We start from the raw sequence: 64,182 nt of genomic DNA, 5'->3' as shown, positions 1-64,182 counted from the left end.
TTGATTTCTCAGCTGTTGTAGATAGAGCAATCGAGAACGGAGCTGCCAAGATCAGAATTTCTGAAGATGAAATGTTGAATGAGTAAACTGCTGAATGTGAAGTGGCTGTTAAGGGCAGGATGGCTGCTGGAGGGCCTAATGTCATCCAAGCTGCTAAATAAGTAGTATACTCTGTTTAGATCACTGTTCTAAAAATCCCCGCCTAGCGCCTAGGCTCCACCTAGGCGCTAGGCGGTTGACTACCGCCCCGATTAATGCCTAAACATTTGAAAATTAAGAAATTGCGCTTAGACCGTCTAGGCACCCATCTAACTGCCGAGACCTGACTAGACACATGCCTAGGTTGCAACTCACTTAGATAGAAAATAGATAACTTTTCTTTTGCATTTTATTGTTTCCAATAAATTGTAAGAGACTCATTGAACACTTAAATAAACACACATTATATGTTTGCTCTCCATGTTTTCATTATGTTCCAATACTTCATAATATATATGTCAGTCTATTTTCTAGTTTATGAAGAAATTATATATATATATTTTTAGGTATAAATAGACACTTATTTACACGAAATACAATAGATTTACCTCAATCGGCCTAGTCCGCCTAGGTGCTAGGCCCCAGCTCGCCACCCGACTAGCACCTAACGTCTTTTAGAACATTGGTTTAGATTGTGTCGGATTTTGACGACCTTCGTATAAGTTTATCAAGTTGCTAGAAATAACTGCTTTCTTTGCTTTACTCCAGCTTCGTTTTTCTTGAAACTTTGCTTGCTTGAAGCATCTTGCAAAGTTTTTAGCCATAGAACCGTTGGTTGGGCACACTGCTTTGAAAAAGGCTAACGATCCCAAAAAGTCACTATGGTCGTGAGTTTTGGCTTATTAGGCGTCGAGCTGTTGAGTTCGTCGTCTGCTTCTACCCTTTGACCATTTGCTGCTTAGCTAGTCTTCGAGTATTCGATTATTTGAACTGTGTGACCTGCACCACAACATGATAAAGATCTGTGGAATATGAAAATCGTTAACTAATCACATCAAAATGAGTAGTTGTGTGGAAATTCATGGGCAATTTTGCACATTCCGCTGAAGAGTGGACCCAAATGGGTGTCAAAGAATTAGTTTATCCTCTCGCACTAGAGAGCTTACCCAGATAGGTGTCGGGGAATTAGTTTACCGTTTCGCACTGGTGAGCAATTAGTTTATCCTCTTGCACTGGAGAGCTTACCTAAATGGGTTTCGGGGAATTGGTTTACCCTCTAGCACTGTAAAGCAATTAGTTTATCCTTTCGCACTGGAGAGTGGACCCAGATGGGTGTCGGGGAATTGGTTTACCCTCTCGCACTAGAGAGCTTACCCATAAGGGTGTCGGGGAATTGGTTTACTCTCTTGTACTAGAGAACAACAATTCTATAACAAGTCTTTGAATTCACATTGTTAAGTCTTTTTCTATAATCTTAATCATAACACACTTGCTACCCAAAATTCCCAATAAACGATCCCATACCTACATCAATTTGCTTGTTGAAAGTTCGACAGTTGCTAGTTTAATTGTACTTCCGTCCTCTATATCTATTTTTCATGAAGACCACGAGAATTTGTTACAAAATTTTAAGGGTAATGTTAGGAAGATCAAAATTTTAAATTTAATTTTGTAAATCAAATAATATGGATGTTGATGATTGGCTTACTAGTTAAATGGTGATTAACGAGCTTATTATATCTATTGGTAACACATCTTGTGATCCAAACCTATAGCCATATGCTTTTACTCCTCATTTTAACTACACACACACATCCTACAAACAAAATTTTTAACAACGGACTCCACACCTATAGCTACGTGGTTTATGAAAGTTGACAATCGTTCATTTTATCCTCACTTAGAAGATATTGAAGAAAAAGATACACCCATCAGTATGTTCGAACATGTAATTATAATCTTGTACAGATGGGATACAAGTTTGAAAGTCTTAATTTATATGCTATAAAAAATCTTTATTTCTCTTATATGAATTTTGGCTTTTAAAAAAAAAATTATAATGAGAATTATATTCACAAGTAGCAGAATTAGCAGAAGAGGTTAAAAAAGATACAAACAAATCAATCAGACAGCTATTTTAATAAATCTTGCGTCAGACCAATGAGATCATCCATGTTCACATGGATATGAAAGAGATGGGAAAATGAGATTGAGGAAATAAATATTAATTAAAGACCATAACTTTGAGCTAGCTTGTGCTTAATTTCTTATAAATAGGATAGCATGTTTTGAGCAAGGATCACTCACAGAAAGCAAATTAAATCATCAAGAGAGGAGAAAAAAAAGAAGAGAGATCATCCCAATCCCAACCATAGTATACAACATGGCTCCACCTGTACTGCCAAGCCCCTTTCTGCTAAAAGCAGAGACCAACAACAAATACTTGCGCTATCAACTTGATGCAGAAAGCGATCTTAATGAGATTGTCCAGTTTTCTGAAGACAATCCTAACAGCCGATTCATAAAGTTCACCACCGAGAAGCCAAACAATGAGGACTATGCCGATAAGAATTATGTGCATATCAAATGCTCCTACAACGGCAACTACTTAAGAAGGGTTGACCAAAACAGGCTATTGGTCCTGGCCGCTGCTGCCGACCGAAATGAAACCAAGGACAATTGGGCTTGCACATTGTTCAAGGTCGAGCCTGTCGGACCACCTGACGGCAACAACCTAATCACACGCTGCCGATTACGCCACTTGCAAAGTGACCTTGTAACAAGGCCGTTCATTGAAAACAGATTTGAATTACGCCTCAACAAAAAAATACCTGACTCTGGAGGTGTGGATATTTACTCAGTCACTTGCGGTAAATGTTAATTATCATTACGCATGATGTTTGTGGGTAACGTCTCTGGAAACCCTCACGAGACTTCACTCGTCCCATTTGGGTCACCTATGGGTTTAAAAGGCTTGTTGCATGTGCTTGAATGCAATCGTGTTCCCCGTGAAAGTGGCATTTGTTTTCATTACTACTTTTTTCCTTGTTTTTGGTTTTTGAATTTCACTGTAATCCGTGTGTTTATAGCAATAATAATGTCATGCCGTATCTCTGTGTGTAGACAGGTCATTTGCATGTGCATGATTCACTAGCATTCATAGTGTAATCGTGTGTTTGTTGCAGTAATAATAAACATTGGTAATTCTTATGTCTAACTACTCTGCATGTTTAAAACTCCACTAGTTTAGAATTTCTTGCTTTGCCCAAAAGTGGAGAACATAATGGATAGAATGAAGAACCCCAGATATCTTATTTACATATCCGCTAAAAGTGGAGAACACAATGCTCTGAGACCTTTCCAGTCAAGGCTAAAGTGCCGGTGAGATTGCATTGAACTGGAGAATCCAGTTTCTGCTACTTGAATCTTGCCGGCCTGTATTACTCAAAAACCTAAGAGATAAAACAAGAGTTTCAACCTCTTAACCGTAGGATTAACCTTGTTTTAGAATACAATAATTTCTTCGTTTGTATAATAACAATTCAAGATAAAAGAAAAAGGATAATTCTTTTTTTTCCAAAAATATAATTCCTTTGTCATTCTGTTCTATGATTTATAAATTTTTATGATTCTCAAAAGATAAATAAAAACTGGGCTCACTGCCGCACAGTTTACTGATATGCCCAGTTCTCATGCTTTCTTTGCTGTCTATATATAATACCGAACAGATTGTGCTCTCTCCCAATTTCCAAATCAATAACCAGTTGTTCATTTCACCCTATTTTAAATAAATTAAATAGCCATGCCAAATCACAAATGTATTTCTAACAAAATATTTAAGCCAAATACTAATAATTAACTGAAATTATAGTAGTGAGGTTCAAAACATTGCTAACATGGGATTTCAAACTTAAAAATATTAATGGAAAGTGTTGCGTCAGTTTTAAAAACATCACGGTGAGGCGAAGGTTGAAACAAATAGATTTAATAATAATTTTTGTACAATTTGCAAAACCGACTAAAAACTATGAGTGTTAACCCACGTTTTTTGTGAACAGTGCAAATTTTCTAATTTCACAAAATATTTTACATGAACATGAAGAAAATCTTTATAAAGTATCTAAAAGTAGATCTACCAATTACTGAGTCACAAGTGTATTTCTAATAGAAGATTTAATTAAGCCGAAACCGAAAAGTCATTGCCTAAACAGGGTCTATACTCAAGAATATTAATGAAAAGTCATACGTTAATTTTAGAAACATCATGGTGAGGTGAAGGTGAAAACAGATAGATTTAATGATGATTTTTTTTTTTTTTTTTACAAATTTGCAAAACCAACTAAAAACTGTGAGCACCCACGTTTTTGTGAGAAATGCAAATATTTTATTTTCGCAAAATATTTTCCGTTAGCATGAATAAAATATTTATAAGGCATTTGGAAGGGATTCTACCAAATTTTAAGCCACAAATTTAGTTTTAAAATATTTGAGCCAAAAACTAAAAATAAATGAAAAAAATTGTAGTGAGGTCCAAATCATTGGCTAAACAGGGGCATATACTCAAGAATATCGAAAAAAAGTCATACATTAATTTTAAATACCTCACAGTGAGGTGAAAGTGAAAACAAATAGATTTAATGATGATTTTTATGCGTGTTTACAAAACCGACTTAAAAACATGACACCGACAGTTTTTTTGTGAAAAAAGTAAATATTTTATTTTCACAAAATATTTTCTATGAAATTAAGAAATCTTTATAAAACATTTGGAAGTGATTCTACCAATTATTGAACCACAAATATGTTCACAATAGAATATTTCAGCCGAAATCTAAAAAATAAGTGAAAAACAGTAAGGAGGCCCAAAACATTGCGGCATGGGGTTTAACCCTCAAGAAATATCAACGGAAGGATGGACGTAGACAAGCAATTGATCATGGCAGTGGCTGACCGACGAGACGAAAGCACAAAAAGTTGGGGTTGCACGTTGTTCAAGCCTGAGCGTGTCGGACAGGCCAGCAAAAACCACAACATGCTATGCCGATGGCGCCACGTGCAAAGCGGCCTCTACACAAGGCCATTCGTCGAGAATAGATTCGAATTAAGCCTCAGCGACGAAAAACATGACTCCCATGAAGTGGGATGTCTACACAGCCATCCGCAGCCTTCCATGATAATGATTCATCATTATCATTTGGTGTCTGTGGGTAATGTCTTTAGAAACTCTCACGAAACTTCACTCTTCTTATTAAGGTCATCTATGGGTTTAAAAACTTATTCCTTGTGCTACAGTATACATGCGTCGTGTTCCTTGTGAAAGTGATAATATCATTTTATCACTAGTTTCATTCCTGTTTCTTGTTTTTAATTTAAGGGAGACTTTGGATGCGGTCCCTAATTATGAACAATCTTTGACTGAAACCTTATTGGTTTTCAATTTTTGATCCAAGTCCCTGAAATTAATTGATAATTTATTTCTATGTACGTTACTATATTTTTTAAATTAAAAATTAAAATTTATAGTTGTTTATAGTAATGAGATTTTAAATAAAAAACCATAATTTGTGGGATTAAAAATATTAAAATATAAATATACTATTGTGTGTGTGTGTGTAAACATGGGTACATTCATAAAAATAACCAAAAAATTATTGTATCAAAACATGGGTACATTCTTCAAAATGGGTACATTTAGCAAAAATAAAAATGGGTACAAATAAATAAAAAAATATGGGTACAATACAAATAAAACTTTAAAAAATATGGGCACAAAAAGAATTTAATATATGGGTACAAATTAAAACTGAAAGGAAAATTGGTACAAATTAAAAAAGGGTTGCAAATTAAAAATGGGTACAAACTAAAAATAAAAATATATGATAAAAAATTTAGCCATAAGTATAAATATACTAATTGTAACATTTTTAATATTAAATGAATATATTTAGAAATAAAAAATATTTTATTATTGAAATAATTAATGATATTATTAATACAAAGGACCTTGATCAAAAATTAAAAAGTAATAAGGTTTTAATCAATAGAGTAGTAAAAATAAGGATGAAAACCTAATTACTCCTTAATTTAACTTCAATTGGTCTGTATTAAAGCAATAAACACACATCCTATGTGTGTGGAAAGGTATTTGTGTACTAGTGTTTTTTTTAATTGTTGTCCAATCAAGTTGTGTCACTTTAATTAATAAAAGAATGATGTATTATTCAAATAATACTTTTTTTATATCACATATTTAATAACTTTATTTCTCTTAAAATTCACTATAAATTCATACGATCTCTTAAAAGTATTTCGTAAAGGACTACGAACTTGTAATCACTTGAACTTTTATCTCATATTCATACCATCAAATTCACTAAAATACTAAAGAAAAAATTATGATATTTTTGTATGTTATACAATAAATAATAAACCTAATTAAAATAATAGACCAAATTCTTAGTACGAGTACTAGAAAAACTGCCCGCACTCTGCTGCGTGTTTTGAAACGATAATCCACAACAACTATGAATCATTTCCAGAGAAATATACAAAATCTGGATAACAACACCTAGTAACCCTAATAGACAAAGTTTACCTGAGCAAATTACGGACAAAGCTAAATATTCAAATGCATTGAAGTGGAAAACAAAGTACAATTCGAGGACGAATTGAATCCTTCACGATGTAGTACCTAAGAACCAATGAAGTGAAACTTTTAAAACTTTGCTTTCTATATATGGATATGCATCCTATAAGAAACCATTTGATTTGTAGATCGTACTGCGTCATCAGTATTATACTTATAGTTTCAAGTAATCAGCATACTACATGGGGGAAGATACAGAAAAGAGAAAGTAGAAGAGTAAAAGACATAATACTTGAGCATCTAGCAGGAATAGTAACTTTCTAGAAAAGAAAAAAAGAAAAAAAAAGTGCTAAACCGTCTTACAAATTTAATCATTAAACGTTATACTGTGACCCAAGATAAAGTATATAGTTCATTTACAAACCAAAACAAAGTGCTATAAAAGAAAAATGATTAAGACATTGAAAATACAAAACTGGATTGGGCAGCCATAACTTCCAAAAACTACTGTTTCCTGACGCTAACCAAATTAATTAAGAAATCCCTCAAAAACCAATTATATATAGCATTTAAGAAAAAAAAATCGATATAACTTCCAAATATTGTTATAGATGTTTGATAAAAGAATTGAAAAGCTTAAATAAATAAAAAAACATACATATGCATGCATGTGTACGGTGCAGGAACAAAGAAACAATGATGGCCTTTTAACTTAGTGGTGACTAATATTTAAGCAGCCCTCTGGTTTTGTAGTCACATTTGTGTGTGAAACGCAGTGAAAATTCATGCATGAAGCGTTCACCTTTTCCCTTCCTGCAAGAAAAGATTGATAAAAATAAATAACCATTAACCATTAGTCTAGATAAAAAGGAAGATTTAAAACGCATATATTCAAACTAATGTAGCTTGAGATAAGAGGAGAATTGAAAGCATCATCAGACGAAAATTGCAGAAAAATCTAACTAAAAGTAAAATAACCTTGGTAAACAGAGGCAGTTTAGCACCCAAATAAAATTGGTAGAACAACGTATATAAGTCAAAATGTGGAGGAAAACAACAAAACCAATCAAACAACAAATTGCCAATAGAATAAAACGACAAATATAGATAACTTTAAAAAATGCAAGCAACAAATTTCCAATACATAAACAAAACCCCACATCATTAAAATTCAAATTAGGAAAAGGTTAGAGAAAAATGACCTGATCGATTGGGTGCATGGAACTGGTGCAGACGGGGAATTCCATATAATTTGTAAATATTGTACAAATATGAGAAACAAAGATGGTTAGGCAGAGATTAAGTGGATTAGAGAAAACAGACATGGTTAGTTGAAAGAGGCAATCTGCAAACACAAATTACCAATAAATATTCTCATATCGAAAATTTAGCACCAATTGAAAGGAAATCCATACAGAAGTTGAGAAACTCACCATTTATAATAAGCAAACACACAGATACCTGAAAAGCACCAAAGGGACGAACACAAATTCTGCAATTAAGCACCAATTGAAGAGCGAATTAACCGGTTATAGAGAATCACCATTCTTCAACCAATTGCAGATGTCTGCCTTCCTTTTTCTTTATACTCTTTGTTTGGCTCTTTTATACCTTCAATCTACAAACCTTCTTGTATTTAGTAAAACAAATGCTTATAATCGGTTTATTTGGTGGGAAACTTCATATTGAGAAACATAAACAAAAATTTTAAAAGTACCTTGTAATATTTTTTTCACAGACAGCCATACAAAGATGAAGATTTGAATCATGTGATGTAATTTTTGTTTGGGGTAATCTCAGTTTACTACTATGAAGTTTCTTGATTTTCAACCTTTCATACATCAAGTTTTTTTCGTCCTAGTCTGGTACCTAAAATCCTAATTCTGGGATACTTTCATACATCTGTTAAGTTTTCCATCAAAATTTTAGTTAACTGATGACGTGGCACCCACATGAACAATGACAGGACACCACGTGTCAATATAAGTCCATGTGGATATTTAAAAAATTAATTAATTTAAAAAAAAAATTTGTCTTCCCCCTCCCCCCACTTCCGCGCACCCTCCTACTCCTCCATTTCCCAAAACCCCATTTCCCTTAGTAGAATCCCCAAAACCCCATTTCCCTTAGTAGAATCCCCAAAACCATGCCCAGACCAAAACCCACCTCCAGATTCGTCCTCTTCACCCTCACCTTCTTACTTCATTTCCCAACCCCATCAAATCCTCTGAACCCCAAAACTCTGCCATAGTGATATGCACCAAATCTCAGATTTCCTAACTTAACCTACAAGCAACAATGGCAATGGCATAATAGCAAGGAAGAGGAGCTAGAGAGAGATATATAGATGTTTTTGTAATATATTTCTTTTCTGAATATAATCGTTACTCATTTTCTTTCACAATTGGCTACATATATTGTTCCCCAAACACTTAAAGCCAGCTGACATAACTAATGTTACATCCATCCTTAATTTAAATTGTATTTTCACTAAGTTTAAGATTATCTTGCTTTTAAAATGGTTTTTAATTCTTAATTGGTGTGCCCAAGGGGCCCACCTTCTGTTTTGTGTCCCCCATTCCCATCACTCTTCCATCTTTCTCAGCCCTCTTCTTTCTCTCACTCTCCCTCTCTCTCGACCTCACTCTTCCATCCTCATCGTCAAACCCACACACACACCCACCACCACAACCACCTAGCTACGACACCACCATCACCTCTGGAACTTTCTTCTCTCTCCTCCGTCTCGGTGAAGCTCCGGGACACCCAAGTCTCCCCCGACAACTCCGGCGACTTTCGAGGCAATTTCCGGCTAAACCATGGTGATTTGGCCAGCGTGTAAGGTATCAATCTCTTCGTCTGGCTAAGTACTTCAACTTTCCTTTTTATTTCACCCAATTTCGTTGAGTATTGAAGAGGTTATACTCATTTGAATCTTACCCAGTTTATGGCGACCTCCGAAGCTTTCGAGGCATTTTCCGGTCAAACCACGGCGATTTAGACGTTGTGTAAGATACCATTCTCTTCTTCTCTTCGAGGGCTATGATTTCCATTTTTGAATCACTTGATTTTGTTAAGTATTGACAAAGTTATGGCCGTTTAAAGTTTGTGTAAATTCCAGCCGAATCCGGCCTTCTCTTTCGAATGGGTCCGGTGACCCACATTCCAGAAAACCCAGGCCTTTTAGGCCATTTAGAACTGGCGCTTTAGGCCCATTAGATCCGAGCCCAACCCAAACCCTTTTTCCTTTTATTTTGTTTTCATTTTAATTGTTTAATTATAAAGGCCTTTGGGCTGTGTTTAAATTAGGGCCTTCGGCCCGTTCCCTTGTTGAACCCAGAAACCCTTAGGCTAAAAGCCTTTGGGCCTTTTGAACCAGGGCTTCAAGCCCTTTCCTCTTTAAGCTCTAAAACCTAGGGCTCTAACCCAATAAACCCTTTTAGTTTAAAAACCCTAAACCCAATTATTTACCCTAGGCCTTTTATCAACCTAATTCCCTAACCCATTAACCTAAACCTAACCCAAGTCCTAACCCTAAACCCTAGTCGACCCAAAACCCTTTATGGAGAATATTCTGTTAGGGAATATTCTATTAGGAAATATTCTATTGACGTTTACGAAATTTATTCGGGACCCTTCTTAGGGTAATTCGACGTTCTGAATTCGTTTCCAATATTCGTTTTCCCAAATTCAATTGCAATTATAGTGGTGTTTCTGTCTTTGCTAGTTGCGTGGCTATTCGACCGCGAAGTACTGTGAGTGGACCCCTTCTAAAAATGCATGCTTTAATAATATAAATGCATACATGAAAAGCATGATTTAATGATTACGTTTTATGAATCGTTTTGTGAGATAACATGCTTACTGAGGCTAGTTTGAATTATTACTATTTTTTCTATAACTCATGTTCTTATAGAATATCCGATGGATGACGATATGATATTTATAACATGTTTCGAACACCTTTTTATAGTATAGATGATGGATGACTTTATATTATGAAGTTGCTTTTCAATATATATATGTTCAATAGTTTTGTACTTACCTAGTGGTCCTTTCCGCTACGGGACGTAGGGATAGATCCTGGTTCGTCACAGGCGACGGTTTGGTGTTGGCATAAGGCCTGGAGTGTGTTTCCTCTGGCTATTAGCACAGGAACGGGGAGCCGGCATGGGGCCTAAAGTGTATTTTCCTCTGACTGTCTGCTCAGAGAAGGGGAGTTGGCATAGGGCCTGGGGATTATCGGACATTCACCAGTGATTATTATATATACAAGTTATGATCTGAGACATTGCACAACATGCTAGGTTCGGAAAACATGTTTATCATTATATATGTGTTTTTATAAAACCTAGGGGTTAGTATGTTGATAATTGTTATACTATATATATATATATCAACTTGGTCCACTCATGTTTGTTTTGCGCCCCCTTCAGAACTTAGAATCAATGCATAAAATCCCAACATCCAGGCACTTCCGCATTAGTATCTTCGAGTCCTCTCGGTGTAAGATTCATCCTTTGTTTCATTCAATTTTATATTATTTCTTTCGGTGTTCTAGTTAGTCGTATGCTCTGAACACGTTCCTTAAATGCATATTCTTGATTCTTTTATATTTATAAGTCTTACCTATTCCTTATTCTCAGCATTTGCACTCAACAAATGGCTTTCGTCACCCTCGAGTGTCGGCCAACATATTCGGGGAATATCGAGATCGGGGCGTGTCAACTAATCTCTTAACAACTTAATACTTATTTAATTGCTAAGCTATGATTAAGATAATCACATATATAACATTGCCTCCGCCCTTCAATTAAACCTTGTCCTCAAGGTTGTTGTTTAAATACTTAAATTCTGGAAATTTTGCAGTGAACTCATCATAATTTTCACAGGTGGATTCATCAGCATTCTTGTCCTTCTACTGGATACAACTGCATTGTTCTTCTTGTTGACCCTTCTTTGTAGCACTACTGCTAGTTCTTGAGCTTGTAGTCCATCATCAGTCATTAGTGGTAACAGTGGCACATGATTAACATCAGGACCCACATGTTTCTTCAAGCAACTGACATGGAAAACATGATGTATCTTAAAAGTCTCAGGTAGCTACCAACTTTGTCCAATACTTCAAAAGAGCCATAGAATTTAGGGTGAAGTTTATGGAAGGCATAAGTTGCTAGTGACTGCAACTGGTAGGGAATAAGCTTCAAGTAGACCAAATCTCCCACATCAAAAGTTCTCTCACTCCTGTGTTTATCAGCCTACACTTTCATTTTGTTTTAAGCAATGGTCAAATTGGTTTTAAGCATAGTCAACAACCTGTCTCTTGCAATCAATCCTTGTTCAACGTTCTCCAATTTAGCAGAACCAAGCTCATAATAGGCAATGTGTGGAGGAGGAAAGCCATAGACAATTTTGAAAGTGTGAACTTATAAGCAATGTGAAATGAAGTGTTATAGCTTCAATTAGCCTAAGGAAGCCATTTGAACCACTTCTTGGGTTGGCAGCTAGTAAAACATCTCAGATATGTTTCTAAACATCTATTGACCACCTCCATCTGCCCATCACTTTGGGGGTGATAACCCGAACTCATGCATAACTTCGATCCTTATAGTTTAAAAAACTCCCTCATAAGGAAAATGGTATCCATGCCACTCAGTGGCATGCCATGCAAATTAAAGATGTTTTCCACAAATTCTTGTGCTACTATATTAGCAGGGTATGGGTGTCCCAAGGCTATGAAATGCCCATACTTAGAAAGCATATCCACCACCACCAAAATCATTAATTTTCCCTTGCATGAAGGCAAACCACAAATGAAATCTATACTTATATTTGTCCATGCTTGCTATGGTATTGGAAGAGGCTGCAATAACCTAGGTGGTGATATTGTTTCATACTTATTCTGTTGACAAGTCCTGCATTCAACCACCCAAGGTTTTATGTCTTTTTTTCATCCAAACTCAATAAAAACCTCTTTTCAGTCTTTGGTAAGTCTTCAATACCACGTCATGACCTGCTATGGGGGTGGAGTGATGCTCCTCGAAAACTTTTCTCCTCCAAGTATAATAAACCCCTAAGACAATCATATGCTTGTATTTCAAGAAGCCATTATCCACGTGATACTTAGAGGCAGCGACAATAATTCCAGAAGCTTTATCTTGTGCCTCTACTTCTTTCTTCTTTATCTAACGCAATGATCTTTGTTCTAAATCTCTCCTAAGGTCATCCAACCAACCGAAATATGGATAAGTGACTGCTAGTAATTCTCTTTTCTTCTCCAAAGGTAGCTCAGAGAGAAGTGGTGAACCTAGAAGCCGAGATAGAGCATCTGCCACAATATTTTCCTTGCCATGTCAATATTGCACCTCATAATTAAACCCCAACAGTTTGGATACCCATTTTTGTTGGAATGGGGTGTTGGTTCTTTAACTCAAGAAATATTTCAGACTGTTGCGGTCTGTTTTGATAATGAAATGGCGTCCTTGGAGGTAACTTTACCACTTTTAACTACATAAACTATGGCAATTAACTCTCTTTCATATGTTGACGATGCCTGGTTTCATGGACCTAAAGTTTGGCTAGCAAAAACAATAGGTCCCCCATGTTATTGCAAAACAACTCCAATACCTAAACCAAAAACTTCACACTCAACTATAAAAAGGTTCTGCAAAGTTGGGTAAAGCTAGCAGTTGGAGTGAAGTCATGGCTTGTTTTAATTGCTGGAAGGCTGCCTCAATTGCTTGTGTCCAAATGAACCCTTCACTTCCAGTGATTTTGTACAATGGCTGGCAGATTTTGCCATAACTAGGTACAAATTTTCTTTAGTAGTCTATTAAACCCAAAAATCCCCTAAATTCCTTCACATTCTTAGGAGCATGCCACTCCAATATTGCTTGGATTTTTTGCAAAATTTGTAAAGGCTCCCTCACTGGATACTATGTGGCCTAGGTATTCCACTTGGTGTTGCCCAAAGGAACACTTTTGTTTCTTGACAAACAGTTGATATTGTTGTAATAATTCCAAAATTTTTTTGCAAATGCACTAGGTGTTTCTCGCAAGACTGACTATAGATCAAAATGTCATCAAAGAACACAAGGATAAACTTTCTTAAGTGAGGCTTAAAGATGTCATTCATAAGGCTTTGAAATGTTGCAAGGGCATTAGTGAGGCCAAATGGCATAACCATGAACTCATAATGTCCCTCATAAGTTCTAAAAGCTGTTTTTTCAATGTTATCCTTATGCATTCGAATTTGGTGGTAGTCGGACTTGAGATCAAGCTTAGAAAAATATTTAGCTCTATATAATTCATCCAAAAGATCATCAATCAGTGGAATATGATACTTTTCCTTGATTGTGAAGCTGTTTAATTCTCTATCATCCCTGCATAACCTCCATGTCCATTCCTTTTTCTTCACCAACAACACTGGGAATGAGAATGGACTATGACTTGGCCCGATGAACCCTAAACTGAGAAGTTCCTGTATTGCTTTCTCAATTTCATCTTTCTGTGCAGGGCCATAATGGTAAGGCCCAATGCTTGGAGGCTTAGTACCTTGGAGAAGTGGGATTTTGTGATCATGTGCCCTATGTGGAGGCAATTGTGAAGGAATCTGAAACACTGCCTCAAATCTCATTAAGACTGCCTGCAACTCTTCCATCTGTTGGGCACTTAGTGTGTTAGTATCCTTTGGTTTAGACTCTAATGAATACAATAAGACCCCCAAGTTGGAATGATAGAATTCCCTATTGAGCTGCTATAATTACATTTCTTGGACAGCAAGCTGTGATGGTATACTACGTGACAGTTTAAACTTGTCTTTGCCCACTTGAAACTCCATTGTAACCAATTGAAAATCCCAATGTACCGGACTCATAGTAGACAACTATTGCACTCCCAACATCAAGTCACAACCTCTCAAAGGCAATGCAAACAAATCAGTATGATAATGGTATCCTTCTAATTCCAAAGGAATGTGTCTACAACAACCCTGACTTTTGATTTTTTCCTTCATCTGCAATCATTACTTCAAATGTTTTGGTTGTTTGTAAAGACCATCCGAACTTCTTAGTGAACCTATAATCAATGAAGTTATGGGTACTACCTGAGTCTAAGAGGATTCGCACAGGTTGGTTATTAACATTGCCTAAAACGTTCATAGTTTGTAGGGAGTGTTCATCATTCATGCCATAAAATGCACATTCGTTCAGTGTCATTCCTTGCAACTTAGCTTGCACAACCTCATCATTCTCCTCACACAAGTCCTCATCATCACACACATCTTACAAAAGCAACTGTTTATGCATGCATTTATGCCCTCAGACCCATTTCTCAGTGCAAAACCAACATTCCCCTATATCTTTCTTTCTTTGGACTTCATTAGGAGTGAGCTTACGATATGGTAAATTAGTGGTTCGAGGTCTAGGAGGCAGAATGGGCAGTGGAGTGATTTTAGCTGCAGGAAGGGTTATAAGATTAAGGACACGCAACTCATAAAGTTTAGCATCAACCTGAACATATATATACAGAGAGCTTAAGGGGAGGGATCCCCATTTTTTGAAAAAAATGGGGATTAGGTGTGGGGCCCACTTCACATCTAATTTCAACGATCCGAACCGTCTATTTTGTTAGTCTCAATTTATAGATCATCCTTGCAAAATATTAGCTAAATTGGAAATGTTTAAGATATCTAATTGGGTTCAAGGAAATGAACGAATATTTTGTTATATAAGAAAATATGAAATTTGATATTGATAATTAAATAGGCAAATGGTTTCGGATTGAATTGAATTTTTGCAAGGATGATCTATGAATCGAGACTAACAAAATAGACGGTTCGGATCGTTGAAATTTGATGTGAAGTAGGCCCCACACCTAATCCCTTTTTTTTTCAAAAAATGGGGATCCTTCCCCTTAAGCTCTCTGTATATATATGGCATCATGAACAAACACATGCTTCAACAATTTGACATCATAAATCAATTCCCGTTTTAAACCTCCAAGGAAGTAGCTTTTGAGGAGCACAAGACCAACATCTAAAGCATGATTAACAAGCCTACGAAATTCGGTCACATAATCCTTAAGAGTACATGTTTGGTGCAATTTGAAGAGTGCCTCAATACAATCCTCGAAGTCGGATGACCAAAACTCCTTACTAAGTGCACTGGTAAATTTCTCCCAAGAATGAGTAGTAAGGATGTAATTACGCCATTTGAACCACAACATCACTTCGTTCTCCAAGTAGGAGGCTGTAAGGACCTTATGAGGATTTTGAGTGTTGTAATAGGAAAAGTATTGTTCAGCCTTATAGATCCAAATGAGAGGATTGTCGCCATTGAAAAATTGGGGAAAATCCACTCGTTGTTTCCAAGGAAGCCTCAGAGCTCCACCTCCGGTGTCAAACTGATCATGACGAAGTGGGCGAAGAGTCTCTAAATCAGAATCGGAGATGATCTGTGCTGGATTGGAAGATTCGGCACCCCCCAAAAAGGATTGTTCGCACCAAAGTTGCTCAAAGAAGAAAGTTAACTTAGCCTCAAAATCAGCAGAGAGTTTAGCCGAGAGCTTAGCATTCGCGGTAGCGATGAAGGATCGAAGGAAATTGGGAAGGTCTGTCAGAGTTTCTTCAACAGTAGTGAGACGGGGATCTATAGTGGTTAATCAAGTCATCGGAGCATGACGGGGCATACAAGAGGGAATCGAGGATCGAGAATGATGATACCAATTGATATGCACCAAATCTCATATTTCCTAACTCAACCTGCAAGCAGCAATGCCAATGGCAGAATAGCAAGGAATGAGGAGCTAGAGAGAGATGTTTTTGTAATATTTTTCTTTTTTGAATATAACCGTTACTCATTTTCTTTCACAATTGGCTACATATATTGTTCTCCAAACACTTAAAGCCAGCTGGCATAACTAATCACTTAACAACTTAATTAAAATACTTATTTAATTGCTAAACTATGATTAAGATAATCACAATTATAACACACAGGCGAAACCGAAGATGGCAGAGCAACACCATCAGCAGCGGTTCTGGCTCTGACGTCAAGAGGAGCAGCGACAAAGAATGGAAGAGCGAGAATAGGAGGATACGGCGTCGTTTGTGGGTCCGGGTGTTCGATCTGGACCTCCGATCGATGACTCAAAACGTGATTTGTTCAAATCCAACGGCATTGACGCCTCAAACCCCGAATGCCTTAAACAACTCCAAATTGGGTCTTATTCTATTGTCTAAATCAGCCAAAAGCAACTCAGACGTTTGGTATAGCTTTTTGATGTGGCTCCAAGTCAGCCCGTGAGCTCTGAACAGACTCAGTACCGAGTCAAGGTTGTGGGTGGCTGTGGGTTTGAACTGGAGCTTCATGGAAGCAGAAATGGTGGAATCTGGAGACAAACCACATGATTTTTTGAGGTGGGTGTCGGAAGTGGAGGTTGGGAAATGAAGTAGGCGTAGGAAAGCGAGGGTGAAGATGACGCATTTGAAGGTGGGTTTTGGGGGATTTTACAGAAGGAAGTGGGTTTTGGGAAATTGAATAGGAGTAGGAGGGTGCGGGGGAAGAGGAAGGGAGTGGACAAATTTTTTTTATATTTTATTTTAATTTTATTTTAATTTTTTATTTTTTTTTTTAATTTTTGAATATCCACGTGGACTTATATTGACATCTAGCATCCTGTCGCTGCTCATGTGAGTGTTACGTCATCAGTTAATAGAGATTTTGACAGAAAACTTAACAAATGTATGAAAGTGTCCCAAAATTACGACTTTAGGTACCAAACTGAGATGAAAAAAACTTGATGTATGAAAAGTTGAAAATCAAGAAACTTCAGAGTAATAAATTGAGATTAACCCTTTTTGTTTATGTTAACATGTGGATGATTCCTTTGTTTTTTCACAGACAACCATAAAAAAAAATAAAAAATAAAAACTTTAACGAAAAGCTTATGGTACTGTTCACATTAACGAAAAATCATATTTTTACACTAAAAAGTTAATCCTACTACTATTTACTTTACCTTTTATTTTTTTCTTATCATTAAAACTCAAAATTTTCAAATCTTTTTCATTAGTTTTTCTCAAAAAAGAAAAAAAGAAACTACTTAAACCTTTTAATTTTCTTTTGTTTTTTCTTTGGGGTGGTTGCTATTGCTTTTTCTCGCCATAATTCTCTATCCGATAAGCGTCACACTCAAGCACGATGGAAGCCAGACTAATGAATTTTTATTCCTGGGCTATCCTACTCAATGTTTAAACATGAGATTTTTTTTTTTAAGATATGTGTATATATTTGCACTTAATAATACGGCTTAATGATATTTATTCTCATTTAAATGAGAGCACGAGATCTAATTATTATGACATACTCATTATGTAGTTTAACTTAAATTATGCATTTCTTAGTATAAATATATCGTTGTATTTTAAGCCTCTATTGACGACTTCCCCAAATTTCATTGATGGAAAACATGAACATTCTATAAGTAGAGAGAATTATTGCAAACTGTCCAGACTAAATATGTGATCTAGTTTTAAAAAAGTAATGAGAATTATTGCAGGGTGATGGAGTAGCTAGAGGGTAAGCCAAAGGCCACTTGCTATAGTGAGCATTGATGAATGATGAGTGGTAGGCTGCTTTGGCTTTGCATTATTTTTCAAATTCATCAGAATTTTTGCTAAAACTTCATTTCTTTACTTTTAAAAAATGAAGTGGCATGCTGTCAACTTGCCATTTAATCACATGTCGATATATCATCTCAACAAGTAGCACTTAAAAATCCCCAATTGGACACCACATCCTCTCTATCCTTCCACCTTCGTAGTTCGTACTACTACTCCCTCCACCCTCCTCCGCCGGCTGCATGGCCCGCACGTGCTTTTCACTCCCCCTTACATTAAAAAACGAAGCCCTTTATAAATGAAAGGGTTCTCCTTTCATTTCATTTCATCTCAATACAACTCTCCACTCCGCACTCCACCAACACAACCACCGCAAATCCAAATGGCTCTCATCCGTGAACGCCGCCAGCTCAACCTTCGCCTCCCCCTGCCCGACCTCTCCGAGCGCCGCCCCCGTTTCTCTCTCCCCCTCCCTCCCACCGCCCCCACCACCGCCGTCACCACCAACACCTCCTCCTGTGCCGCTATCTCCGCTGCTGACCTCGAGAGACTCGAAGTCCTCGGCCATGGAAACGGCGGCACCGTCTACAAGGTCCGCCACAAGCGGACTTCAGCCAACTACGCTTACAAACTCGTCCAAGGTGACTCCGACCTCACTGTCCGCCGTCAGCTCTTCCGCGAGATGGAAATCCTCCGCCGCACAGACTCTCCCTACGTCGTCCACTGCCACGCAATCTTCGAACAGCCCTCCGGTGACATCGGGATTCTCATGGAGTACATGGACTCCGGCACCCTCGAGACCTTGCTTAAATCCAATGGCACCTTCTCCGAGCTAAAACTTGCCTACGTGGCGCGGCAAGTTCTTAACGGCCTCAACTACCTCCACACCCACAAAATCATCCACCGCGACATCAAACCAACAAATCTTCTAGTAAACTGTCTCATGGAAGTAAAAATCGCCGACTTCGGAGTGAGCAAGATCATGTGCCGAACTTTGGACGCCTGCAACTCCTACGTCGGAACTTGCGCTTACATGAGCCCGGAGAGATTCGACCCGGATACTTACGGCGGCAATTACAACGGCTACGCCAGTGACATATGGAGTTTGGGGCTGACCCTGATGGAGCTCTACATGGGTCACTTCCCGTTCTTGCCTCCAGGTCAGAGACCAGACTGGGCCACCCTCATGTGCGCCATATGTTTTGGAGAGCCACCCACCTTGCCGGAGGGGGTGTCCGAGGAGTTTCGGAGCTTCATGGAGTGTTGCTTGCAGAAGGAGTCTGGCAAGAGGTGGTCCGCCGCTCAGCTTCTGACCCATCCGTTCGTCTGTAAAGATACCGTGAGGATATGAAGAATCCGTCGTGGGGAAGTTTAGAAATCTTGCAAGGGCTTACAAGGACGAGCTGGGTAATTAACTTGGGTTATTCTCTGCTAATTGATCAAGGCCACTTGCTCCTCTATACTAATATGTTGTCGGTGGATTTAAGGTGGAACTTCAACTTTTTTTAAGATTCAGAATTCGTTTCCTGCTCGTCAAACCTAATTATTTGTCGGTCGCCGGGTTTGGCATGAATTTTCCGGACACTGGTTACTGTAGGAATTTTATGATCTTTTGTATATACTGGCCGGATTCGGATTCTTTCTTTGTGGATTATGGTGTTAATTAATCTTATCTGTTAATTAAATTATGATTAAGAGAATCATATGAATATTAAATTTCCCTTTGATTCTATTTGTATTCCGGCTATTGAACATCACGAAATTAATTATTAAAATTTCTAACTGACTAAATGTCGGAGTTCAACCTACACTTGAAGTTGACGAGGGAACGGACCAATAAGTGTAAAAGGAGACATTGAAGATTATATTAATTTCTCTCAACTATGAATAGTTTGATATATTAGTCAATTAAGTAGAGGCTGTACGTAATTGATCAACCCTACTTCCTAGCTGGTGTTCAAAGACTAGTCAAGTTGCAGGAAGAAAAAAATCAATAATCGTATGCTTTCTATGACGAAACTAGGAGCTGGGATTTTTTATTTTTTTTGGGGTCTAATTAACCAAGATCAGGTCTTCTCCTAAAACAAAGATCATGATCAGATAGTAGGCTAAACCGTGCACGAAGTAAAGAAATCATGCTAACACTACAACTCTCAATCCAACAACTAAGAATAGAAGAAAAATGCATTGGCTCCACTTATTCACAAATTCCTTGTTAAGAGTATCAATCCCACGTCGGCAAAAGAATAAACCTTGTATATGCCTATAAGTAGTTGGTTTATTCTTCATATTGCCAATTGGTTTTATTGTGAAACTTCAACTTGCTTCACACGGGGAGGTCTTTTTGAGAGTATCAATCCCTAATCGATGAAATAATAGACATTGCATATGCTTATAAGTAATTGAACTACTATTCTTATTTCATGTCCAACGTGCATAATTAATATATTGTTGTTTAAATTAAAAGACGTACAATCATCATAGATTTGTTGTTATCCAATCTTCAAGAATATCTTATAAAGTTGGTTTCTTGCTAGCCTCCACTGGCAAGTGACAAATTTCCAAGTTGTTGCAATAAATAAAAAATGGAATGTCCCTTTCATGAGCCAAGCAGATACATATGTCATCGTATGTAAAGAGTCGAAGCCATTTCCTGCGTTTTTGTTGAAACAATCCTGGCCGTTTAAAGATTTTTGGGTGGAATTACACTGCATATAAAGGAAAATCTTGTTAAGAGTTTTTTTATAAGGGCAACTTTCTCATATCTAGTGAGACAAACCTTACACATAAGTGATGACGCAATCTTGATGACCTACACAAGTTTTTTTCTCAATAACATTGGAGAGATTAAATTTGCACATAAAATTTTGAAAACTAAAGGACATAGAAGTTAATGATTGATTTATTACTTAAGCGATGATAAACATGTTCATTCTTATTATTGACACATTATTTATTTTGTAAATTTTATTTACAAATTTAATCTACCTGATATTAACCTTTTCTCTCGAGCCAGATGATTGGCTGCCAAATCCGGTGATGAATACAAATTTGGTGCAAGCGAAGGCTGTCATGGCACGAAAGTTGGGTGCTTCTTGACAGCTTCGATCGATCCTGAAAAATACAAGACATGATGAGTCAGCAAATAACTCCTCAATCCGTAGGAGAATTGAGAAAAAGGAAAATATGCATGTCAAAATCAAAGCTTTGCCCAATATCATGCATGAACCACAACGCTCCATGTCACACGATTCACTGCCCAACTTGATCATCCTTGAGGGGTCGTCAATCTCAATCATGGAGTCCTTCAAATGTCACCGTCCAAATAGTTAACTAGGTTTGATAAATTATTAAGTACGTTTTATTTTCAAATTTTAAAATCGGAAATCTAACATAAATCTAAAACTGAAGAAATCAGAGAGCTTAGAAATAGGGAAATGAAAGAAAACTGGATCAACTAGCCGCAATGTTAATTAATTTGATTCTGAGACATAGGTATTTGATTATGGATTTGAAGGAAAAGTACTCGCATTGTTTGGTTTTCGTACGTGTTAGTAAATACAATAGAAAGTTAATTAAAAGTGAAATGATTTTCATACCATATTCTTATAAACATAGGAAACTCAAAAGTTAAAGTAATTTTGATTTTTATATCTCTGTGTATGTAAACATGCTCTAAATGAGATGTTATGCAACAACAAATTAAACTATATATTACAATTAATTAAACACTTAAATTGCTAATGGAGAATGATTAATTTGTGCACTCTTCTCATTTTCACTCAGACATAGCTTAAAGAGAAAATGCAAGAAAAAAAAAAGAAAATTAAACAATAATTTCATTCATGCTTTCTACAGCAGGGCGTAGCACATAGGTATAGAAAAGTCTACATTTGTATTCGATAACCTAATGAGTATGGACCAAATGGAAACCTAGCCCATAAAACTATGCTAACAGTCCATAGGAATTGGAATGCGCTCGTCTAGAGTACAGAGTCATGGAGAATTAGAGGATAGAATTAAGTAAAGAAGTGCATACAAAATCGCAAGAGAATGCGAAAATAACACCCTGTCATCTTTAGGTCATGCTTAGAAGTTAGAAGCATCACAATTTTCACGCAACAAACTAATCTAATGTCAAGTAATAGTTCGAAGAAATTTTATCCTGGAGAAGAAAGGTGAGCGTCGAGTTCCTACATTCGGCCAATGCAATACGGCATCACTCAAAGATCATATGACAAACTTCTGTTAATATAGTCTGATTGTTGTTGGCAAACTGTTAGCTAACCCGTCAAAACATAGATAATATAATTGCATGTATCAGGAAGAAATCGGGGATTTTAAAGGAGTTTAGCGAAATCAGAATGTACATGCTAAAATGAAGATAAATGACAGAAAAATAGGTCAGAAAATTGAACCAGCCAGCAACCTCAAGTTTGGTTAATTGAAATTTGATGATAATAAGAGCAGTTCCACTATGGGAAAGGCCCCCCCAGGGCTATCCACTATTTAATCCACCTAGTGAACAGTAATTGTCCTTAATGAACAGTAATTACATTTTGCATCTCCACCCCTATACTTGAATAGCCCTGGTAATAGGTAAATAAAATAATAGTATTTTTTGCAACTTGCTTGGAATTCTCGTGCTCTCTCCACTCCCTCACGAGTCACGACACTCACTCTCTTTCCACTCATCTTTCTCACTTCTCTCCATTTTTCTGAAGTTCCTCTTTCTCTCTAAGCTCTCGACACTCTCACTCTTTCTAGAGCTCCGAGAGCTCTCACCCACTTTCCTCTTTGAAATTAAACAAATCAAACTCCAAAACCATGAAACCTTAATCCCTAGGACTAAAGGATCCTAGCTATACCGTTGCACGTGTCATCGGACCATCACGGTGTAAACCACCATTGAAGCCGAGAGCTTCAAGATCTGAAACTCAAACCTAGGTGAGGTTCTCTATGCAAATCTTGTTTCATTATGTCTTAATGTTGCTTGGGACAAGATTTGTGGTGTTTTTCCAGTTCAAAATCAGAGGTTTAATCCCCTGCAATTTCTCTAAAACCTTGCCCAGTTTTTGGTCACCTCATCGGAGCAAACTCTGGCAAGTTTGTGGGTTCTGGAGCTCTTGTTCAGTTTGAATCCATTCCAGGTACTTAAATGCCTCTTTGCATGTGAAAATTAGTTGGAAATTACTAAGGTTTGACATGCATGCATATTGTTTTTCCCCATTTCCAGAATCCGGCGAAGAAACCCAGCCATTGCAGGCCATTTTCCGACAATAAAAAAGTGGATGACGTCTAGGTGACGTCAACCTTGCATCACATTACCTTCGGGCTCATGGGCTGGCAACTCGTGTCGGGCCTCTCCCAAGGGCCTGCTCAGGCTCCCTCACCAGCACAAGCTGGGGTTGCTTACTCGAGCTCTCTGCCACTATTCGCAAGCCTGTCCCTTGGGCTCCAGCACACGCTAGAGCTACTATAATAATATGATACGTCAGTATCTCCAACAAAAGTGACACAGAAAAAGAGCTACCAGAGTATACCTGCTATGTGTAGCTTATGTGTAAGATTGGTATTTGGATCTTCGGAAAAGGATCCTCCCCGGATCTTCTTTGTGAGGATCCGGAAGATCAATTAATTATGTTCGTTCATCGTACATCGTGCGATTAGAAATCATTTTAAATTTAAAATTTAAAATTGAATATAAATAGTATCTAACGAAAATTGACCGCACGATGTACGATGAACAAATATGATTAATCAATTCCCTGAATCCCTACAAAGAGAATCCGAAGATGATCATTTTCCCACAATTAGGTGGCCACGCCAGCCAATGGCGGCTTGGGATTTGAGTACACCGATTTGGTCAGTTGGAAGGAGTGGTTTGGGATCCCAAAACCAAACCGTGCCTTAAGTAATAACTTTTATGTCTTCGAACAAGTTTTGATTTCAATTCTTATCGAAATATAGACTTTTGTCTCATCCAATTTCACCTTAATTTTTGCATAGTAAAAACATCATTTTACTTTTAATAAAGTGTTTATGGATGAAAAGTCATAAGAACCCGTTCTATTAAAAATATCAAAGTTTGTAATGCACACATTTGACAGTGATATGGAAAACATGCATCACATTGCCGTCAAGTGCATAGTGTGTTAAAATTTTAAGGTAATGGATTGACATAAAATACATTCTTTACACAAACACAAAGATACGACAAGACATGAAAAAATACCAATTTAAAAGAAAAGAAGACATACGGCATGTCGACCTCCCACCAAATTGTGTCATCTTCTTCGTGTGGCCTCTTTTCACCAGATCGCATCATCTACCTGCGAGGCCTTCTTCCACTAGATCACGTTATCTTCTTCGCAAGGCCTTTTTGTTGCGAGTTATATACTAGTTAAAGTGTAAATGGTAGTTTATTGTCCCACATTGGTGAAGTACATATGTAATACCAATTGTAACTCCTATATATACTCTAGTTTGGAGATTAATGAATATATAAGAAATTCTCAAGTATTGTCATATATATTTTGGTATTTACCATGTTTAGTTAATATTGGTATTTACCATGTTTAGTTTAATATGGCATCAAAGTAGTTCACTCTTGGTGACCTGTGTGCTTTAATTTTGTGCCATATTTTTCGTGATTTCCTTCGTGAAAAAAAAAAGTGGATAGTGTTGTGCTATAGTACAACACTTTGCTACAGTGCATGAACAATGGTCTGCTTGTGAACAGCGATCCTCTACAATGCCGTAAACAGTGATTGCTACAGTCCCGTGAATAGTCTCTGCTACATTGTCGTGAACAGTGATTGCTACAGTGTTCTGGTAAATAGTTTTCATTCTGCTGCGTATCTTTTGTGCCTTTATTGTTCGTGATTTTGTTCAATGGCTCAATATAATCATAGTGTTGTTATGCATCTTGGTGGAACAAATAAATAGATAATTGATATTGGGGCCACTGATCATGTGACTAGTGACCCTAGAGTGTTTGATGAGTTATGTGATTATGTTCGTGATCCGTATATTACTAATGCAAATTGAGCACTTTCCCCTGTGAAGGGTGAAGGCACTATCTCTCTGACTCCAACCTTACCACTGGTCTGTGCTTTACTTGTTCCTGATGTTAAGTGCAATCTTTTGTCGGTTGGAAAACTTCTTGATACCTTATATTGTTCTGCTCACTTCTACCCTACGTATTGTTATTTTCAAGACATTCAAACTCAGAAGATAATTGGTCCTGGTAAAAGAATATGAGGTTTGTACATCTTGACTATGGAGGATACTGTTGTTTCCGGTTCAAATAATCATCAATTTTTAAGTGCTAAAGTGGATGATAGACATCAAATTTGGTTGTGGTATCGACGATTGGGACATTCATCATTCAGTTATATGAAACATCTATTTCCTTCTTTGTTTCGCACTTGTAATGATTCAGAGTTCAAGTGTAAAACATGTGTCCTGGCTAAGAGTCATCATGCTTCCTTTCTCGTAAGTGATTCTAAAGCTACTTTGTCATTTGATTTGATACATTCTGATGTGTGGGGTCCGGCGAAAGTTACGTCCAATGGATTCCGTTGGTTTGTTACTTTTATTGATGATTGTACTCGGTTAACTTGGTTGTTCTTGATGAAGAATAAAAGTGATGTTCCGTTACTTCTTCAAGAATTTTGTACAATGGTGTCTACTCAGTTTCATACCAAAGTTAAGGTCTGATAATGGAGGAGAATATGTGAATCACACTTTGGCATGCTTTTTTCGTGATCATGGTATTATTCACCAGACAACTACTCCGTTTACACCCCAAAAAAATGGTGTGTCCAAACAGAAGATTCGTCAAATAATAAAGGTTGCTCGCTCCTTGATGTTGGATAAATGTGTTCCTAATCATTTATTATGGGGTCATATTGTTTTGGCTGCTGTGTATTTGATCAATCGTGTTCCAGGTAAGGTCTTGATTTTCAGACACCGCTTGATGTGCTACAAAAACATGTTTCTCTTGTTTCTGTATCAAAGCTTCCTCCGAAAGTGTTTGGGTGTATTGCGTATGTGCATGTCTACTCTCATCAGCGGAGTAAACTTGATACATGTGCTCTCCGGTGTGTCTTTATTAGGTATGTTAACAATAAAAAAGGTTATAAGTGTTATCATCATCCGACTCAAAAAACTTATATTACCATAGATGTCACCTTCCATGAGGAAGTTTCGTATTTTGTGAAGCCCTCTTTCGACTCTCCACTTCATGGGGATAGGGGGAGTGAAGTGCAGATTCGAAGAGATGGTATAGATGATGTGTTATAGGCAAAGTTGGGAACATAACCTATTATGTTGCATGATACTGATCAATCTGCTACAGATAGTGATCGGTCACCTGTCATTCCCGAAACTATTTCTACTGATGACAGATCAAATGTGCCCAGCAAGTTGCATGTTAGTATGTTTGACGAATTACATTCTGATGATCGGTTGTCTGCTGCTGATATGTCTAATGAGTTGCCTGATGATGGTTCATCCAGTGATGATTCTTTTAACAGTTTGGTACAAGATGGTGGCATACATGAGGTAAATTCTGACGATTCTTCTACTTATCAGTTGCCTCCACGAGCTAATCGTGGAAACCCTAAAGTACAATATGAGCCTGATATGCATGCCAAAGCCAAATATCCTATCAACAATTATATGTATACTCATCGTTTGTCCAAATCGTATGCATCTTACATATGTCAGCTATCTAGTCTATCAATTCCAACAAAATTGCAAGATGCTTTGTTTGACCCTAAGTGGGTTAATGCCATGAAAGTTGAGATGGAAGCTTTGGAAAATAATTCTACTTGGGATTTGGTTCCTTTACCAAACGAGAAGAAAGCCGTTGGATGTAGATGAGTGTTTACTATTAAGCACAAAGCAGATGGTTCTATCGACCGGTATAAAGCCAGATTAGTTGCTAAGGGTTATACTCAAACTTATGGGGTGGATTATCAGGAGACGTTTGCTTCTGTTGCCAAACTTAATACTATGCATGTTCTTTTGTCCTTAACAGCAAACCAGGATTGGTCTCTGTTGCAGTTTGATGTTAAGAATTCTTTTCTTCATGATGATCTTTAAGAGGAAATTTATATGGATCTCCCACCTGGTATTGGAACATCTCTTGGAAAAGGTGTAGTATGCAGGTTACGAAAGGCTTTGTATGGTTTGAAACAATATCCTAGAGCGTGGTTTGAGAGGTTTGCAAGTTCAATGAAGAAGTTTGGGTATATCCAAAGTCATTTAGATCATACTTTGTTTCTAAAGCGACAAAATGGTAAGCTAACTGCATTGATTATTTATGTTGATGACATGATAGTGACTGGTAATGATCAGAATGAGATACAACGCCTTCAAAAGTACCTAGCTACTGAATTTAAGATGAAAAATTAGGTGAATTGAAGTATTTTCTTGGAATCGAGGTTGCACGATCCAAGCATGGTATTTTTCTGTCTCAACGGAAGTATGTTCTTGATTTGTTAGCTGAAACAGGTATGTTAGATTGCAAACCTGTTGATACTCCAATTGAGCAGAATCATCGTCTGGGCTTATTTCTAGATCAAGTTCCTACTAATAAGGAACATTATTAGAGGCTTATGGGGAGATTAATTTATTTATCTCACACTCGCCCTAACATTGCTTATGCAGTTAGTGTGGTAAGTCAGTTTATGCACTCACCTAGTGAAGCTCATATGGATGCAGTAACCCATATTTTAAGGTACTTGAAGATGGCTCCTGGCAGAGGCTTGGTTTTCTCCAAGAATGGTCATTTGAATGTCGAAGGGTATACAGATGCAGATTGGGCAGGTTCTATTACTGATCGGCGATCTACATCTGGATACTTTACGTTCGTGGGTAGTTACTTGGAGAAGCAAGAAACAAAAAGTGGTGGCTAGGTTAAGTGCAGAAGCTGAGTTTCGTAGTATGTCTCATGGTGTATGCGAGTTGTTGTGGTTGAAAAAATTGTTGAGAGATCTTGGGTTTAAACCCAAGGGTGATATGAAACTTCATTGTGATAACAAGACTACTATTAAGATTGCTCATAATCCAGTGCAACATGATCGAACAAAACATGTGGAGATTGATCGACATTTCATTAAGGAAAAATTGGATGCTGGAATTATTATATTTCCGTTTGTGAGATCTGAAGATCAACTTGCTGATGTTCTTACTAAGGCTATGTCTAATAGTGGGTTTTCCAACTCACTTGATAAGTTGGGCATGCGTGACATCTTTGCACCAACTTGAGGGGGAGTGTTGCGAGTTATATATTAGTTAAATTATAAATAGTAGTTTATTGTCCCACATTGGTGAAGTACATATGTAATACCAATTGTAACTCCTATATATACTCCACTTTGGAGATTAATAAATATATAAGAAATTCCCAAGTATTGTCATATATATTTTTGGTATTTACCATGTTTAGTTTGATATTGGTATTTACCATGTTTAGTTTAATACTCCTTCCACCAGATTGTGTCATCTCCATCCCAAGGCCTTTTTCCGCCATATTGCATCAAAGGCAATTAATTGCGGGGATATCTGTATCCAAATCGTCGTAATACCTATATTCATCCGTCAAACACCGTTTTTGTTGATCTAGATACGTATCCGACCATATTGTATCCACTCGTATATCTGATACGCAATGCGTGACAGAACTGTTGTATCCGTGCATCATATTTATAGAATTACATGAAAAAATTTATTAAGGTAACAAATTTGACATGATATAATTCATTAAGATAATGATCATAACACAAACATGACCTATTTGCCAACTCTATTTAGAGTTGCTTGTAAACCAAATGAAAAGAAGAAGAAAAAGTATCTTTTCCGTTTGTTTTTCATGTGACAAATTGCAACTCAGAGAAAAAGTTCACATCCCTTTATAATTCTTAACATGTAATGCAGTAAGAAAGAGAAATTTGTTATAAATAGACAAAAGTGTGAGAGAGATAACTTTTGTTTGAGATATAAGTGAAATGGGTGTAATGTATCATATTGTTTTTTTTTTAATTGTATCATATAAAAGATGCAAGTAAATGGAGAGATGGGATATTGATATTATTACTTTCACTCTTGATCTTATGTGTTGTAACGAGATTACAAACATATATCTAGATATAAATGTTTTGATCCGACACAACCTTATATGTATCAAAAGAAAATCTTACCACACTAAGACTTTTCACCTAAAACCTTTAATGGTTGCCCCCAAAAATTTAATTTGAGTTGTTTCCTTGTATAATTTCGTATGTAACATTCACACTAAGGGGAGGTGTATTCAATTAGGATTTTGAGAGATTTTAATGGATTTATAAATTCATAAATTTTTATAGAGTTTAACTGATTTGTAGAGATTTCATCTAAAATTTTGATTCAATTTCCTCGAAATCTCATCCGAATATATGGGATTTGTGGATGCTTAAAATACATTATAAAATCTCTCTAATTCCCTCTGATTCCTTAACTCTGTCAAATTCTTTAAATTCAAATTATAATTGAATACACCTGGAATGTTATAAACTTCTTTAAAATTTTAATTGAATACACCTAGATTTCAAAGGATTTTAATAAACTATCTTAAAATACTGATTGAATACACATTAAATTTCAGAGAATGACTTAAAATCCGGATTGAATACATATTCAATTTCAGATAATAACTTATATTTTAAAATCGCTTAAAATCTCAATTAAATACATCCCCATAGTGTCACGACAAATAGAAATTCTTATCTAATCCATTTGGATTTATCTACCACCACAGGCCTTTACGATGAATGGAATAACTCCCGAAAATGTCAACAAACCAAGTGCCACTGCCAATCCCGTCTGTCACCATCCACATGCATTCTCTCTACGAATTATAAAATTCCAATTTTCCACCTTCAATCCAAGTCGATCAAACGCTACAAGACGCAACCGATTCCTTCAACCTCCCGTCTCTCTCTCCCTCTTTCTAGAGCCAACTGAATATTTTTAACTCGGATTCAATCTCGATCATCACCGTCTTGTTCTTCTTCCTCTGCTCCTTCCTGTTATTCATTCCTCCAGTTTACTTGCAGAAGAGTGACCCAAATTCTTGATCCATGGCGTCTTTAAGCTTTACGCAGATCAAAGGCAACAACCCAGTTGCTGAGTTTTCCAGAAGGACTCGTCCTGAGCTGGGTTTGATTCGGCCCAACCGAGTTGGGTTCAGGGTGTTGGCCTCCGAGAGCAAGGCGGAACCTAATCTTAGTGTTACTGTTAATGGGTTGCACATGCCCAACCCGTTCGTTATCGGGTCGGGTCCGCCCGGGACTAACTATACGGTGATGAAGAGGGCCTTTGATGAAGGCTGGGGTGCTGTGATTGCCAAAACTGTATGTCTTGTTGCTCTCTTTCTCTTTCGTTTGGATCCTGAGTTTGAATTGGATGAAAAGATTGTGAATTTGCAAGGTTGGACTGTTTGATTATAAGCTTTTTCATAATTCAGCTGTTTGGTTACCGAGAAAGTCCAGGAAAAGAAATTTTAGAATGATGATTAGCAGAGATATTGGGTGGTAGTATGATGAAGTAAAGAATGAAACTTGGATGATTATGTGTGTTTGATATCTTCGATTTTATGTAGTTGGTGCCATTTTAGCAAAATCGTTTAAGTGATTTGCTAATAATGTCCTGTTAGCAGATGTGTTCGACCGAAAAGTATTAAGATTTAGTTATTTTTGTGGCTAAAATTGTCGAAAGTGAAAGCCCATTTGCTGATCTACAATGCCATCTCTTAGTTAAAGCCATATACGCTGGTTTGGTATTGTTCTGCTTTGAAAAAAAACTGCTTCTACTGTGCTGTGAGAATAAACTCATTTTTTCTGCGTTTTCAGCTTTTTTTCACCCAAAACTGTGAAAATAAGCTGTTTTTAAGTGTTTACCAAACACCTTTTTGAGCTCAGCTTTTCTTTATACCCACTTTTTATAAAAAAGCACCTCAGTACCAAATCAGTACTTAGTTTTAAAGAGCCAAAAAACCAAACTTGATGATAGTAAAGTGGACAAATATGTGCATTTAGCCTTTTTGTATGAAAAAAATGACCTATGAACCAGTTGACTGGGTATCATGCAAAGAAAGGGATCTTAAAGATAGGAACTACAGATAATAGTTGGTTAAGGTATTCTGTTTTGCGTGCATGTGAGTGGAAACTCTTCACATTGCAATTTTTCAATTCAATCTTAATTTATGTTTTGATAGGTATCACTAGATGCAGAAAAGGTAAAAAATGTCACTCCTCGATATGCTCGGCTACGAGTAGAAGGAAATGGCTCTGCCAAAGGGCAAATTATTGGGTGGCAGAACATAGAACTGATCAGTGATCGACCTCTTGAAATTATGTTGAAAGAATTTAAGCAACTAAAAGAAGAGTATCCAGATAGGATTCTGATTGCTTCAATTATGGAGGAATACAATAAAGCTGGCTGGGAGGAACTTATTGACCGTGTTGAGCAAACTGGAGTTGTAAGTTATAGTACTTAACTAAATTTCTGTTATAACTTTTGTACTTTGATCTTGGATTGTCTTCCATCTAACACCAGAATTTTTTTCCTCAGGATGCCCTTGAAATCAATTTTTCTTGTCCTCATGGTATGCCAGAGCGCAGGATGGGTGCTGCGGTTGGTCAAGACTGTGCACTTCTGGAAGAAGTCTGTGGCTGGATCAATGCCAAAGCCACAGTTCCTGTTTGGGCAAAGATGACTCCTAACATTACTGACATCACACAGGTTAACTTGCTTTCGCCTTCTCTTGCATTCCTAAAGATGTGTTGACTCCTTGTATTCTTGTTGAGAAATTCAACATGAACAGCTCTAAATAACAGTAGTTTCTTCTCTAAGTTTTTTTTCTTCATATTTATGTACATTTTCTATTATATGCATGTTACGAGATGTTTATCACTTTCATGGACAGTTATATCTATTGTGATCTTGCTCAGATCCGTTATCGTTTTGTTTATAGCCAGCTCGAGTGGCTCTGAGCTCAGGATGTGAGGGCGTGGCAGCTATTAATACCATCATGAGTGTAATGGGGATCAATCTAACTACCTTACGGCCTGAGCCTTGTGTGGAGGGGTATGCTGCCAAAACCAGAAATTCATATTGTTCGGTTTGAATTGTCATTCATCTCAGGGAAACATGCCTAAATTTTCTCTCAGATACTCAACTCCTGGGGGCTATTCGGCTAAAGCAGTTCATCCGATTGCATTGGCAAAAGTGATGAACATAGCAAAATTAATGAAATCAGAGTTTGGTGATACAGATTACTCGCTTTCTGGTATTGGGGGTGTTGAGTCAGGTGGCGATGCTGCTGAGTTCATTCTTCTTGGAGCAAATACTGTTCAGGTAGGTTGAGAACTAATTGTTGTAGTTTCTGTATATTAAAATGATGTGATTTCTATAGTTAGGTGGAGTGACCGACTCTTTGGACATTCAACGCCACTGTAGAATGGATCTCAGGATCTCTCAGTATAACCTGACAATGAATAATGCATCTCATAATTGACTTAGAAATATACAGATGCTTTTTTTGTCTCTCGGAGATGTCATTGTTGGTATGAACTATGGAGATAAGATTTCCTCTCGAATGCTAATTTACGTTAGGAAGAGTCTAATGACTAGTTCAGGTTCAGGAAACTTAATCTATCATGCTGCAAATGTTATTTAAGCAACGTGCCATGATAACTGATTGGAAAGCACGACTGGTGGAAGTCACTGGAAAGGTCTTAGCATATACAAAAGTGGAGCTTTAATGCGCATTTGAAATTATTGAGTTTCATTTGCAGGTCTGCACCGGGGTCATGATGCACGGATATGGTGTTGTGAAGAAACTTTGTTCCGAGCTGAAGGATTTTATGAAACAGCACAATTTCTCATCCATTGAAGATTTCAGGGGGTATGTGCTTTACGAAGAACGAATGTTAAATCTAAACAGAACATTTCTTGAGGTGAAAAATGAATTTCACTCGTATTTTATTTTGATATTTTTGATGAATTTGCAGGGCTTCTCTCGAATACTTTACAACACATACAGATTTAGTAACAAGACAACAGGAAGCAATCAAACAGAGGAAAGCCATCCGGAAAGGATTGCAATCTGATAAAGACTGGACAGGAGACGGTTTCGTGAAAGAGACCGAGAGCATGGTTTCCAACTAAGCTGGACAACCAAACCAATTGAAATAAAGTGGGATGTTCTTAGATATTTGAAGAAATAAGCTGCACTGCATGAACATTTAAGCTGATAATGTATAAACTTCTTCTGATGCTTTCCAATTTAATCAAAGCTAATTAAACAGAATCATGATTTAATTAATCTCTAATTGTTGTTTTTTTTTGGGCGCGTCAATAGTAATATATATTTGCTAACAAGTAGATGAGTTTAAATTTCGAGATCTGTGTAGTGGATATACACAAATCTCAGATCATAAATAGAGTGGTGAGCAAAAATGCATTCAAAAAATTGGTCTGCCTAGCATTACTAAAAAATTTAATATTAAACGATTCATAAGGTCTATATGAAATGACTATTTAAGCCACAAAAGGTGAAAAATTAAAAAGAAAATATTCTGAATTCAAGACCCAAGTGCTTTTTTCCCGACTCATATGCCTAAAATTCACTTCTAGATATCTAATGTTTGATTAAGGACCAGATAACACATGTTTACAGGTTCTTGAAATTGTCACAACTCACAAAAAGGATCAATGGTGGCAGATACCATTCTGCAATATTCATATTAATGGTTATGAAAGCACATCTTAAACCCTGCAGAATTCATCTTTGTCCCATGGCCCTTGTGCTACAGTCATCTCTAGCTTTCACCTGTGATATTAATTTCAAGGTTCAGAACAAGAGTAGTTAGTAATTAGTATTCATGTATTAATTTTACGAAGCTGTTATTGAAGCTTCAAAAAAGTCATTCAAACTAACCAGAAAGTGAGGCGGGTGCAGGTTGATCAGGCAGATGGGAGTTGTTTGTGAGATCCTCAAGTTGCACCTGCATGTTAGTTATGAACTCCATGGACTTCTGCTGAGGTTCCTCCATTGCTGCTTTCAGCTTCCCAAGTGCCAAGCAATATGCTTCCTGTCATCGATCACCACCACACGCATCAATCGATGCAACCCTACACAAGTTATTAACTGAAATAGAAAAAGAATATGCGAATACACACACACACATGCTTCCTCCACATATTGCGTGGTCTTTCAGGAAACTGCGGCATGCATGAGTAGCATCACTATCAACAGGAAGAAGGATTTGAATTTGAGACCACTTCCAGTAATATTGGAAAAGAGAACTAATAGCAAGTTGGTGAATATCAATTTTGGTTGAGTAGTACTCTTTTTCTTGCCCTTTATTTTTTCCTTTTGTGCTGAGCAACTTCCTTGAATACGCTTGGGTGTCATTTGGCCTCTAAGATTGGATTGGAACAAATAGCTCTTAGATTTCAAATACAACTAAGAGAGAAGTGAATGATATTTCATTTGGAAAGCGTTAGACATGTAAGAAACTCATTCTTCTACTCCTACCATTTTAAGGGGGATTGGAATGGATAAGTTTCTTTCATTTGTAATTCATCTTTCACCTTCTAGTTGTACACAACATTTCCATTTCTCCCTTTTAACTACTGTCAATTTAGTAGTTTATATATCCATTCCAATCCAATCTGAGATACCAATAGCGAGGCCTTGCTGTGCATGCATTAGTTAATTAATTGATTAGTTTTTTAACATAATGCATAAAAGGGACAAGGGTTTTGGGTTATTATTAATGAATGTGAAATAATAGCCTTCAGGGTTCGATCTTAATTACGCACCATGAAGTGATCGAGGTCAGAATGTCCAAGCACGCCTAAATTTGCTTTGCAGTTGTAGTCAAGCTGTTTTATATCTCTGCAGCCATCATTTTCCTCTAGTTCACCGTTGATTCCACTAACCTGAAAATTTGAAAAGAATATAAACAAGAAGTATTATCTAATTAATAAGTAGTTAATCAGAAAGTGTTCTTTATGCAGGAGCTAGGATGGATGCCCTAAAGCCTTCACTCCAATGAACATATCAATTTACACACAAACATACGGCCGGAGGAGCACCGGGGGGGGGGGGAGTGGAGAGAGAGAGAGAGAGAGAGAGAGAGAACCTTCAAGCAGTCCAAGTGATTTTCAACCAACAAACCATATAAAGGATGAGTAGAGATTTTCTTTTTGAGAATCTCATGATCTTCAATATTTGCTTCTTTTTCCTTCTCCTTTTGACTAGAACTACTCAAATCATCTTCCATATTATAATCTTCCGAAAGTTCCAACCCTGCAACTGTAAATACTAGCTAATTAACTATATAGCTATTAGAGTCAGACAGCCTCTCTGCCCTAACCCTAATTAATGTTTGACCATTACATCATTCCTTACCATTTCTGCTCACGTATAAAGAGTAGCGCAGAGTACAGAGACGCTCTCATTTTTTGGAATTCACCAAATGGAATGACTCATGTATGCATATATATTATAAAACTGATGATTCGAATGCATGAAAGGTATCAATCTCTGGTTTTTTTTGGCCTTTTCTCTATCTCCCTCTTCTCTCTTTTTCTGTCTTTATACATGAAAGAAAGTAACACATCAAGGAGTTTCCCGAGCAATGGGGACCTAGTTAGTGCATTTTCTTCATATTCATCCAGACTGTAATATTCTCCGCCTTTATATATAGATCACTTTCCTTTTTTACTAGTCAATCTGTATCACTTTTTTCAAGCAATACATCCAAATTCCTAACTGTTCATGCATAATGGGTGTTTTCTTTTATCGTTGCTTGCCAAATTTATTTGAGAAGAGAATGTTTCCACTACTGTTTATCCACTCATACGAAAATGACTCTTCAAGGCTCTGATATATTTGGTATCATAGATTATCTGACTATATACGTACGTACCCAGACAAATCATCCACCAAACCTTTTACATTTTTCAACAATTACAATTAGTACCAATATAACAAAGGAAGATTCTTGATTGTACACTGTTATAATTGCGAGAATTTAATAAACTAGGTCAAGGGCATGTCACATTATATATATAGTGAAAAGTAGAGTAATACAGACGGATAATCAGATACAAAACTACGATTGTTAATTTACTAACTAAAAACAAAGAAACGCTATAGAATTGCCAAAAATGCTACATATAACTCAAAGATATTACATCTTATATGACTTACGTCTAACTAAATTACAAAACATCCTATTTATAAAAAAAATTACCCTAATTCTAAAAGGCAAGGGATCTAAATACTTAACCTACAAGAAAACGCTAAGACGCAACATACAATATTACCCTTAAATTATAATAAACCAAAAGGCTAACTACTTAACTTTTCCAACATACATATGGTTTGTCGTAATGTTAATAATCTTCATACTCCACATTTTAAGGGGTTTTTGAATTTTAATTCTTAGAAGATTAAAATTCAATAAAAACCTGGTGTTAGATTGGATATTGATTTTAGTCCTCGGATGTGTACTTAATTCAAGAGTAAATTACATAGTAGCCCCTCATGTTTGAGGTCTATTACAACCTCATACAACAACTTTAAAACATTTCACTTTTATACCTCAAGTACTATTTTATTTCAAAATAATACATTCGTTACATTTTCCATCCATTGATCCGTTAAACGTTGACGTGGCTGCCACATTTGTGCTGATGTGACTACCACGTGACAAAAAAAAATAATCTTTTATACATTAAAAATATTATAATATTAACCCTTAAAAAAAAAAAAAAAAAAAAAAAAGCTAAAACCCAGCAACCCATTCCCCCGACCCTCCTTCACTCTCCACTCTCCTCACTCTCTCTCTCTCAAACCCCAAACCCCCCAAAATCCCAGATCCAAAACCCACACAATGTAGCTCCGTCGACGCCTTCCTCCTCACATTCACACTCCTCACGACCCTCACCGAAGCGCACAACATCACACACCACCAATCCCTTTCCGTCATGTTATCAGACCCTTTCTCCAACTACCCCACCCCCACCGAGGACCGATCGGCAATACCCAACATAGACTCCGACCCACCCTTTACCTGATCCGACCCAACTCATGGAGATCGCCCCGGCCCCGTCGCCGTCCGGTGACCGGAACATCCCAACCGACACCATCATGACGTCATCATCTCAGGAGAACGAAGCAAGCGCGGCGGCGACGACGGCCAATGCAAGGTTCAACTCTCTCTCTCTCTCTCTCTCTCTCTCTCTCTGTAATTGGATTTGTTTAAGTTTGTGCATTTCGGTCTCGATTGGTGATTGAATTGGTGTTTGCATTCCCTCAAAATTTCATATAAGAGTTTGGAATTGATTTGATTAGGGTTCTAGGGTTTATTTTACTCGTTTTATTTGTGATATTGGTAAGAGAGGCTCAAAACGAGTTGAGCTTTTTATTCAACTCTAATGGGAAGGAAGAGATGGGTAGGGGGTGGAGGGCATGGACGGAAGGGAAGGAAGAGATGGGTAGGGGTGGGATATGGGGTTGCGGGGAATCATTTCTGGGTTTGGGTTTTTCTGTTTTTTTTAATTTTTTATTTTAATAGGGTTAATATTATAATATTTTAATGTATAAAAAATATTTTTTTGCCACGCGACAGCCATGTCAGCGCTTAATGGATCAATGGATGGAAAATGTAACAGATGTATTATTTTGAAATAAAATAGTACGTGAGATATGAAAGTGAAATGTTTAAAAGTTGTTGTATGGGATTGTAATAGACCTCAAACCTGAGGGGCTACTATGTAATTTACCCTTAATTCAAATTTATATTATTTTTTTAATATTTAATAGATATTTTATTTAATGTCATTAATTAAAATTAAAATTATTTATTATTATACACATTTTAATTCATTATATTTATTTTACTTCCTCTAATTAGTGTAGCTAAACGTTCGTATCATAATATATTTTACTAAATTAGTGTACCGAAATGTCCATACCTAAATATATTGTAGTGAATTATTGGCACATAAGAAAATATGCAAAAACATAAGTGTACCGAAAAAATCCGTATCTAAATATATGATACTAAACTAGTGTACCGAAATGTTGGTACCTAAATTTATTATGATAAACTAGTGTACCGAAATATCCGTACCTAAACATATTATACTAACCTAGTGTACCGAAATGTTCGTACCTAAATATATGGGTAAATTACATAGTAGCCCCTCAGGTTTGAGCTCTATTACAATCGCATACAACATCTTTAAAACATTTCACTTTCATACCTCACGTTCTATTTTATTTCAAAATAATACCTCCGTCACATTTTCCATCCATTGATCCGTTAAGTGCTGACGTGGCTGACACATTTGTGCCACGTGGCTGCCAAATGTGTGCCACGTGGCAATTTTTATTTTTTAAAATTTTTTTAAAAAAAAAACCTTAATCTTCTAAATTTAAAAAAAAAAAAAAAAAACCCAGAAAACTTGAAACCCATTATCCCCTAACCCCTGAACCATGCGAATCCCCCCAACCCTGAACCTTGGAAGAAGGTAAAAAAAAAAAAAAAACCAAAAAACTTGATTATCCCCCCCTGCGAAACCCATATCCCATTATCCCCTCAACCCATTATTCCCCAGATCCCCTTATCCACCCCCAACCACCCCATCCCCGCGCCCGCGCGAACCCAAATCCCATAAGCCCCTCGTACCTGGAACCCACAACCCAGATCCCATAAGCCCCCATCCCACCTTCTTCCCTCCTCTACACACCCCACTCCTTAAATCCACACTCATTTCTCCTATTTTCACCTCACGAACCCGACGATGGCGGTCGAGATCTGGGTTTTTATTTTTTTATTTTTTTCTAGGTTGCAGATAGGGGTCAGGGGAAGAAGAGAGGGGGGAGAAGACGAACTGAAAGGGGTTTATTTTTTCTTTCTGGGTTGCGGAAGAAGATGAAGATCCGGGGAGGGGGGGTTGCGGGGAAATGGGATGCGTTGCAGGTACGAGGGTCTTATGGGATGGGGGTGGATAATTGGATCTGGGGAATAATAGGTTGGGGGGATAATGGGATATGGGTTTTGCAGGGAGCGTGGGGGGGGGGATAATGGGATATGCGTTTTGCAGGGAGCGTGGGGCCGGGGGGGGTGGGGGGAGGAGGGGATAATCAAGTATTTTGGTTTTTTTTTTTTTTAATTTAGAAGATTAAGGTTTTTTTAAAAAAAAAAATTTTGCCACGTGGCACACATTTGGCAGCCACATGGCACAAATGTGTCAGCCACGTCAGCACTTAACGGATCAATGGATGGAAAATGTGACAGAGGTATTATTTTGAAATAAAATAGAACATGAGGTATGAAAGTGAAATGTTTTAAAGATGTTGTATGCGATTGTAATAGAGCTCAAACCTGAGGGGCTACTATGTAATTTACCCTAAATATATTGTAATGAATTAGTGGCACATAAGAAAATGGCTTGTTATATTAACACCCCACAATTACTTTTTCATTTAAAAATTATTTTAAAACACCCCACATAATTCTCCATAATACCCTCGCACCCCATAATCTTAACATACACCTTATATTTTTTACATACACCCCACATTTTCTATATACATTGTACACATTTTCTTTGAGTTCTTCGAGCAATCCTACACCGACAACAATTTCAAAATACTTAGACAAGCATTAGCCTCTCCGGGGAACGCTCTAATTTATTGAGTGTCTCAACATTTATCAACATGAACTCATTACAGAAGTTATACATTTTTTCACTATCAGTATGCAACAAAATTTTGCAACATGAATTAGTTAGTAGTTAGTACCTATTGACAAGCTCAAAACCCTCTCTGAGCAACTAAGATGATCATCTCAGAGCCAAGAAAGACCATTTCAATTGGTTAGTAGTTAGTACCTATTGCAATTCCATACATTTCCAAAGTGTGGTTTCCAAAATTTAGACATATTTTCATTTCTGTGGTCTTAAAATAATGGCCATCTCAAAGCCAAGGAAGACCATTTCAAAGTCAAGTAATGGTGATCCACCGAGGAGGTGGAGCATCGTAAAATGGCGACAATAGAAGGGAACAGAAAACTACCACTTATAGCTTTAATAACACAGGTATTTTGGGAAGCAAAACTAGGCTTAAATAAATATCGATGTCGTTGAAATCACTAAAATAATGAAATATGAAGTCTTACTTCATGTGAAGCTTCTGAAACGTCGATCTTGTGTTTCAGTCAACGTGTTTGTAGTTTCATTGGTTAGGGTTTTTGTCCTACAATGGAGGTGAGAGTGTTTTGATAGTTGAATAAGCTAAATAATACGTTAAAAGTAATTTGGGATGTATTTAGATTTTTTTTTAACTTATAAGGTCGAAATTGTCATTGCATAGTAGGGTGCATAAGTCATTTAAATTAAATTTTAATGTGAAGTGTATTCAACATTATGTGGGGTGCTAATAAAAAAAGGGGTATGATATCCACACACCCCTTTTTACTTCTCACACACCCTTCTAATTTTCGGCCATCAGATCGGATGAAATAAAGAAGATCAACGGACATAAATTAACAAGGGGTGTGTGAGAAGTAAAAAATGGTGTGTGGATAGCACACCCCTAAAAAAAAGTCTAAGAAAATATGCAAACACATGTGTACCCAAAAATCTTTACAAAATATTTTCTTATATAAGATACTTACCATATTGAGAATTAAAACTTACAATATTTTCATAAAATTTAATTTATGAACACTATAAAATTATAAATAAAAAAGAGCGACATTTATAAATTGGCAGTACTTCTTCATATTGTTTTCGTACTTCGGCAACGAGTAAAACAAAAAATGGAGAATCAAGGCGTGAAAACGAGAAGATGAGTGTAAATGAACAGTGTGTGTGAACCCTAAATCAAACACATGCATTGCTCCGCTTTAACTGATAAAGGGGTGGGAGAAGCTTCCAAACGCAAATGTTCTTGCTCAGCGACTTCCCACGAACATTAGACTGGCCTAGCTACTACAGGTGTATCCTTCTGTGAAAGAAGCTTAATAAGAAGCCCAATGTCGCTCAAACCAAGCCCATGTATTTGTTGAAGAGATTAATCCAGGTCGATCTCTGTTAGTCAGATGTAAATTAATTTATTCACGAGGGTTAACTAATCTTCATATTAATATTCCATAGTCTGATATATTAATGTGTCGACGTCGCTGCATGGCGGGCCATTTGCAATCCAAATCTTATCTACAAACACACAGATAGTGCCAATAAACAACATATACATGTGCGTTTCTGCAGTTATGCCGCTTCCATGTTGGAAGGTTTAATTTGATCGATTCAATGTGCATTGACAAGCTGAAAACTAACCCCAAAAAAATGGGGATGATTGTGACTAAATGACTAGACATAAGACGATGATGGGTAGGCTAAGGCTATACCCTATATCTAGATAGAAGTTTAGTTGGTAGCTCTTGACTGCAAGGGAAAGGGATCCGGATCCCTTCCACCAAATCTACCAATTCAAGTCCTTAAAATATGATCAAACGGTTAAAATTATTATAATTTTTTAAGAAGACTTATGTTTTAATTGTTTGATCAAATTTTAAAAATCTAGATCGATAAATTTGGTAGAACTGCAAGTACGTCAACAAACTTATATTTTAAGAGCTATATTTATAGGAGATGCTCTAACATGCATGACTATTGACTAATCATTAAAGATAGACTTTATGTTCTAGTTTATTTTGTTGAAAAATATAAATGTTGAAATCGAAATTATCAACTCAACAGTGATATTTAAACGCACAAAATTGACTCACTTTTTAACACATTTTTTAACAGAGATAGCTCAGTTACAAACAAAATAAGGGCGTAGCCACCTTAAGCTAGAGTGGGCTCCAATCTAGTGAAATATTCTAGTAAATAATTTTTTGGTGCTATATTCTAATGAAATTCATCCACTTAACGAAAATTAACTCATGCCATTGAACTAAAAATTACTCTATACTCTAACAACTCCTAAAACAAAACAAGTCACTTTATACAGATAAAAGAATGCTAGCTCACCCTTAAAAAAATAGAAAAACTAACGAAAAGTTAAAAAAAAAAAAAACTTTAGAATGTAAAAATGTGATTTTTCGTTAAAATTAAACAATACCAAAAGTGTTTCGTGAAAACTCCCTCAAATAATTTCGCCTTGCAACAAGGCCCCATGTGCTTGCCGCGTGCGACCCTTCATTAGGTTAACTATTAGGAGTACTTGTTAAGGAGCCAAATCATGGACACGGTAAGGAAATATATAAGTACTTCACGTGATGCTCCTGATGGAGACCATGTGGTTGGAGCACAACTGATGCACCCCATCCTCTCTCTCTCTCTCTCTCTCTCTCTCTCTCTCTCTCTCTCTCTCTCTGACATGGCTGTATCCTTCATGGATCATATACATACAGCTCAGCTGATATGGCGCCACCATGCCTCCCAATTATTTGTGCCAAGTGCCAATTTATCAGAAACTTGTGATTAATTTTCCTCAAATAATTTTTAAATTTTCTTGCTATTGATAGGATAAGCATTCGAAAGTTGATCAGCATATACCAACTGGTTTTTGGTCTAATGCCAACTAGTTCTTAATCTAATAATAAACTGAATGATTATCGTCTATTTATCACTACTAGAAAATTTGACTTTACCGACAAAAGTAGTTTGTTGGCAAAAGTCAAAATTTGTAGGCAAAGTGTCTTTCCCAAGGAAAAAATTTGTCGGCAATTTTGTCACGAAAAGCATGTCGCCTAAGAGTTTTGCCGACGAATTTTGGTATTTCATCGGCTAAGATTCAACTTTTCCCGTCAAAATCTTATTTGTCGGCATTTCCATCTTTTCAGACAAATAATTCATCAGTATAGGCCTTTTTAGCTGACGAATAATACTTTTTAGCCTACAAAATGTGTTTGTCGCCATGAATATTTCGTCGGCACAACCTTCTCCCTGCCGACAAATTGGTTTTGTCAGGAAGACATTTAATTTATAAAAAAAAATGCTTTGATGCTCAGCTCTTACATATGCATATCAAAATACAATAGACAATTGTTAAGAAACAATATTTTACTGATTGATAAATGTTGAATGTACATCTAGAGTGTAATACAAAAGTATCGTTAGTGAAATCATAAAACAATTGAAGGAATGTTACACATGAACCAAATAAAAAATATCGAAAGTCATGGACTGAACTGTTTATACAAAAGCTCCCCTTGTCCTGGTCTCTCGTCCATCTCTGCAGTAGGATTGGCTAATGGCTCCTCAGGCGACCCAAACTCTCAGGTAACTCAAACTTGAACTCCCTGCATCGACTAGCCATGATTCTGTTGAGGCAGTCATAGTTTTCGTAAACGGTTAGATTGAAATAATGATTAGAAGCTCTCAAATGTGCTAAATATCATTCCTCTAGATTGATATAATGATAGAGATCGTAAAAAATATACTGGAAGCTTCTCAGAGTCTTAACTTCTAAAATTAGAGTCTTTATTTCCACAACACAAGAAAATGAGCATTCCTAGCTTTAGATCAAATTACCTTCAAAAGTTAAATAACCCCACATATGCAAACTCAAACATTTAAAAAGATTATATTACGAGTGCAATTATATATTTCTCGTTTAATGCTAATATCAGAAATGTGAGCATTTGTCATCATGCACGAGGTGGCTTACTGAAGAGCATCAATTGCAACCTTAAACCTTGGACGATATAGCACCATAGTAGAAAATGGGGCAGATCTGCAATAACACCACAGTAGTACAATAAAAAATGAAAACTTAACATCATATTAGTATCAAGCATATAGTGAGTTTGATTAAGCATCGGACATTTATCATACATAGATTCTTAGAGGCCAGGACAATGGTTCATCCAACCTTGTAATGAACATTTCAAACCACCTGCCCATTAAGAGGTTTTCTTTAGTCCCTTAATAAGATGCAAGTCAAAATGAATGAAAGGAGGTACAATAAGTTACACAATAATAATTAGTAGCAGTTCAAATCTCGGATTAATTAGCAACCCTCAAGTACGGAGAGGTTCTCCTTTAGCCTCTTATGTAATAGCTGACTAAAGCACTCAGTTATTTTCATCCAATCGAGGTATATCAAACATCTGATTAAACCACAAACTACAGAGCTTTATTAGAGTTTACACAAACATGAAAAATCTAACAAAGAGGATTAGTTCAATAAAACATGTAGTGTCAATGTAACATAATTAAGATTAAGAGATGACTGATGCCATACAACAACTGTTTTCAGCATAAGAACTCCATGTACAAGTCTCGCATTTTCTGTGTTGACATTGAATCCAAGTCCAATTGCACTTCAGGACAAGATCCTAAAATGCAACATACAATAAATTTAAACCACTGCACTGTTCATAACCAAATGATACTAGCATAGTAATATTTACATGGTCACCTGCTGAATGTGAAGCAAGGTGCCAAAAAGACTTGCTTCTTGGACAACTTGGGAAGGTTTCTTTGCTCTAACTCACTTCAAAAAACACACATATCACCAAATGAAAAGTACCGTTAACATCACAGTTAACAAACCCGAGCAAATAAAAAATATGAAGCCATTTTCTAACCTTGTTTGACAACCTATTCAATTCCCTTCAACAGGTACTTTTGAAAAATTACAAGAACCAAGCATTGACCCTGCACCATAAAAATCTTTCAAACATACCCAAATTAAACCATTACAAGAACCAAACACAAAACAAGAAATCATTCAAGGCACCTCCAAAATGTAAATGGATTGGAAATCAATATCAAACCAATATCACACAAAATGGCATCTAGTTAATTAAAAATTATATTAAATAAAAAGAAAATAACTAAACCGCTATACCTTTGGCGCGTTGCGGGTTTGTGATTGGGAATTGAATAGACGGGCCGAAGGAGAGAGAGCCGGAGCAGATCGAGGCTAAAAGAGTGGGCTGCGAGAGAAACAATTCGGTATTTGTGGAGATTTGGGGTTTTCGTGTTTAACCAGATGATCGGGATGAGAAACCAATCTAGAGCCTACAGGGTGATGACTGCAAGGTAATTTCAGAGTTGGAGTAGGAGGTGGCATCGAAGACTTTGTAGAATAGTAGCGCAGATTCGAGTCCACGAACGGAAGACGACAGAGCGAGAGAGACGAGGCAGCAACAGATATGTGAGAAACGAGGGAGAAGCCCGGCGCTAATTTTTTAATTAATTAGGTTTAGGAATTTGAAGATTACCAATTTTAATTCTAACCGGCAATTGTTCAAAAAAAATTCTAAACGGCAAAATAATTTTTTTGTTGCCCACTTAATTAAAGAAAACGCGCGACTTAAAAAAAAAATCATTTTCAAGAAGGCGGGAAAACTCCCACCAAATTCTTACCCAATAAAAATCAAGTTTGTCGGCTAACAATATCTTCGCCGACAAAATATTTGTTGGCCATAACCTTAAGTCGTCGGGAGAAGTTCTTACCAAAACCTTAACCTTGGTGCTCGTATTTAGCCAACAAACCAAAAAAATTGTCGGGTAAAAACTTTTTTGCCGACAAAATAAGTTTTGTTGGCTTAAAATTCGTCGGCAAAATTAGATTTTCTAGTAGTGTATGCATATGTTCGTTCACAAATAATTCGATCGATCAACTGCAACCACCTGCATATATATGTACATGCTGGCTTATCGCCCTCCTCTACTATTTACGTATAATATCTCAAATTAATCCTGGCTATAATGCATGGGAGAAAATATGTATATGAAGCACGTAAGTACAGGTACGTAAGTAACTAATTAAGGCTTCAAAGTTTTAGTTATACGCATATATACCATACAGCTGGTGACCAGAAGCCACCAAAAGCAGAAATATAAAGTGTTGTTTTACAGCTCAAAATTAGAATGATGCGAAAATTTGGTTTGTATTACCTATTTCGTTTTGGAATTCTATTTTGTTAGAATATAGTAGAATAGGAATGTGATTATTATAATTGATTATATTGAGGATTCCTTTTCTTAATAGAATTCTTAGATTAATTGTGATTAGGGTTACAACTATATATATTTCCTCATAGTGAGAAGAATAGTATTAAAGCATTTACGAATTCTAACTTGACATCATGAGCTAGGTTTGAAAAAAAACAGAAAAAAATAATAATAATTGAAGAACATGCGAACTGCCGTGACAAGGTGACTATGAAGGATGAAGATTATGTGAAAGCGCGCGTACAGACAATCGATTGAACGCCAGAGAATGCATATTTTTTTGGCTGGCCTCGAATCCGAATTTGAAAAAATTCGAGGTGAAATCTTGCGCAAGGATCCTGTTAGTGTTCCCTAGTTGGAAGAAGCCCATGTGTATATCCGTCGCAATGCTCTTCGTTGAGAAAAAAATGAATAGTAAGTCTGAATCTGCTAAACTGGTCAACACTGAACCAGTCTCCTGAATGCCAATTTGGTGAGAATCAATTTATGAGTTTGGGAATTATAGAATAATTTGGGGGGAGACTACTTCGTTTGTTTTGGGTTCTCTATTTGTTTGGTTTAGGCATTGTAATTTGTGAGATTTTGGTTGTGAGAGTTAAACACTTCTTTGTAATCTTCATTTGTTAATTTAATGAAATTCTTCGCCGTGATTCACCCATAACATAGATTTTACGCTGAACATGTAAATCTCTTGTGTTTTTATTTTGAGATTGTTTAATTCTTCGTGTTCGCCTATGATGTTGATATTTACTACGTAGTTTGTTAAAATTCGCTTCTACTTACACATAAAAGTACAACATAAGGGAACAACAAGATTTTACTATACTATGTAATGGGCAAGCTTTGACAAAAAAAATTGTATATGGCAAGCACATTATGTCATCAATATTATTATTCAAGAAAACTAGCTATACATGTATGAGAAGAAAAAAATCAATAGTACGTTACTGTTGGGACAATTATGTCCGTACGAAGATTTGACTGAAGTTGATATTATAATTTGACATCATATGCTCAAAACCTCTGGCTTTGCTTATGCCTACGTTAACTTACACTCCATCATCCAGCTGCCCCCATATTCACATATATATCCAATTAGAGTCACGACCTTCACACACATAGGAAGCAAACTCATTAAGTCAGCGGAAGAGGAAGGTACACAAGCTGCAGAAACATACCTTAATATTTGCCAAGAACTTATAAACACATTTTCAATTTCAAATAATTTCCTAGATTTTCAAACAGTTGCAATGGTGGTGTTAGGGCTAAACAAGCGCGTTTTTGCGTTCGTGGTTTTGATCTTCATCATCTCAATCGTCGTTGTTGATGGTAGACATATGTTCATTTTACTCTCATCAAATTCTAGTTTTACTTTCCTTATACTTAATTAGATTATGGTAAATTCTCTTTTTCTTTAATTAATATGATATGATAATATTTTCCTTGTTAACTTTCACGCAACGCATCATCAGGAGTTATAGGGGTCGACGAAAAAAGTGCAGATCTTATTCAAGACGAAGCCGCCAAGACCATTCATCCAGATTCATTCAAAACAAAACGAGAGAAAAATCTCATAACTGGACAAGATTTGGAGTTCCTGGTCATGGATTACACCCCAGCTAGAAGGAGGACCCCCATTCATAACTAATAGTGTAATATATAATTAATATGGCTTTCATTTGTATTAATACACTAGTAATTTGTATTAATCATCTATCATATTATTCACCTGGCCAATATAGCCACAATGACAATAGGCATGCATGAGTTTATGGCGAGGATTCCAAATTTCAAATTCCTGTATATCTTTTCTGTATTGTCATTGTTCATATTTATTTGGGGCAACTATATCTCACCCTTCATGGATCTATTTGAATTTTTCTAATGGAAATTTAAACCTTTTAAAATATATATATTTTTTATTATAGTGAGTTTAATCATCCATCATATTGTTCCTCATATTACTTATGATATATTATAGTGAAACCTCAACTTACTTAATTTTATTGTTAATAAAATAATAAAAAACTATGAAAACAAATTCGTGGATCGCTCAATGAGTTCACCGTTTTTGTTCTGAAATAATTGTCAAATTCTTATTACCAAAAATGTTTGGCTGTAAATTTCAATCAATTTTTTTTTTATCAATAATAAAAAGTTATGAAAACAAATTCGTGGATCGTTCAATGAGTTCACCGTTTTGTTTTAAAATAATTGTCAAATTTTTATTACCAAAAATATTTGGCAGTAAATTTGAATCAATTAATTATGTAGAGGATGACACGACAGGCAAAGTCTCGTAAAGGATAAATTTTTTCTTCCTTTTTATTACTTTGGAAGTGTTCTAGTCCGGATCCTCTTTGTGAGGATTTCAGAGATCTGTGAATCTTATTTGTTTATCGTATATCATGCGGCTAGAAATTATTTTAAATATTTTTATTCAAAAATAAACATAAACAATATTTGACAAAAACTAATCACACAATGTACGATAAACGAACACAATTTACAGATCTTCAGAATTATCGTAAAAATGATCCGAAGAGGATCCTGTTGGGTTTTTAGCTATTCTAATTTGGTATTAAATAACTTGGTCTTATACAGAAAGTAAAAATGTCAGTGATCAATTGCGTTGAATGCTTCAAGAGAAATAATTTAACAGGTGAATGTGATCCACCGGGGAAGAGATCATCCCTGGATCTCTCCCACCAAAGCCACCAAGTTCACTCATCCGGATCCTTAAAATTTTGTTTAACAGTTAAAATTATTATAATTTTTTAAGAGGTTCCTTATAGCCGTTGGATTAAATTTCAAAATTCAGATGAGTGGACTTTAACTTTGGTGGGAGAGACCGGAAAGGATCTCTTCCCGATCCACCGCTTAAAGGATATGCTAGGCATGCACGTAGCATTACTCCTGGCCACAAATACTTGTTCATATATGCAGTATAGATTTTACTCCTGACATCTTGTAGTACAAGGTAGAAACTTAAACTAGCAGTTCTTATATCTCCTCCGATCGCAGATTCTGTCCTCTTTTTCTCCTCTCGCTCTCTGTACAACTCGTTGCTCGATCCCCTGCCCGCACGGCGTCTGGCAATACAATTCATATGCAACAGACCATGCCAACCTCAACAAGAGCAGCATGAGGAATATTGAGTGCAACTGGAGGCTCTCTGCAATTTTTATCAAGAAACACATAAGTCATGATCAGCAATCGCTTTAGAATGTCTGATCCGTCACGCACTGCTAAATGCACCTGCCCTAAGAAGTATGCAGTCCCACTCTCCCTAGCATCAATCAGTTCTTGCAGCTCCTCCCTCACAGATACGTGCATTTGCGGACTATTCGGAGGCAACATGAACCGGACTTTTTTTCTCATCACCGGCGTAAAACCACTCTCGATTGCATCACCTAATGGAGACCGAGTTTCGTTGCTCGCCATACTTACGCACTCCATCTCATATGAATTTGTATCATTCAAAGGAATCAAAGCACTTCCGGTTCCATCAGCTGGTGGGTTTCCAATAACCACCATTCTTCCTTCGGATGAATTTTGGAAATCAAAATCATTTTCTTCCATGCAAATGAATTCACCAATCGAACTAATAATCTGTTCTTCAAAATTATCAGTGTCCCTAATAGGATCACAATATCCATATCTCACAACACAGCGATATATCTTAAAATTCCTCGGGCCAACCCTGCCAACAAGATACCTCCGACTTGGAGGGACATAAGGCATTGGCAGAGACTTGAAGGACACGAAAATCAAAACTTGGTGAAACGCTGGAAGATTGGTAATGAAGTGTGAGAAGAAAGCTGGAATTCCTGTCACTATATCAGAATAAATGAAACCAATCCCGGGCACCCTAGTAACTCCGAGGCCCGGGCTAATGCCTATAAGCCATTCTGCAGAGACCTTGTTTTGTATATCAAATTCGAGCTTCTTCTTGGTTCCGTAATGCCATGAAAGCATGATAGTCAGGGACATTGCCAAAAGGACAACCAAATACCAAGCTCCCTTGTGAAAATTCAACATACAAGCCGATACATACATCACCTCGATGGATCCAAAGAATATTAGACAGCAGACCGACTCAAACAAACTTTTCTCCCAATATAGCGCAATTACTAGTGACATGAGACAAGTCGTTACAAGCATTCCAGAACTTACAGCCAAACCTGTGGAAGATTTAGCTAACATCGATTAGACAACCAATTGTTGTTACAAGCATTTCTGGGGAGAATAAAATGTTGGAAATTTTGAGTAGAAATTTCATTGTCTCACATTAGTTATTACCAAAAGGTGTCTTCACTTTATAAAGTTTTGTTCCTTATAAAAAGTGATTAGAGTAATGGACCAAAAAGAATAAAATTGGGCTCAATCTTAGGATTAGACTTTGGGTGTACTAATTAATAATTAATTATCAAAAGAAGGGCCATGGGCCTTGGGGGTCAGGCTCTAATAATTAAATTTTTTAATTAATTTTGGATTTGATTAATTAATTATTTTTTATATCAACAGACTCATCTTTCAGATGAAGTTTGAAGTGATGAAAGAACGTTAGAGAACAAAACACCCATCTGAAGAGAAGCATCACATTCTCATACCTATTGCGAACAGGCATAAACCTATTATATATACATCTATCTACATGACATTTAGAACACAGAAAAATAAAATTCTTCTTCTACAATCCCAAACATTCTTACTGAGAGAACCACAAAGAAATTCGCCAGAAGTCAAGTTTTCTGGTACTAGAATTTTGACTTAGATCGTTGAATCTGGTGAAGCACACGTCTGTAGAACTACAAGCACTGAGTAGGGATGAAATTTCTGTTTCAAGGACATTACGGTACGCAAGCCTCGATCTTCAATTCGTCTGCCTAATATTATTTCATTTTGTTCATTCTATGTTAAATTATTTATTCACAATTATTATTTATTAGCATATATAAATTTATCGTTGATTGTTGATATTTATCCGACATAAAACATGTCAGGAATTTTTGTACTAGTTAACTATAGTACAAGAAGATAGCTAGTTGGGAAATAAATACCTGTCGCGCTACCAATTTTGATAATATCATGGAAACCAATCGTAACAACGAGGCTTAGAACCATCAATAGCCAGTTGATATCAGGAATGTAGACCTGCCCGTGTATCTTATCTGATGTATGAATAACTTTTACTCTCGGAAAACAACCAAGTGCCAGGCACTGATTTATAATGGAGAAACATGCTGTTATGGTTGCCTGGCTTCCCACAACAGAAGCAAGAAGGGAAAATGCTACAAACCAGTGGCGCATTTGTTCTGGAATTTTCATACACAATCCATTCCACATGTTAGAAATCTCAAAAATTGCAGACAAAACAAGTAAATAAAAAAATCATACAACTTACTAGGTATGGATTGACTGAGATGATTGAAATCTCTAACATCCAAGTTTTTGGAGATATATGCAGCCTGACCGGCGTAGCTTAAAACAAGGACTGGATATATGAAGCATACAAATGTCATCTGCAGCACGACACACCGTCCGTAAGTTCATTTCAATTGCCAACTACACTTTTAGATATGATTGAAAAAATATGAGATGTATCAAAAACCTTGATTGATTTCCTTCTGAAATGACCTAGAGATGTAAACATTGCTTCCGATCCTGCAAAAGTGAACAGTATTTCTGGATGAAAAACTAGGTCTAGTGAAAACATATGATTCCAAAATAAAACAAAAGCATTATATGAAGCTCATGGGAATATATGGCTGAAGCGGAATAGAATAAAACCTGCTACACATAAAGCAATGCTGCCTAATGACCTCCAACTTTTGCTGTGAATATTCCTGAAAAATCTGTACATGTACATGGGGGAGGTAGCAAGGAGAATTTCTTTGTTCCAGTGGAAAATGTTATATACACCCCCTCCACCAATAAAGAACAGCCAAACGACGATAATTGGAGCAAAAATAAACCCAATTTTACGAGTCCCGTAGTGCTGTAGTGTGAAGAGGCACACCAATATAGCAGATGCAGTGGAAACCGGGACATCTGAAACAAATAGGATATCCAAATCGTGACCAGTATAGAAGATGCCGTGGGAAGTGGATAAACTTTAGCTAGCACGATTGACTGGCTCAGAAATGTGTTATTTACTGTCTATATGTTAATTTCCAGGTGTGATGTTAGTTATCATGGGAAAAGTATTCAACCTTCTTTAGGTCACTGACTACGAAACAACACAAGCAAGAAAGTGGAACAAAGTCAATGGATGTATCTACTTGATGACAGAATACTCACATTTCTCTAAAGCTCTAGATATGGCCTCCCTTTGTTTTTCCGACGCTGAAACTGGTTAGAAATTAAGAGCCACGAGATACATTTGTGTCAGAGTAGTGGCTGGCTATATGGCGATTAAAGGATGGTTGAAAGAAATATATATATCTGTAACTGAATTTACAGGCAGCTCTTACTTCTGTGTGAAATATCCGACAATGATCTTTGAATTCCAGATGAAACTGAATAGACTGGTTAAGAAAAAGAACAGAAAACAAATCATTTAATCTATAAAATGATATTAACTGTACATATGATCAAATTTGGCATAAGTTCGATGCAGAAAGTAAACTTTTTTATAAATTTCCAGTATAATTTATAATTAAAAAAAAATGAGGAATGCCAAACCAGAAAGAGTTGGGGTAAGCACCCCAATGCCAATTGTCATGCAGGAACCGAAAAGAGCCAGGAACAGCATCAAATAATGGCCACATCTAAGCTTTTCTATGGCTCTTCGAGCCCTTGATTCTGCCTTTATCTTGAAAGGACTTCCCGTCTCATAATGCATAACGTCATTAGCACTACTTTCATTTGGAAGCAAACCAACTTTGGCATGCCTACACAGAAGTGAATACAAAGCAAAAGTACCACCTACAACAGAGTCAAAGTAAAAAGTTAATCTAATGGGAAATCCTCGAAAATAAATTCTTGCACTTGTGACGAAACTAGAACATTACCTTCTCCATTGTCATCAGCTGTTAATACTATAAATGCATACTTGAGTAAAGAAATGATGTTAATAGTCCAGAAAATGAAGGAGAATAGTTCATAAACGGTCTCCTCTGATGTGATATCATCTGCAGTCAATGTCCCGAAGACGTATAAGGGAGCAGTACTCATTTGACCATATATTACTCCAAGGCTCTGAAATGACAACAGAAGTGTGTGTTTCCATGTCTCCTGCATATTATCAACTCAAAATTTAGGTGATGTATACTGATCGCAAAATCAGAATGGGAACTGTAACACTATGTTTGGATGAGGGAAATAAACTTGGAATTTGGATAAAAGTCAGAATTTATAAATTTACATGCACCAATTCCTTTGTTTGGATTCATAAACATAGAAATTTAGAATTTTCGCGTGAAAAAAAACTTGGAATTTGGAACCTCCAATTACCAAGTTTAAATTCTATGTAAATATGCGTTATTTCCCAATTTCTATGATTGAGAGTTTAAAAATAACAATGTCCGTATTCAATTCCATTATTCTTTTAGGTTAACCAAACAAGAAAATTCACAAATTCTAGAAAATAAATTCTCATCATTTCAATTACCATCATTTTAAAATTTGTTAGTAATCTTAAATGTCTTCATCCAAACATAGTGTAAGTAGATCCAATCGATCAAATCTAGACAGATATTAACCACTGTCTAGTGATACTTCTCTTCTCTATTCAATTTGATTTCACAAGATCTAGTTTCGTTCAAGTAACGGATTCTAGCCTATTGAAAATTGTCCTAAGTTCGAAACTTTGAATCCGCATCTCCGTTGATAAAAAAAAAAACTCCGATTCGGACAGTAAATGCACGAGAACACAGTCTTAAGCAGTATTCTGTAGATAACATTGAAAGTTTGGATCTTGGCTATTTTTTCTTTTTTCAATTTCATGGTAACGGATTAAAAAAATACTAGCAACAGAAATATCAGATCAATGCAAGTCAAGTGAGTACAACAACCCGAAACGGAGATGGTAGAGTGAGATCATGGCTCAATGCTTCAGCTAGTTCATAAAGCCATTTAGTACAAACCAGACAACTTTTTCCAATAAAATCAAGTAAAAAAAAAATTACATACAAGTTTTTTAGCTAAAAAGTTACCTTGAACTGGTTAGGAGCAATGAGCTGAGGTTCCATGGACGTCTGAGATCAAAAGACAGATTGAAAACAAAAAGTTAAAGCGATGGATACTAAACAAACGTTATTGTGCAGATTTTATATATAAGAAACTAGAGAGAGAGAGAATGCCAACTGCCAAGCGACTTACACAATGCTTCACACACGGAGTTCACAATACAGAATTTAAACCTCCAATTTACACAGAGAGAGAGAGAGAGAGGGAGGGGGAGAGAGAGAGAGAGTGATGTTACAACTTACATCGTAATGAGGGGATGATAATATTTCATATTTATATACACCGGTAGTTGAGATGGAATGCCGGTTTGACAGTGACGCCTATGATTTTTAATGAATAATTTATTCGAAAATTTTAATCAGTCATATATTTTTTCATTAGAACGAATCAATAGGAGATATGATCTAAGCTGCATAATAGACCGGTCATATTAAATTAAGTACCTACTCATTATCTGATAGTCGATCTTAAGTCCTACCTACGAATAGAAAAAAAACGTAATACCCCGTGTCGAGATATTAATATTAGAGAAAATCACATACACATCCACATCTCACATGCCTTTCCGTTTGGGAGGTGGGTTTGGGGTAGGAGGGAGGAACCTCCCACATGTGACATGTTCGTTTTGTGTGATTGATTTCGCCTGTTTGTATCGTCTGTTGTTTATTTGGAGTTTCGCCTGTTCGTATCTTCTGTTGTTTATTTGGAGTGGACTTGTAGTTTGTCCAACTTTGGTTGTTCATCTGTTTCTTGACTCTCGAAGGTTCGAAACCACAACCAATCAAACGGTCAACATCAAATATAAAAATATGCCTATTGGTGCGGTGTGAAAGGAACTTGGGAGTTACGGAGCCATCTGAAGTGAGAGATAGAGAGCAAATATATATCCAGTCATATGCTAGAATCTTTTTATCAACAAAAAAAAGTTCAATAAGACAGTTTTTCATACTACGTAGGACCAGCGAGGGATTTGAAGAGATGTATCTCAATTATATATTAGAATCCATCTATCTTTGTGCGAAGATAAACTTCGTTAGGACAACTTTATTATTGCAGTTTTCACCCTATGTAGGATCTTATGGCGAGAGGTGTCTCACAAATATGGTCGTAGCATCACTCCCCAAATTTTTTATTTAAATGGTATCAATCTTCATTCATTGTTAAACCCAAAACTGAAAATGTGATATATCTCAGTTATATATTAGAATTCATCTGCCTTTGTGCAAAGATAAACTTCGATAGGACAACCTTATTAGTGCAGTTCTCACCCTATGTAGGATCTTATGGCAAGAGATGTCTCACAAATAACATGATCGTAGCATCACTTCCCAAATTTTTTATTTAAATGGTATCAATCTTCATTCATTGTTAGATCCAAAACTGAAAATGTTTTGTTACATGACGAGAAAGAATGAGAAGTCTTGGATTAGATGTATGTCATCCACTTTCACAAACCATCTCTAAAACAAAAATGCAACAACGAGCAGCCCACCAAGACAACTTTAAAATGAAAAATGGTTTCCATTTGATCCAAAAAGTCACTCATACAAAAACGTGGAGCTAACTAACATTTCTTTGGGCTACAAAATTTAATCACCCCCAAATGCAAAACAAAAGAAAACAAAAGGCAGAACATCTACTAAAACTACTACAAATCCCGCAAAGCCGTCGGTCCTAAACTTTTTTTCATCTGTTTCTCCATTCTATCTTTATTCATAAGCCTTCTCCCAGTCATCAACCACTTCAGGTGTTTCTGCAATAACTCCAACAGGCTGCCCTTCAAAAGTGGAACTCGAACTCGAACCACTCGCTTTCGAGTCCAAGGCCGAATTCAATGGACCCAAAGACAGTTTTCTATAGTCCTCAACTCTGAGAGATGAAGCGGATGAGCCCAATGCCGTGTCACCGTCCAGTACACTCCATCGATTTACTGAGGCAGCAATTGGTGCTTTTTTATTCCACACGTTTGCCGGCGCATCTGTAGAACTGCCAGGCCACTCTTCCTCGCCCCATGAATCTTCCCTCCAACCGGACTCTCGTGTAACAGTCTTCTTCCACGGATTACCCATCAGCACTGCAGAAGCTCCTCCTTCCCTAGATGTCCCCAATCCACCCCAAGCATTAGAACCTGATGCCGCCATAGATGCACTGCCATTGGAGTGAACAACAATAGCGCCATGATATAGTGCACCATTATCCAACCTCCTCATTGCAGTTGCTGCTCGAGCAGGGTCGTTGAATACGGCTAGTGCATTCTTATCGTTCAACCAGACTAACTCACACTCCCCACCAAACCTCAATACAAGTGCACTTATATCTGCATCTCTAGGGAGATCTGGGAATGAAACTACAAGCCTGGGATCCATGTCCACTAAATGATCATAAGACGGAGGCTTGGGTGCACTCACTGTTGTTGTGCCCTTAACCCCAAGTATCCGAGCGGGGGCTTTGGATTTAGGTGTAACATGAACCACAATAAATCGCTTGGGCTCCCAGCCAGCGGCTTGAACTGCAAGCTTCCATCTTTCAGCGATCATCCGAACTACATCCCTCTTCTCCTTCAGCATCGGGCAGAAAACATGAACCTTGAGACCACTTGTAGCACCTCTACTCTTGCCGAGCACCAAGTACTTGCATCTCTCCTCCACAGATAATACCCACTTGGGATCGCGTCTAAGAAGGTCTGAAAGCAACTCAGAAACAGCAGAACTCTCACCAAAATGGAGCGCATCCAAGTTTGGAGGAGTTATATCAAAAGCATCTGCAAGAACCCGTTTCCGCTCCATCTTAGCACATTCATCATCACACATAAGCTTCCTCTGTCCGAGCGGGATATTCTTGCTGGTTGATTCAATTGGTTGCAGTGGTGCTGGCAACCTTTGAACAATGGAAGCTTCATAAACAGTATCGGCCTTGAAACTAGCATTGCTTCCACCGGAATCACAAGGAACACTAGCTGTCATCCGGCCACAAGAACAAGTGATTGTGACAGGAAAATCACAGCTGCTATCAGGACAAGAAGCATAAGGGTGACAAAGTGAAGTACATGTATGCCTGCAATCTCTCCTAGGAGCACCACATATCTGTCCACAAGAAGTTTTTGAACCTTGTTCTGCCAAACAAGATGTATCACAGGGAGGCGGGTGACAAGTCCTGCCACAAGCATGCATACCACACTGCCTTGTCTTCCCACAGAGCTTGTTACATTTGATGTCCCTCGACCCACAAGGAATGTTCCTGAGGACCACATGCCCACCAATGCACTCCTTTGCCACAGGCACCGCACATGGTGGACAGTCTCCAAAGTGGCAGCTGTGAGAGGATGTATGCCCACAAGGCTGAGGGACTGAACACGGGAGCTGACATGATGGGGGAGGGGTACCGCATGGCAGTGGAGGAGGGATTGAAGTCCTCCCACATGCACAGGTCAAGTCCGTGAAGATTGTATCAAGGCAGGGAGGGCAGTGGCCGCTGTGACAAAGCGATTCGCAAGAATGCTGACCGCACCTTAACTTCTTCCCACAGGACATAGAGCAAAAGTGAGGATCCCAATTCCCCAAGAGAGCATTATTCAAATTAGAAAGAGGACAGCACCTCTCGCTGCACCTGTGCCTTCCACAATTCTTCTTCCGCCCACAAGGCTTATCACAAGTGAATTTCTCATTCTCCATTGTGGTTTTAAAGCATTCCGCAGTCCGAGAAGTTGACCCACAACGACATTTTTGGGTCACTTCAACCAAACAAGGTGGGCAATCCCCAGTATGGCACACCTCTTGACACTGGTGCATCTCACAAGGGAGGGACTTGCTACATAATTGAGAACAGGTTGGAATCGGATCCAAACAACTCCGTCGTTCCTCTTGCAAGCTTGTCTTCCCACAGTGGCATGTCTTAATCCTAGTTGGCATTAAATTGCAATCTCCGCACGGCCCTGGATGGCAAACCTCACTGCAGGAATGATTACCGCAGCTAAGCATTTTTCCACAGGTGGAACTACATGAAAAAACACCATCTTCTGCTTTCACCTCTCCCTTAACAGTCATGTCTCCACAGAGAACAACCTCCACCTTTTTCTTGCAAAAGCAGGAAGCATCAACCAGAACCTGACAAGGATCACAAGGACCCACATGGCAAGTCCGCTCGCAGCGATGACGCCAACAATCAAGCAGCTTATTACAATCCTGACCACAAGTCAGAACAGATGCCCGGTCAGAACATCTCGTTGTGATTGTTTTCTTTCCACAAGGGCATAAACGTGGTGGGGCAAATGCTTTACACGGAGGGCATGGACCTGGGTGGCACTGCAAGACACAAATGTGAGGGCAAAGATCCTCCTTACTCACACCATTGCCTGGGACCTCCCTCTCGAGTTGCTTCCCGCAAGGCTCACCACACGAATGCGGTGTCAAATACAAATCTGAAGGCGGGTCTGTCCTCTTGCCACAAAAGCAAACATATCGAATCTCCTTTGAAGATGTGAGCTGGACAGACTGACATCCAGGACACCGCCAATTAAACCCCTGATTCTTCTCCGCAGACATGTCAATAGAAGTGGGAGCTCGAGCCCATTTCTTGATGCAATTCAGATGGAAAATTGAGTAACAGCTTGAGCAGGACCAAACAGGTGCAGACCTCCTCACCATTTCATAACAAATCATGCACTCGACAGTGCCCCTTGTCAGCTTATCCTGAATTTCTTGCACAAGCTGGGGCAAATTCGAGTCCTTCAATCCCTTTTCCTCCTGATTCTCACTCCTTCCCCTCTCCCTTCTATGGTTCACTGACTGGCCCATATGGCCTTTAATAACGCCATTATTTCCTCCTCTGTGTGGCCGAATCTCTGATGGTGGAACAGAGCTATGATTAGGCAGGCCAGCATTCCCATTCAGGTTGTTAGGATTGAATCTTGGATTAGGCTGGCTGAGATTGCCATTCAGGTTGCTTGGATTAAATCTTGGATTAGGCTGGCTAACATTGCCGTTCGGGTTGTTTGGATTGAATCTTGGATTAGGCTGGTTGGCATTGACATTCGGGTTGTTCGGGTAGACTCTTGGTGGCGGGTTAACAGCAGCAGTGGTAGTGGTAGGGTCGGTACCTCTCAGCACCCACTCTCGACGAGCAGGCTGAGTAGGCTGAGTAGCAGGCTGAGCAGGAAACCTGGACCTATCCCTTCGCTCATTTTGGACACGAAAACTCATATTCTGCGAAACCTCCAGGCTATCAGACCTCCTATTCTCCGACAGTGTGCCGAAATAGGAGATCGAATCAGAACAAAATAACTCCTCAAAGAAATCCACGCCCAGAAAACCAACCTGTAACTGCAATCAATGAATTCAATTTGGAGTTAAATTAATTAACAAATTTCAACAAACAAAACACTAAACATTCATGGGTTCACTAAACTAAAACGAATTCATATTTGATTCCAATCAAGCTCAAAACTTTCCAACATTTTGTGACATCCCAACAAGAAAAAAAACATTCAAATATAATTCAAATCAAGCTCAAAACTTTCCAGCAATTTCTGAAAACCCAACAAGAAAAACAGAAACCCTAATCGAAACAACTAAAAATCCGATTCGAAGTCCAAAAAAAAATAAAAAGAGAAACCAAAATAAATTAATCAAGTAATTACCTGATCGGATTTGTCCCACCCAGATGATAAGAAGCAGAGAGAAAATTTCCCGCACTTCCGGTGAGTCTCCCTCTTTCTAGATTTTATTTCTGGGATTTCAAGTGAAAAACAACAACAACAGAAAAATTGAAAATATTCTTCCCTCTGTGTGTGCGTTGGTGTTGTGCGGCGGGTCCCTAAGCAGGTGGATATTTTTCAGATGGGTTTGTCTCGGAGACGACACAAACCGACCCGGAGAAGAAACGGGATGAGAGAGGGGGAGAGGAGAGAGAGTGGTTTTATAGTGAGGGTGTGACTTGGGGGATAAGGAAACAGGAAAGGGGAAGGCAGCGAGGGTAGTTCGTCACCGAAATCGCAGACTCTGACCTGACCCTTCATTTACTGCCACTTGTATATAGTCCTCTGACTCGTCTCCAAGTATTTGCGTGCTCACCACGAACCACTCCGGCCGCCAGGCCCACCACCGTTCCCTTTGTGTGCAGGTCACTCCCGGGCCTCCCCCGTTTTATTCACTTGACCCAAACATATGTGTACTGGTCTACATCCAATCTCATTTCCATGACCCAATAGCAACAAGGCGCAAAATGGAATGGGCACTTTAAGAATCAACAACAACAAAACCTTTTTCTATATGAATCTTAGAACGTCATTATATTCGGTTCTGTGTCATATCCTCTGTTAGAAATCATGATAGAAAATACTTTAAATCATAAGCGTTTTCTTAGAAGTCCTTTTGTTAAAAGCATATCAAAGACTATTGGTCAAAGCCATGTTTGGGACTGCTTTTGATAGGCTAAATGCGCTTTTAACAATTAAAAAAAGCTATTAATTCCATTTGATTAAAAAAAAAAATGTGATTGAATTGCAAACGCGTTGTGCTGATTATCTTTAATGTGTTTCTAATATAAGAACGTGAACGACAAAGTCTCATATAAGTGATGGATTTAAACATTGCTAGAGCTTACAATGAGTTTAGCTATTTTCTATATTGTCAATTGGTTTTATAGTGGAACCTCAACTTTCTTTATAATATTAGAGTGAGGTTGGCCTACGTGTGAAGTGACGACCATTAGGGGTGCAACTCAGACGAGTTGGACATGTTGGATGGTCAACCCAACCTTCACAATTCGGGTTTTGGTTGGGTTTGACTCCATGCGGGTTTAGTATGGTTAGGGTTTATTCTAGTTGGGTTCGGTTTTGCCCAATTTTATTGAGTTCAATCTTATAACACTTTATTTTGCATGATTTTTCAAATTTTAAACCAAACAACGTTAATATTAGTTAAAATTTCATGTGCACATCACCATCCACACAAAAGTTATAGAAAACATCTTGGAGACTATTTCTAACGTTTTTAATCAATTAAATTACAAGACGTATATCAAAGCTTCAACCAAAAGAAATGTAAAAGTAACATTATCATTTATTATCCATATAAAACCGACAATAAACTTCAATTACAAAACTCATACATAACTTATATAATATGAAGTGGAATCGTTAATTTGTGCATGAGTGAATTCGAGCACAAAATCTGGTAGGGTTTAGGTTAACATGGGTAAGAAAGACATCGAACCAACCCAAAAAATGATCGGGTTGAAGTCGGGTCAGGTTTGGGCAGGGTTTTTTCGTTCTTACTCACTTGATCGGGTTTGAAATCGAGTTAGGCACCGGCGGATTTGGGTTGACTCGACCCAAGTTGCACATCTAATGGTCACATGTGTTTCATGTCACCCAATTTATGTTGTCTGTGTATTATCAATTGAATAAATCTAACAAAATCAACTGTTAAAATTAAATTAGAGTGTGCGAGTGGTTGTGTTTATCATTTTATGTATCTTTAATACAATGTAAGAATCATATCGAGTATATATGGAACTAGGGTTTTGCACAATTACATGAAAGAATCAAATTGGATTGCAAACAGAGGAGCTTATCTCATCGTTTTCAGTAGCAAGCTCTTTCAATTTGGCAGGTATATATTATATATACTTTGCTAGAAATAAGGAAAAGACTAGTATGTCATCAAATCCCACATGAGATATCAATAAGTGGGATTATCTTATGAGGTACAACTTTTGATCTTGTAGGTCACTAGTTAATGCAAACGTTTGATCTTCTTTAATAAAAATAACTCTTTCTAGTTTTTTTGGCAAGTTGTAGTTACACAAATAAAAAGCAAGATCAAGACTCTTTTCTATTTTGTTAGAGCATGTCAAATGGGAGCCTCATGGCTTAGGCAAACTGATAATCCTCCCTCAAAATTGAAAAACTGCTTCTAGCACAATAAAATTTGCCTAATCAAATTGAAGCCTAGGCGCCATATGAAGCCAAATCGTGCCCCATTCCAAGGCTAGTGAGGCCCATAACATTGTCAAATGGGGTTCTACATTCAAGAATCTCAACGGAAAATCTCACCTTAATTTTTAAAACTTCACAGTTAGGTGAAGGTAAAAATAAATATATTGAATGTTGATTTATGTACGAACTTGAAAAAACTGACCGAAAATTGTGAGTGTTTAATCCACATTTATTTTCTTGAAATATTTTATGTGAGCATTAAAGAAATCTTTACAAGGTATTTGGAAGCGGATTTACAATTTATTGAGCAACAAGTGTATATTTAGTATAATATTTAAGCTGAAAAGTAAAAAAATAAATGAAAAATATAGAGATGTTAACATTTATATTTAGTGTATATTTTTTAATTTTTTTTAAATTAGAGATGTTAAAATTACCTATAGGTGATTCTTAAAAAAAAAGCAAAATTTTTGTTTTATTAAATAATCTTTCACCCTCTTTTGGTTGACAAAAATGTTCTATTAGTATGTAGTTTGGATTTAGATAAAAGAAAAATTAACTAAAAAAACAGCCCAAATATCTTTAAATTTAGATTTTAAATCGATCCGAGTTATAATAGATTTTTGTACAGAAAAATATATGTTAAAGAACATGAATATGATAGTTTGTTGTAATGGTAAGAGAAATAAAAACAAATAACAAAAATGTTCAAAAATGATTCATAATCTTGAATTTCAAAACATTTTTGTTAATTTTTCTTTTATTTCTTTTACCACTACAACAAAGTTACAAACTATCATATTCATGTTCTTCAAAATATATTTTTCGTGCATGGAGCTCGACTCGTTTTCTGAGCACCCGAGAGTTCACCTCGTTCTGTGTGCGTGGAGCTCGCTTTGTCTTGTATGCCTAGGTTCACCTCTTTTTACATATGAGGTGTCCGCATTATTTTTCGTGCCAGAAGCCCATCTTTTTTTGTCCTCGTTGTTCGGGCATGCAAGGGGCTAACCTCGTTTTTCGTGCGCATGGTTGGCCTCGATTTGTGTGACGTATCTCACCTCGTTTTCATTGCGCGAGCTTACTTCATTTTGCATGCCAGAAGCCCACCCAGTCTTTTGTGAGCAGAGCTCGCCTTGTTTTGCACGAGTTGAGTTCGCCTCGTTTTGTGTGCGTTGAGCCCGCCTAACACCCATGTTTTTTGACAAAAATGCAAATATTTTATTTTCACAAAATATTTTTCCTGAGCATTAAGTTAAACTTTTTAAGGAATTTGGAAGCAGTTTTACGATGTATTGAGCAATAAATGTATATTTAGTAGAGTATTTAAGCTGAAAACTAAAACAATAAGTGAAAAATATAGTAGTGAGGCCAGAACATTGTCAAATGGGATAAACTCAAGAATCTCAACAGAAAGTCTCACCTTAATTTTCAAAACTTTAGTGAGGCGAAGGTGAAAATAAATGGATTGAACGGTAATTTATGTACGAATTTGCAAAACCTACTGAAAACCATGAGTGTTAATTCACTTTTTCTGTAAAAAATGCAAATTTTTTTATTTTTTCGAAATATTTTTCGTGAGCATTAAGGAAATCCTTATAATGTTGTCTATATGCGCATGTTTAGTAAAAGATAATCCTAGCAAACCAGAAAGTATTAGAAGTGTGAGATGAATTGAAAAGAAGGTTGTGTGAGAAGGGTTGGTTTCTCCTTAAGGTGTTATTGCTTTGGATTTTAGTTAAACAATGGAAAAACGAAGGTGTTTATATACGCATGTTCCATGTTGGTATAGAATCCTAGCAAAAATGAATAAGCTTT

The 64,182-nt window shown here is 37.1% G+C and overlaps 4 protein-coding genes and 1 long non-coding RNA gene across 5 annotated transcripts; 3 read left to right on the top strand and 2 right to left on the bottom strand.

Annotated features, from left to right (window-relative positions):
• Positions 1 to 18,181: 18,181 nt before the first annotated feature.
• Positions 18,182 to 19,917, top strand: LOC103438110 (mitogen-activated protein kinase kinase 9-like). The gene has a single exon (XM_008376653.4). The coding sequence runs from the start codon at positions 18,484 to 18,486 to the stop codon at positions 19,534 to 19,536; it is 1,053 nt and encodes a 350-aa protein (XP_008374875.2). The 5' UTR covers positions 18,182 to 18,483; the 3' UTR covers positions 19,537 to 19,917.
• A 10,070-nt stretch (positions 19,918 to 29,987) lies between these two features.
• Positions 29,988 to 33,546, top strand: LOC103438108 (dihydropyrimidine dehydrogenase (NADP(+)), chloroplastic). Its single transcript, XM_008376650.4, has 7 exons — positions 29,988 to 30,586; positions 31,450 to 31,713; positions 31,806 to 31,976; positions 32,209 to 32,321; positions 32,405 to 32,591; positions 33,032 to 33,141; positions 33,248 to 33,546. The coding sequence occupies exons 1-7, from the start codon at positions 30,314 to 30,316 to the stop codon at positions 33,402 to 33,404; spliced, it is 1,275 nt and encodes a 424-aa protein (XP_008374872.1). The 5' UTR covers positions 29,988 to 30,313; the 3' UTR covers positions 33,405 to 33,546.
• A 177-nt stretch (positions 33,547 to 33,723) lies between these two features.
• Positions 33,724 to 35,922, bottom strand: LOC103438109 (homeobox protein knotted-1-like 1). Its single transcript, XM_070823864.1, has 5 exons — positions 35,656 to 35,922; positions 35,387 to 35,559; positions 35,064 to 35,183; positions 34,177 to 34,330; positions 33,724 to 34,068 (listed from the first exon to the last, which is right to left on the bottom strand). Exons 2-5 carry the CDS (start codon positions 35,525 to 35,527, stop codon positions 34,058 to 34,060), a joined length of 426 nt encoding a protein of 141 aa, XP_070679965.1. The 5' UTR covers positions 35,528 to 35,559; positions 35,656 to 35,922; the 3' UTR covers positions 33,724 to 34,057.
• An 11,486-nt stretch (positions 35,923 to 47,408) lies between these two features.
• Positions 47,409 to 48,146, top strand: LOC114825557 (uncharacterized). Its single transcript, XR_003774306.2, has 2 exons — positions 47,409 to 47,567; positions 47,711 to 48,146. It is a non-coding gene; the product is annotated as an uncharacterized lncRNA (long non-coding RNA).
• A 643-nt stretch (positions 48,147 to 48,789) lies between these two features.
• On the bottom strand, positions 48,790 to 60,416 carry LOC103438107 (NF-X1-type zinc finger protein NFXL1). Its single transcript, XM_070824228.1, has 11 exons — positions 60,067 to 60,416; positions 56,153 to 59,749; positions 53,255 to 53,477; positions 52,926 to 53,168; positions 52,715 to 52,768; positions 52,542 to 52,592; positions 52,032 to 52,292; positions 51,853 to 51,905; positions 51,646 to 51,763; positions 51,302 to 51,556; positions 48,790 to 50,422 (listed from the first exon to the last, which is right to left on the bottom strand). The coding sequence occupies exons 2-11, from the start codon at positions 59,627 to 59,629 to the stop codon at positions 49,344 to 49,346; spliced, it is 5,814 nt and encodes a 1,937-aa protein (XP_070680329.1). The 5' UTR covers positions 59,630 to 59,749; positions 60,067 to 60,416; the 3' UTR covers positions 48,790 to 49,343.
• Positions 60,417 to 64,182: the final 3,766 nt, after the last annotated feature.

The sequence above is a fragment of the Malus domestica genome, chromosome 06 (genome assembly GCF_042453785.1).
Source record: "Malus domestica chromosome 06, GDT2T_hap1".
Lineage (NCBI taxonomy): Eukaryota > Viridiplantae > Streptophyta > Magnoliopsida > Rosales > Rosaceae > Malus > Malus domestica.
The sequence above is the reverse complement of the archived record's forward strand: the minus strand, read 5'-3'. Positions and strand labels throughout refer to the sequence as shown.

Coding starts and splice junctions, on each gene's coding strand:
- LOC103438109 (XM_070823864.1), bottom strand. CDS start 35,527: ATGGAAGATGATTTGAGTAGTTCTAGTCAAAAGGAGAAGGAAAAAGAA. Junction 35,184..35,386: donor ATCACTTGGACTGCTTGAAG/GTTCTCTCTCTC, acceptor TCAAATTTTCAG/GTTAGTGGAATCAACGGTGA. Junction 34,331..35,063: donor CTGACCTCGATCACTTCATG/GTGCGTAATTAA, acceptor GATCGATGACAG/GAAGCATATTGCTTGGCACT.
- LOC103438110 (XM_008376653.4), top strand. CDS start 18,484: ATGAAAGGGTTCTCCTTTCATTTCATTTCATCTCAATACAACTCTCCA.
- LOC103438107 (XM_070824228.1), bottom strand. CDS start 59,629: ATGAGTTTTCGTGTCCAAAATGAGCGAAGGGATAGGTCCAGGTTTCCT. Junction 53,169..53,254: donor AGCTGATGACAATGGAGAAG/GTAATGTTCTAG, acceptor ACTCTGTTGTAG/GTGGTACTTTTGCTTTGTAT. Junction 51,906..52,031: donor CATTGCTTTATGTGTAGCAG/GTTTTATTCTAT, acceptor TCACTTTTGCAG/GATCGGAAGCAATGTTTACA.
- LOC103438108 (XM_008376650.4), top strand. CDS start 30,314: ATGGCGTCTTTAAGCTTTACGCAGATCAAAGGCAACAACCCAGTTGCT. Junction 31,977..32,208: donor ACATTACTGACATCACACAG/GTTAACTTGCTT, acceptor TTTTGTTTATAG/CCAGCTCGAGTGGCTCTGAG. Junction 32,322..32,404: donor CCTGAGCCTTGTGTGGAGGG/GTATGCTGCCAA, acceptor ATTTTCTCTCAG/ATACTCAACTCCTGGGGGCT.